General features: G+C 38.3%; 1 protein-coding gene across 1 annotated transcript; it reads right to left on the bottom strand.

The window, feature by feature from the left end:
- Positions 1–19,355: 19,355 nt before the first annotated feature.
- On the bottom strand, positions 19,356–48,416 carry HPGD (15-hydroxyprostaglandin dehydrogenase). The gene is made up of 7 exons (XM_044225076.1): positions 48,227–48,416; positions 47,813–47,936; positions 43,933–44,039; positions 35,852–35,948; positions 25,290–25,366; positions 22,588–22,751; positions 19,356–21,587 (listed from the first exon to the last, which is right to left on the bottom strand). Exons 1-7 carry the CDS (start codon positions 48,317–48,319, stop codon positions 21,419–21,421), a joined length of 831 nt encoding a protein of 276 aa, XP_044081011.1. The 5' UTR covers positions 48,320–48,416; the 3' UTR covers positions 19,356–21,418.
- Between the last annotated feature and the right edge of the window lie 23,673 nt (positions 48,417–72,089).

Here is a 72,089-nt window from a genome sequence, read left to right as displayed (position 1 = left end):
ACATCATCCTGGAAAGTTATTTTTTAGAATGCTTAAAATGGCTTATATATAAGAACATACTGCTAATACACAAATTAAATCATTGTTTGAAGTTTAGAATGTGTAATAATTGGCCCTTGCTATTCTGGCCCTGGCTGTGTGTCTTTTTTCACCTACATGTTGCAAAATTCCAGTTTTGAAAAAGGAGAAACCATGTGAAGCTCTACTTGCTGCCTCCAAAGGGCAGGCCTACGTGAGACATTGTGAGGATGTGGACATGAGAATATGAGTGGCTCTTTTTTTTTTTTAATTTAATTATTCTTGTGTATGTGTGTTCCAAAGTTCATTGTTTATGCACCACACCCAATGCTCCATGCAATGTGCTCTCCTTAATACCCACCACCAGCCCCACCTATCCCCCCATGCCCCTCCCCTCCAAAACCCTCAGTTTGTTTCTCAGAGTCCACAGTCTCTCATGCTTTGTCTCCCTTTCTGAATTCCCTCAACTCTCTTCTCCTCTCCATCTCCCGATATCCTCCTTGTTATTCCTTATGCTCCAAGTAAGTGAAACCACATGATAATTGACTCTCTCTGCCTAACTTATTTCACTCAGCATAATCTTCTCCAGTCCCAACCATGTTGATACAAAAGTTGGGTATTCATCCTTTCTGATGGAGGCATAATACTCCATTGTATATATGGACCATATCTTCTTTATCCATTTGTCTGTTGAAGGGCATCTTGGTTCTTTCCACAGTTTGGTGATTGTGACCATTGCTGCTATGAACATTGGGGTACAGATGGCCACTCTTTTCCCCACATCTGTATCTTTGGGGTACATATCCAGTAGTGCAATTGCAGGGTCAAATAGTAGCTCTATTTTTAATTTCTTAAGGAATCTCCAAACTGTTTTCCAAAGTGGTTGCACTGACTGGCATCCGCACCAGCAGTGTAAGAGGGTTCCCCTTTCTGTACATCCTCTCCAACACTTGTTGTTTACTGTCTTCTTGATTTTGGCCATTCTAACTGGTGTAAGGTGGTATCTCAATGTGGTCTTGATTTGAATCTCCCTGATAGCTAATGATGATGAACATTTTTCCAGGTGTCTGTTAGCCATTTGTGTGTCTTCTTTGGAGAAGTGTCTGTTCATATCTTCTGCCCATTTTTCGTTGTGATTATTTGTTTTGTGTGTGTTGAATTTGAGGAGTTCTTTATAGATCTTGGATATCAGCCCTTTTCTGTAGTGTCATTTGTGAATATCTTCTCCTATTCCATGGGTTACCTCTTCATTTTGTTGACTGTTCCCTTTGCTGTGCAGAAACTTTTGATCTTGGAGTCCCTGAAGAATTCTACAACATTCAAAGCAGAAATAATACCTATTCTCCTGAAGCTATTTCAAAAAATAGAAACAAGGAAAACTTCCAGACTCTTTTTATGAAGCCAGCATTACCCTGATCCCCAAACCAGTCAAAGACCCCACCAAAAAGGAGAATTTCAGACCAATATCCCTGATGAATAGGATGCCAAGATTCTCAACAAGATCCTAGCTTAATAGGATCCAACAGTACATTAAAAAGATTATCCACCGTGACTAGGTGGGATTTATCCAGGGAATGTAAGTGGGGTTCAACATTTGCAAATCAATCAATGTAATATAGCAAATCAATAAGAGAAGAGAGAAGAACCACATGGTCCTCTCAACTGATGCAGAAAAAGCATTCGACAAGATACAGCATTTGTTCCTGATTAAAATGATTCAGTGTATAGGGATAGAGGGAACACTCCTCAACTTTATAGAATCTATCTACAAAAAACCCACAGAGAGGGCACCTGGGTGGCTCAGTGAATTAAGCCTTTGACTTTGGCTCAGGTCATAGTCTCAGGGTCCTGAGATTGAGTTCTGCCTCGGGCTCTCTGCTCAGCAGGGAGCCTGCTTCCCCCTCTTCTTCTGCTTGACTCTCTGCCTACTTGCGATCTCTCTCTCTCTTCAAATAAGTAAATAAATAAAAATCTTTTAAAAAGATAAAAAAAGAAAAATCCACTGCGAATATCATCCTCAATGGGAAAAAGCGACAGCTTTCCCTTTGAGAACAGGAACATGATAAGGATGTTCACTCTCACCGCTGTTGTTCAACATAGTACTGGAGGTTCTAGCAACAGCAATCAAACAACAAAAAGAAATAAAAGAAGATAGTCAAACTCTCTCTCATCACAGATGACATGATACTTTGTATGGAAAACCCAAAAGACTCCACACCCAAACTACTAGAATTCATATAGCCATTCAGTAATGTGGCAGGATACAAAATCAATGTACAGAAATCAGTTGCTTTCTTATACACTAATAATGAAAATATAGAAAGAGAAATTAGAAAATCAATTCCTTTTACTACAGCACCAAGAACCATAAGATACCTGGGAGTAAACCTAGCCAAAGAGGTAAAGGATCTGTACTCGAGGAACTATGGAACTCTTGATAGAAATTGAAGAAGACCCAAAAAGATGGAAGATCATTTTATGCTCATGGATCGAAAGAATAAACATTGTTAAAATATCTATACTGCCTAGAGCAATCTATACTTTCAGTGCCATTCCAATCAAAATTGCACCAGTGTTTTTCAAAGAGCTGGAACAAACAATCCTAAAATTTGTGTGGAATCAGAAGAGAACCCGAATTGCTAAGGAAATATTGAAAAAGAAAAACAAAACTGGGGGCATCACGTTGCCTGATTTCAAGCTTTACTACAAAGCTGTGATCACCAAGACAGCATGGTACTGGCACAAAAGCAGACACATAGACCAGTAGAACAGAGTAGAGAGCCCAGATATGGACCCACAACTCTATGGTCAAATAATCTTTGAAAAAGCAGGGAAAAAATATACATTGGGAAAAAAAAGCCTCTTCAATAAATGATGCTGGGAAAATTGGACAGCTATGTATAGATGAATGAAACTCGACCATTCTCTTACACCATCCTCAAAGAGAAACTCGAAATGGATAAAAGACCTCAAAGTGAGGCAGGAATCCGTCAGAATCATAGAGGAGAACATAGGCAGTAACCTCCTTGAAATCAGCCGCAGCAACATCTTTCAAGACATGTCCCCAAAGGCAAAAGAAACAAAAGCGAAAAAGAGGGGTTCATGAGAAGTCCAGCAGGTAAGGAACTGGGAAGAGTGCTACTATGAAATCTCTCCTTTTTAGAGCTGAGCATGCAAATTTTTTGCTTATCAACTTAAAGCAATGTACATCTAATATCATGAGTTTTAATGCCTATGCACTGGAAATGGAGGGGATTGTTTGCCTAGCACCCCTCATTCTCATGGGTGCTATAGGGCCTTCTCTATAATCCCTCTCTTGTAAGACTGTCCAGTCTAGAGACAGACACCATATCTGAACTGAACCAACTGGAATCTTTATAGGAGTTTTAGATATGGAAACCAAGAAATTGAAGTCAATATCTTTTAGTGTGTGAGGTACAAAGGTGGGAGTGTGGGAGCAATTAGTAGCCATGTTTTCTACTCTGCGGATAGGAAAAGGCAGGGTGCACCCACTAATGTAATATGAGTTAAACAAAGTTATGAAAAATATGCAAGCTCCAATATGCTATTTAAATCTAAAAGGAAACATAAAACAAAAGAATAATTGATTTAAAAAAAAATTAGCTGAAGTGCTAGGTGGCAGAATTCCATTTATTTGACTGAGGTGGAAATATTCGATAAAAGAATGTTTTGAACCTAGTTGTCGGTGGCAGGATTGATGTCAGTCTGTCTGTCTACTATTCCAGGTCTTTCATTCTGTCCCCAAATGACTGGTCAATAACAATTTTAACACACTGCAATGGTGGTACCAATTCTTCTTTGAAGAATAAAATTGTCTCCTTGAGGAGGTTTAAAATTAAATACAAAGAATGTTCAGTACATCAAATTAATGTTTTAGTAATAGGATAAGAATGATATGCCCATATTTGGTGTTAAGTATTTATAATGTTTAATAAATATATTAATTATCTATTGATGCTATGATGATTGATTTATGTGTCAGCCTGGCTAGGCCATGGTGCCCAGTTTAGTCAAATACCAGTCCAGTTATGGCTATAAAGGTAAGTTTTAGATGTGATTACTATTTGCCAGTATATTTTGAACAAAGCAGATTACCTTCTATAAAGTGGATGGCCCTGATCCAAGCAGTTGAAAACTTTAAGAGACAAGATCGAGATTCCTCAAAGAGGAGCGAGTTCTGCCACTCCCCTCCCCCACCCCCACACCCAGAGATTGCCTTTGGACTCAAGGTTGCAACAACTCCTCTTGCTGGAACTGACAGCCTGTCAGCATACTCAGCAGATTTTGGACTTGCCAACTCTCCATTCTCTCTCCTGTACACACACGACCACACCCCCACACCCACACACATTGGTTTGTTTTTCTGGAGAATCCTGACTATACATACTTATGACAAATACTCCAAAAATTATTGACTTAAGGCAACAAACATTTATTATCTCACAGTGTCTGTAGATCAGGAATCAAGGTGCAGCTTTGCTGAATGCTTCTGCCTTAAAGTCTCTTCAAGGCTGTAATCAAGGTGCTGGAGATGCAGTCTCATCTGAAGGCCCAGGTGGGGGGTGGATCTGCTTCTATATTCACTCACCTGGTAGTTGGTAGGATGTTTTCTCATGGATTGTTGAACTGAATATCCCAGTTCCTCACTGGCTGTTTCCTAAAGGCTTCTCTCATTTCCTTGCTCCATGGGTCCTCCGTAGGAAAGCTCACGATGTGGAAGCTTGCTACATTAGAGCAAGCAACCAAGGGAGGAAGAGAGATCACCATAGACAGAAGTCAGGTTTTTTACACTCTAATCTTAGAAATAAGAGAGTGTCATTTCTCATGGAAATTCACTGGAAGTCACAAAACACCAGCCCTCCAAGAGGAGGGTATTAGATAAGAATGCGACTACCAATGGCATCTGGGTGGCTCAGTCGGTTAAGCATCTGCCTTCTGCTCAGGTCATGATCTCAGAGTCCTGGGACTGAGCTGGTATTGGGCTCCCTGCTCAGTGGGGAGTCTGCTTTTCCCTTGCCCCTGTGTGCAGTCCTGTGTGCATGCTCTTTCTCCTGCTCTCTCTCAAATAAAATCTTAAAAACACATATAATTGAATGATTGATTTGAACTTGTAATTTAATTGAAAATCAGGAGAGAATTTTTCTAAGTTTGCAAACACTGCTAAATGCATGAGAGAGCTTCATATTTGGCATATTTATGAATTTAATTTATGAGATTTACTAGAGCAATTTAAATAGCTGAGAAAGTACCTGAGAAAATTTTGCTTCTTATGTCAGGCCAGATCAGGCAACAAATACGTTAATTATAAATGAGGTCTGTTAAAAGCAATTAAATTAGCTAATTTGTAAGAAGGCTGATTGTTCAGTGAGTTCTGCAACCTGAACTATTCAGACAGCAGCGACCAATCTGAAAGCGATAGTTAAATTTTACTAATTTGAAAATAGAATTACATGATGAATATAAAATAAAGTTAAAAACTTAAGGGAAACTAAATTCTAGAATTTGTTCACTTTACAAAACTGAATATTAATTTTAAAAAACTAAGATTTGTCCTCTTTGTGCAAAAAAAAAGAAAAAAAAACCTGAGAAAAAAAATTAAATCTTACATTGACCAAACCCAGTCTGTGGAGAGAGAAAAAGAAAATTCAAATAGGTGAGAAGAAAAGGGCAGTGATGATACTTTGGTGATCTTTTCAGCAGTCCCTCCATCCCTGTCCTTCGGTTCTTGGTGTGCTAAGAATTACTTTCACTTGAAACTAGGGGTGTCAACTCAGATACGTTTTTTCCCAGAATCCCTTCTGCAGAAATGTCATTCTGCGTGAAATACAAACTGGACATAGTATCTTCCCCAGTAATGGTAATTTTCTGCGAGCCAGAAATGCTCTCCAGTGTGGAAACCCTGAGACCCAGAGCTCACTCCTGAGCTGCCATTCTTTCTTTCCAGATCAATTTCCTGTTTATTAAAATAATGTGAATTTAATACTGGACCGCTGCCTCATATGACTATCGAGAAAATAAATAGCAAACTTTGACATGTGTTGAAAAGAATACTTAAAGTTGCTGGCACTCCAGTGCCGTGTCCGTGGTCTCCCCAAGGTAGTTTAAATTTCATGTGTTTTGTAATATTGGGATAATAATGGCATTTGTCTTAGAAGATTGTTACCAGGTTGGAAGTAAAGAGCTTGACACGATGTCTGGAGCAGTGTAAGCCCTCAATAAATGTCACTGATGATGTTGATGCTGCTTTTTTAAACTTGGCACATGGCAACACAGAAAATCTGTCAGTGGCTCTCCCTCCTTTCCACTGCTCACTCCCCATTCAGTGCGGCCGATTCTGATCTGTGATGGTGCTCCTGTCTGTGCTTACCTCTTCATCTCCATTATTATTACATTTATTAAGGCCTCGTCATCTCTCCTATAGGATTTTGCAGTCTTTTCCCATTTAGTTATTTGCACATCCAAGACAGCTTTTGTCTATTCCATTCTGAACACATCCCAAGAATATCTTTTCAAACACAACCTTTTTCATACTTTTCCTTATGAACATCCATGAAAGGTTCTTTATTGCCAACACAAAGCACAGAGCTCTTAGAATGACACATGGGATGCTTTACACTAGCTTCCAGTCCTCAATTTTATGCTGAACTCACAGAGAACTGATTATAGTTTGCTAAACTAATTATGCAGTACACCTCTCCCTAGGACATCTTCCACACAAATTCTTAAAACTCTTTTGAGGCTGGGCTCAAAATTTTCCTTTTTTATGACGCTTCCTCTTCCCTGACTCACTCAGAGCAAAGTTTCCATAATAATTTTCCCATAAGCCTTCTGCATAAAGCCATTACAATCTTTATGTTTGTTTCCCAAACACAATTGAAGGGAGGCATGTGACTCACGTACTCAACCGTGGCTCCTTGATGTCTAGTACTATTCTTGAAGCAAAGGTGATTATTCAGTAAATATATGTAAAATGGAAAGGTAGATCTATTGAAATTCTTGAAATGTACAATATTAAATGTAATTTAAACTGAAAATTAAATTTAAAACTTCAGTCAGTAAATATCCTACTTAAGATATCTAAGAAAAAATTTTTTATGTTATTTGTTCTTTTAATTTAGTGATTCGTCACTTAACATATAACACCCAGGGTTCATAACTAGTTCTCTCCTTGACGCCTGTCACCTTTCTAGCCCATCCCCCACCCCACCTCCCTCTGTCACCCCTCAGTTTGTTCTCTATAGTTAAGAGTCTTTTATGGTTTGCTTCCCTCTCTCTCTGTCTCTTTTTCTTCCCATAGGTTCATCTGTTTTGTTTCTTAAATTCCGCATAAGTAAGATAAGAAAATTATTTAACTTTCCCTCCTATTGGGGAAGACTGCTTAGACTATAATACAGAACTAAATTAGTAAAGCAAGTTTATGGGATGCCTGGGTAGCTCAGTAGATTAAGCCTCTGCCTTCGGCTCATCATGATCACATGTCATGGTCCTGGAATTGAGTCCTGAGTCTGGCTCCTTTCTCAGCAGGGAGCCTGCTTCTCCTTCTACCTGCTGCTCTCCTTGCTTGTGCTCCCTTTCTCTCTGGCAAATAAATAAATAAATAAATAAATAAAATCTTTTAAAAAAATAAAGTAAATCAAGTTTGTCCCTTTAGGTAGCGGAAAAGGGAAGAACAGAAAAGTGTTTCATTCTTTGTTTTTGCGTGCAGCTTAAGACACCGTTAGAGTAAGATTTTCTTTTTCATGGTATGTTCTTCTTTTGTTGTTGTGTAATTTTATTTTATTTTATTTTTTCAGTGTTCCAAGATTTATTGTTTATGCACCACACCCAGTGCTCCATGCAATATATGCCCTCCTTTCTTTTTTTTTTTTTTAAAGATTTTATTTATTTATTTGAGAGAGAGAGACAGTGAGAGAGAGCATGAGCGAGGAGAAGGTCAGAGAGCGAAGCAGACTCCCCATGGAGCTGGGAGCCCGATGTGGGACTTGATCCCGGGACTCCAGGATCACGCCCTGAGCCGAAGGCAGTCATCCAACCAACTGCGCCACCCAGGCGTCCCAATATATGCCCTCCTTAATACCACCACCAGGCTCACGAATCTGCCCACCTCCCTCCCCTCCAAAACGCTCAGTTTGTTTCTCAGTTAAAGTAAGATTTGTCACAAACTGCAATACAACAGAGTTGATGGACTGTATTTAAGTGAAACAAAAGGGAGCTTTAAGAATGGCTTACTATTTATTTATTTTTTTGTTTCCCTGTTAACGGGGAGAACAGCAGAAGAGATGAATTCAGGAAGCTTGTGACTGAGAATTCCTATGGGGATTCAGCCTCTTCTCTCTTCTCTAAAATGCTTAAGAAGCCAAGAAGAGGTGAATTAAAAAAGACACTAGCATTTGCCTTAGAAACCTTTAAAAATGAGTAGTTTTTTAAAAGAGAAAGTTTTATTGGAGATTGCCATTTCTATCCTTTCTGGCTTTCTAGACATCAAGTTGTGTTGTGTTTTGTGTGTTTTGTGTGTGTTGTGTGGTGTGTGTGTGTGTAAGAAGATCTCCCAAAAGTGTTTATCTGCTGATTTATTTATTTATGTCTCTTTAAGTTTTGAATGTCTTATAGCAATCACGGAAAACAGGATTGTTTGGAGTGGGCAATTCCTCATTACGTACTCACCATAACTTGTAATAAGATGAACAAAGATGATGGGAAGAAGAGATCAATGCCCGCTCCCTTGCATTGTGCCTGAAGTGATACTGAGAGGCAGCATCCCAGCAAGCCTGGTGACTGACTTGTGGTGTGTTAGAACACATGAAAAAAGAATTGTCCGGGATGGAGTCCTGTGATGGACAAGGAGGTTTGGGATCCTTTCTCATATTCGCCCTGCCCCCTCCAACCCACTAAACGGTTCAAGTCAACTGGCTAGTAAAAAGCACTTAACTTGAACCAGTGGGGTTTGGGGAGCCATGGAAAGGCCCGCTTTTCTGTCTTAGGTGCTACTATTACAATATGAAAAGCTTATTCATTGTTCAACTGAACCTGAATCAACGCTGATTATAATTGCTGTATATAGGCAATTAAATTCAGAAAACTATGCCTTATGCTTTTAAACCAGGCTAAATCTGAAAAACATATTTCTCTCTAGTTTAGCTAAATCTCTTTCTAGTATCTTTAGCCTAAAATTCCCTTCACCCCCATCACCCACCCCCTCAATTTTAATTCTCTTCCATTTGCAGGAATCCTATCCTAACCATCCCCCTTGCACATAGTCCTATGCCTTGCCTTATGGGACAGATTCAGAGGATAAAAGAGAAACAGAATAAGCAAAAGCCAGAGGCGGGGCTTGGGGAAGCCTGTAATTTGATAAGGATTAGCTCAGATAAAGCAGGATTGGCAAATTGTGGTCTGATTGTGAAAAGTCTGAAATGTCTGGCTGGAGCTCCAGATTTCATGCCTTTGGAAGTAGGAGGCAGGAAGTTTTGAGTTGGGGAGTGACCTGGTTAGATTATACAAACACAATATTGAGGGTTAATTGACCAGGACAGACATGGGAAGCTTGGGAGTAATTATGAGAAAATTAAAAGTATATTAGCACATGTAAGATGTTATGAGAATCTGATCTTAGGCAGTAGAAGTGGGTCAGAGAAAAAAAGGATAGGGAAAACAAAAAGACCTCAGGTTAGAAAGATCGAATTCTCTGTCTCAATTTTATAACAACATCATGTTCACCATCATGAAACCCTAGGTGTCTGCTTGGGTAATCTCATAAATATATAACACCCCTTAACTGATAAGATATGGGAAGAGGATACAACAACAACAAAAAAATCAGTTTTATCATATCATCTTACTGACCATCAGAAAAGAGTGATAAAATTCATTTAAGAAAACTGATGCTGGGGCTCCTGGGTGGTTCAGTGGGCTAAGCCACTGCCTTTGGCTTGGGTTATGATCTCAGGGTCCTGGGATCGAGCCCCACATCAGAATCTCTGCTCGGCGGGGAGCCTGCTTCCCTTCCCCTCTCTCTGCCTGCCTCTCTGCCTACTTGTGATCTCTGTCAAATAAATATATAAAATCTTCCTGGGTGGCTCAGTGGGTTAAGCCGCTGCTTTCAGCTCAGGTCATGATCTCTGGGTCTTGGGATCGAGTCCCGCATCGGGCTCCCTGCTTGGCGGGGAGCCTGCTTCCTCCTCTCTCTCTCTCTCTCTCTGCCTGCCTCTCTGCCTACTTGTGATCTCTGTCTGTCAAATAAATGAATAAAATCTTAAAAAAAAAATTAAAAAAAAAAAAGAAAAAGAAAACTGATGCTTAAACCATCCTCGTTGCCAAAGAAACCTCCCTACCCTAACCCTCACTCTATTCTGATGGGCAGGAAGAATGGAGCAGACTGTTAATCAACTAATATTTTTTAAGCCCTTTACAACAATTCTCAATAAAATAAGCATTGATTTCTCCAAAATTAGGTGGCCACCGGGATCTATTTAAAAAGGTCCTTGCTTTTATAAATGGATCACGAGGTAGGCTAGGAAGGCTAGGAAGGCTAGGAATTAAGGCCGCTCAGTTCTGGAGGCCAAAACGCTTAGCTATTAAATAGATATGAGAAAGTTAGACAGGAAGCAGAATAATGAAAGAATACCACAGTTACCCTTTATGATTAAGAAAAGTGTGACCATAAATGGTATTAACTTTGTATAAACTTAATCGCAAAGACCATTATGTAGTACTATAGAATAGACCTGAAGTTCAAAGTAATTTAAAGCTCTTTTGGCCAACTTCTCAGCTGTGCAGAGATGCTGTGTACAGGATCCCCAGCACATGCTTAGTATTAGACTTCGCCTATCTCCATGATCAACACATTTTCTACTTTCAGAGCAAATGTATTTCACTTGGAGTATTCTCATTCCAATGGTACATTATACCACATTCCTTACACTTCTTAGTCTCAGCCCCGTTCCCTGGAGAAAACTGGGTCTATTCTACCTTCCTCCAAACAACTCCAGGTATGTGAAGCTCTGCGCGTTTCTTCTGTTGCACTTAAGATAAAAATCCAAACTCCAGATCTCCAAAGTCCTCCTAAAATGTGATACTTTGATACCCAGTATCCTAAAAGTCAACTGATCAAGACAAAAAAGAGTGGAAATGTTAACTTCTGGTGTTTGGGAAACTTACGTTTTTTTTTTTTTTCCAATTAATTTATTTTCAGAAAAACATTATTCATTATTTTTTCACCACACCCAGTGCTCCATGCAAGCCGTGCCCTCTATAATACCCACCACCTGGTACCCCAACCTCCCACCCCTCGGCCACTTCAAACCCCTCAGATTGTTTTTCAGAGTCCATAGTGTCTCATGGTTAAAGACAGTCTAGAATGCTTTAACCACTCAATAGACATTTCATTCCGCAATTCAATAATCTCTATTTGATGCACATCATATTCCATGTACTGGGTTTTTTTTTTTTTTTTGGTTTTTTGGTTTTTATTTTTTTTAAGATCTTATTTATTATTTATTCAGAGAGAGAGAGTGCATGAGTGGGAGGGGCAAAGGGAGAGAGAGAGAGAAAATCCAAAGCAGAATCCTCGCTAAGTGCAGAGCCTGTTGTGGGGGTCCATCTCACAACCCTGAGATCATGACCTGAGCCAAAGTCAAGAGTCAGATACTGAACTGACTGCACCACTCAGGTGTCCCCCCCATGCACTCTTTTCAAACATTTGGAAACCGGATAAAGTTAGAGCAGAAAAGCCATAGCGATGCAAAAAAATAAATGACCAAGACAAACTCATTGACAATTAATGCTATGAAGGTAAAAACTAAAACAAGTGTGATGGGATGGCCTAGGGTAGGAGAGCTGAACGGGCTGACTCTTAAACTGTGTTCTTCCCCACATGTGATGCTGGTGCAAAATGTTCCAGTCTCTTATCAGCCACTTTATATTATTAGCTTGACTGCCTCTGAAACCAAGATGCTTATGGGTTTTTGAATGGCGTGTGCTGAAACTGGCTCCCAGCTTTGGGCTTTCCTTTCTGTACTTCCTTTTTCTCTATAATTCTGCTGTCTCAAATCCTTGCTACTTTGTTGTTGTCCTAAGCTCCAATACTCGTCCTGCCATCATGTACCATTTTTTAAAAGATGTATTTATTTACTGTACAGAGAAAGTGACTGAGTGAGAGTAAGAGGAGCAGCAGAGGGAGAGGGGGTGAGAATCTCAAGCAGACTCCCCACCAAGTGTGGATCCTGATGTGGGGCTCAATCTCATGACCCTGAGAATCGTTACCTGAGCTGAAATCACAACTGGACAGACACCCTTGCTTAATTGACTAAGTCACCCAGCCACTCCTGTGCAACATTTTACCTCTGTTCTATTTCACTTCTTCGCACCTTAGTAGCTGTGATCTACTGTTTTTCAGCACTCTTGAGGGTTTAAAAATTATCCAGTGTCTCCAAGGAGAAGTAGTAAAAACACCACATTTATTTCAGTGAGTTTCTATTCTCTCCAGCATTTTGGGCCCTCAAAATTCTGATTGCTTGGATAGCTTTCCTTTGCCATCAGTGAGATGTGTTTTATTATTATTATTCAATCAACCTTTTTGGTTTTCATTTTTTTAAAAGAATTTATTTATTTGAGAGAGAGAGACAGAGAGAGAGAATGGATGAGATGGGGGGAGGGCTGGAGGAAGAACCGACTTGCCACTGAGTGGGTACCCCCAAGTGGGACTTGATTCTAAGACTCAGTATCTTGCCCTGAGCTGAAGGCAGACACTTAACCAACTGAGTCACCCAGGAGCCTTATTAGTTTTCTTTTTCTTTATATCTCCCTTTCCTTCTTCCTTCTCTTCTCCTCTTCCTCCTCCCCTCTTTTTTTCTTTCTCTTTCTTTGTCTCTCCCTCCCTTGATTCCTTCCTTCCTTCCTTCCTTCCTTCCTTCCTTCCTTCCTTCCTTCCTTTCTTCCTTGAAGTCCATCAAGACAAGAGGCTACTTGGTAATTTTTGTTATCAAGCATACTGTATTTTAAATATTTTTTTCTGTTTTTAGATTTTCACATATTTTTCTATACAATCTTTGTTTTCAGAGCCTTCTTATACCAGTTAGCATTTTCCCCATAGCAAAGGACTCATACATTTGTGGATTAAAACAACAATTTATTTATCTCACAATTCTATGGGTTGGCGATTTGGGCTGGGCTCAGCTGAGTAGCTCTGCTACATGAGTTAGGGTTGGCTAATCTTGGATGGTTCACTCACACATCTGTGGCAAGCTACTGAAGTGTCTGGGAACTGGCCAGTTAGCGTGGTTGGTTCTCCTCCATGTGGTCTCTCATGCATCAACTGGTTAATATCAGGCTTGTTCATGAGGAGGCGGGATTCCATGCACAAAAGAAGAAGCAAGCAAAACTCTCATCAGATATCACACAATACTGATTCTCCTGCACTGTTTTGACAGAGGAGGTCACAAGATCAGCCCATGCTGAGGTGCAGAAACAGACTCCAGCTGTTGTTGAAAGAGACTGAAAAGAATTGTGGCCATTTTTTTTTTTTTTTTTACAGTCTACATGCTTGATAAATCATTAATTCTAATAACAGAAGTTTCTTGGACTTTTGTACATTGATAGTCACATTCACAGAAAATAATGATAGTGATTTTTTCCTTTCCAATTTTTATATTGTCTTTTCATTGCCTGATTGTACTGGATAGATCATTCAGTCTCAAATGAAACCTGAGATAGTGAACATTCTTGATTTGTTCCCATTACAGAGGGAAAGACTTTTTAAAACATTTCACTGCTAACATCCTTTACTTTTTTGGTAGATACTTTTCATGAGACTAAGAAATCACTCTTCTATTATTAGTTTTTTATACACATTGTTGTCATAATTAAGAAAAGATGTTGTATTTCATTTTTTCTGCATCTATTAAGATAATCATGTGATTTCCCTTTTTATTTTGTTAATATGTTCATTTTCACTGAATATATTTGAAAGTTGAACCAAATTCAATTACTATAACAGCTCAACTTGTTTTCTGTTATTTTTTGATGTGGAAGAATTTTTGTGTTTTAACTTTTAGGATTTTTATACTTTTATTCATTATGGGAAAAGTGTGATTGGTCTATTTTTTTTTTTTTAATAGTGTCTTTGGCAGGTCTCAAAGTCAAGATTATAAATTGTGAATTGTCCACTTTTTCTGTACTCTGGAGGAGTGGATATAAAGTTGGAATCCTTTCTTCTTCAAATATTTGGGAGGATTAACCAGTGAAGAAATCCAGGCAAAAAAACCTCTTCTTGGCCTATTGTCTTCCATTTTGTGGGGGAGGGGATTGATGGTACCAAATCTCCTGGGAAGTTGTGTTATTTTTACACATTCTGTCCTGTCAATCCAAGTTTCATAACCCAAAGTTTATTTTAAGTCTTAAACACTTAAAAGGTTTTTTCATTCTAATTTGTAATTTCTTTAGCTGAGCAATTCTCTAAAAAAATTAGTAGATTTTTGATCTATTTACTGTAGTCAATTTTGTTTACCTGAAAAAAATCTCAAATATCTTTAATTGTGACAGTAGTCATAATTCTCAAGCCTGATATGTTTCTTTGTACCTCCTCCCCACATTTTTCTCTTCTTTCAACACAATGGCAGCAGTGTTGAGATAAGGAGGCTTGGGTGGAGCTCTATACTAGCAATTGTGCAGACTTATACTTTTTTTTAAGTTTTATTTTAATGCCAGTTAGTGTAATATTAGTAATATTTTAGTGTAATATTAGTTTCAGGTGTACAATATAGTGGTTCAACAGTTACACACAACACCTGGTGCTCAACACAGCTAGTGCCTTCTTAATCCCCATCTCCTATTTCGTCCATCCCCACCCACCTCCCCGCTGGTGACCATCAGTGTGTTTCCTATAGTTAAGATTCTGTTTCTTGGTTTGCCTCTCTTTTTATCTCTTTGTTCATTTGCTTTGTTTCTTAAATTCTACATATGAATGAAATCATGTGGCATGTCTTTCTCTGACTGACTGACTTTGCCTAGCAAAATACTCTTTACTTCCATCAATGTAGTTGCAAATGTCAAGATTTCATTTTTTTATAGCTGAGCAATATTCTTTTGTGTACACATACCACATCTTTATTCACTCGTAGTCGATAGACACTTGGGCTCTTTCCACAATTTGGGTGTTATAGATAATGCTGCTATAAACATGGGGGACTTTATACTTTAATGCATTTTTAATACATCTTTAATGTAGAAAATATTTCTTAGTCTTACCCTTTTGTATTTGAAGTCTAAAGCCAGTTAAATTTTCCAACCCAAAGGCTTCAAATTTCTGGATTCTTTACTCTCCTCCCCCTGCCATTTTTATCACAAACTAGCCAGCTCCAGCCTGAGCTTACCTCTGGTTTCTCTACCTTGCAAATGTAACCAGAAAATACTCAAACACACTACTAGCATTCTGTCTTCCAACCTCTTCACCTAGAAATCATCCTCAGAAGGCACAGAAGCAATATCATTAGCAAACGTTTTATTTTTGCTTTACATCGTCCTCCATTTTTTTTTGTTGCACCTTTCTTTAAAGATTTTAATATCTTTTTTTTCCAATTTATTTATTTTTAGAAAAACAGTATTCATTATTTTTTTCACCACACCCAGTGCTCCATGCAATCCATGCCCTCTATAATACCCACCACCTGGTACCCCAACCTCCCACCCCCTCGCCACTTCAAACCCCTAGCCTCACTGCCCACTATCCACCTACTAAGCCAATGCCACATAGGTAGGATTTGGTTGTTGTTTGGCAGCATTCCATTTCTATAACAACTGTATAGCTAAGGTAATGTCTAGTGCTATAGGAGATGCATCCCCAAATTGCAGAAACTTAACCAAATAGAATTTATTCCCGTCAGACACAGAATTCAATGTAGGTGTACAGTGGGCAGCATTCCAAGACGGTGGGTTAAGGATTCATGCTCCTTCTGTCTTGCAGCTCCACCATCCTTCAAATCCCCAGAGTTTACTCAGAGAGTGGACAAGGAAATTCCTCACTTCCAGGAGAGAGACCTCACAATGCTTACTTGTAAGATTGCTACCACTGCTATTGACCAGTGACCTTGGTCTCCCCTTTTCCAAGAGAGATTTTATTGTAGATTTTCTCCCACTGGTCATCATTACAAAGGGTGTGTGTGATAAACAAGTTAGATAAATTGCTACCACTGCTATTGACCAGTGACCTTGGTCTCCCCTTTTCCAAGAGAGATTTTATTGTAGATTTTCTCCCACTGGTCATCATTACAAAGGGTGTGTGTGATAAACAAGTTAGATAAATTTTCTTTTGAGTTCACAGGTCACTGCTCATGAGAAGCCACATGTCCTGATGGAGAGGACTGTGAATCTACTGGAGATCTGGATTTGAGTTGCATGTGGTAACTGCATGGGATATTAGGTTGTTTCCCTCGAGCAGGAGTGTATGTATTCAGTGTGAGGAGCAAGGGCTTTATAGAGATTGCTAGGTGTGGCAAAAAATACACAAAGAATGCATTTGCTCGTCAAAAATGTATGCTCCCTTTCTATTGCGTAGAGTTGTTTTGGGAAGCCTGTGTGTACAGATTCTACATTTCCCAGCATTGCTTGCATTTGGATAGGGTCATGGGACTAGATCTCACCAATGGGCTATGAGTAAAAATAATTTATGTTACCTGCAGGCTGAAATGTTTAAGAAGCAGTTTTCTTTCCCAGTCTACTGCTGAAAGTAAACTACCCCAAAGCCCTAGACAGTGGAGCTATAAGGCAGAGGATCCTGAACCACTTCTGAAAAGCTGCACTCTGAATACCAGCATTGGATTGCTGTGGAAGCTAAGAAAAAAGTTTGATTATGTTAAGCCACGAATTTCCAGGTTTGTCTGAATCTTCTGCTACTCTTACTCAATGATTACAAAGTATACATAGTTCTAAAAATTCATTTGTGATTACAGGAGCCAAACATTTGGAAGCCAGAGATCTATTCTAGTTCTTCCATTTTATCTATCTATCATCTATTTATCTATTTACCTATATCATCTATCTCTTCGTGTATACGAAACTTATGTATATATATGCACATATATGAATTTAAGGGCAGATAAATAAAAATTTATTTACACTTACACACTTAAGTTTTAGATAATAGTGTCTGATTAGCATGCAGTTGCTTTAGGGCAACCTAAATCTGGGAATTTACCACCTCATTCTCTTACAATTTAAACTCAACCAGTTGAGCCCAAGCATGATAGGATTTACTATGATGATCAACATGTTTTAGTATCACCGAATCCTTTTTTAGCTTCTATGCAGTAATGGTGAGACAGTATTTCTTTTTTTATTTTTGCAACAGTATTTCTTAAGTACGTAGCTAAAGTCACAGTGTAAAACAAACAAGACAAATGATCTTAAGGATGAGTGATAGGAATTAGTAATAAATCCGTACATCTGAGTGCATAAGTGCATGGGCTGTTAGTTATCTGCAAGTTATCTACAGGGTCATTAGCTACTGTGCAACCAAACCCCAGACCACTGCACCATTTTATTATGGTTAGAGTGCTATCTTTACTCATGGCTCTTAAAAAATAAGCTCTAGTGGGTGCTAAGTAGCAAGCTCAAATCTATGATTGCAGCAGGATAAATATCAAATGTATGTGGTGTCTGTCACTTGTCTATTTATTCTCAAATCCATTCCCTTCCATTAAATTGCTCAGCCCTGTATCACAACGGACAGATCCTGAAAACTCCATTTTCCTTCCTCAAGAACAGAACACTGAAGGACAGGCAGATAGGAGATTTCAGGGTCATTTCCATCCTCTCCTCTCTCCTAAGGTGACATGTCTGGCAGTGGCTGCCTCCTGCAGGGCTCCAGCTCCCACCAGGCAGCTCCAACCCTGTAATCCTAGCCTTGCTTGGTAACCTTCCCAGTTGCTTCCGGGTTCTGACACCTGAGTCCCACCAAGATATGGAGGTGATCGGACCTTCCTGCTGGTTGCTTTGTCATCCCATCCATTTCCTTTGGTTCTTCAGTTCCTCTAAAACCTTTGCATCTATTTCCCCATATTAGATTCCTCAGACTTGAATGCTCTTTGCCAGATCAGACCTTAATCAATGCATTAATATTTGCACTAATATCCACATAGAACACAATTTATTGAAACATGTACATATAAATGTATCAACAAAGTAACTGGGAATTTTTTGTTGAATGAGAAAATTTATGTGTGAAAGTGTCACTTGAAATCTGGGTCAAAAATATATTTTAATGGTTTAAAATTAAACATAAAAATTTCTGTTAAAGGGGCAACTGGGTGGCTCAGTCGGTGGAAGATCTGACTTTGGCTCAGGTCATGATCTCAGAGTCCTGGGATGCAGCCCTGCATCGGGCTCTGTACTCAGCAGGGAGTCTGCTTCTCTTTTTCCCTCTGCCCCTCTGCCTGCTTGTGCTCTCTCTCTGTCTTAAAAAAAAAAAATCTGTTAAAATTTAGTGTAACTATATGTTGATAATGAAATTTTAGTAAGAAACAGAAGTAGTGCTAAAACATTTGAATGGAACCATTGGATTAAAAAGGTAGTATAATTAGAAATTCAAAAATAGAATTAGAGGCAATGCTTGCAGTCAATATTAAAACAAGTAGCTTTTGAACCTTTAGATCTTAGATAGAGAATGTATACATTACATATCATGAGACAACTGCTGTGTTTTCTACTCATTTTCTTCCATTCTCTTTCACCATATCCTAGTCAATGTGACCCACAGAGTTTTGAAAACATGGTTCTAGGTGTGCTATAGGAACCATAACAGTCTTCACAGATTTATCCAAGAGATTAAGATATTACTAATCCTTGTTCACTCTGTCTTCCTCTATTGCTTTTGTTAGCTCAGCATGTTTTCCCACATTTTGGTAATGGTAGCATCATTTTCCACTTGGAATTATTCCTGCCCACCTCTCCTGTCCCCCAATGCTCTTTTTTCACTACCTCTGGGAGAGGCATGTCATCTGGTTCTGGTCAAGCAGAATGATCTTTGACCACACAGACTGTCTCAGTACCCAGTACATAACCTACACAAGGCCAAAGAGATCTGCTGTCAGAAAGAAGTACTTCTGCCAGACTGAAAGCTGGTGAAACTCCGGCTATCGATCCTGAAGCCATCATATGGACAGAGCTGCCTAGGAGGGAAGCTAACAAAAGAGAAGAGATAGAAGACTGAAGCCAGCATTTGTGACCCAGTAGACAGTCACTCCCCACCCCCCACCCCGCCTGTGCATGAGTAAATTCACCTTTAGAAATTCAAATGTGAGAAAGAAGCTCCCCTTCAGATGATATTTAGTATGCGAAATCACTGAATTTTATTAAAAATTTACATCCTCAGACCTCTTCAGTAGCCTCAACTTGTGAACAGAGAACAAAAATAGAAATCATCACAGTCACTTAAACTTTAAATGGCACAGTAAGTATCTGAAATTATTTGGATACAAAAATTAAGTTTGTTGGACATTTCAATGCCATTATCAAGTCTTAATCTTATTTCATTGTCCACATATTTTTAGTTAGGCTGTTCTAGGAACCCCCCATTTATTAAGAAAAGTACATTTGGAAAAAAATACATATTATTTACATTAGGATTTTCACTGAAAAAATACAGTTAAAGAAATTAAGTCTTCCCCTCCCCCATATTTAATTTTTTTTCCCCAACCAGTATGCAGAGATATTGTATAATGGTATATATTTATTTAAAAAGCTATTTATAGCAGATACATTTTAATGTAAAATAAACTTTTACAGCATAACTCCCTTTTTTTCAGTTCTACTCCGTATTTGATTTTAAATGTCTGCAGAGTTCACTGATGTGAAACAAATTCCATTCAAAGCACAGAGTATACTAAAGGGTGCCCATACAAGAAAATCATCTATAAATGAGACAGCGGTTAACACTACAGTAGGAAAGTATGTAAGGTAAGTGACATTGCCACATGCCTGTATTATTCCCTGATGACTTGCCACCACAATGTATGAACAAGCTCACGCAGGATTATAACCTTTCTCTATCAGACATTCCCAGATGCTCATTGTTGTTTTTCAAATACATTATGTGAAACTCTGGACAGGAGTTATTCTTATTAAAATTACTCCTAAAAAGTGAAGGCAGTATTTTCCTATGGCAGAATTAAAACAGAGCAAGTGATGGTAACACTCCGGTGTCTCTAGAAAATCCTCATGAGTTTCTCACAATGGAGGCCATTTGCTCCGAGATGGGACCTTTGGACTTAACAGGCAGAGTGAATCACTTATACAATTTTCTATGAAAAAGTGATTGGTTTGGAAATCTTGTGCTTTCACTATTTGTGGCATTAATTGCTTGCAAATAATGTTACCCAAAGCAGTTGCATTTACGGATCCTTTCTGAAAATACTTGACTGGGAAAATAGCAAAACTTCACAGGCTATCTTTACCTCTTGTTATTATGACTTGGAGCACACAAAAACATTTACAACTGAGGCTGTGGAAAAATTGATTTCTTCTCCTCAATAGCTATATATAGAATATTAATTAAATTCTGGAGATTAGAAAAAGAAGAGAGTTCTATTAAAAATTAGGCACTATGGAACTTGGTAAAAATGAAGTAACCTGAAAAATGTTACATTTGTATTTTTTTTCTTTAATGAGGTGATCTTAAAAATAATGTCTTAGGAGCACTATCATTTTTGCTATAACTCTTAAATATTTCATTCCTGAGATTTCTGGAGGAAATTAAATTTCTTAAAGTAAGCAAACAGGAAAGAAATTGTTTTCCTAGATGGGAGGCTGAACTGTGGATCAATATCTCAGCCAGTTACTTTGTCATTTTCCCATACATCAGATTCCTCATTTGGGATATATTCACACTGTAGTTTATTCTTTAACTACTGGTCCCAAAATATGCCACATCTGTAAAGAGCTGAAATGTTCGGCCAAAAGATGGAATATAAGTAAAAGTTATTGTTACTAAAAATTTGCCATTTTAGGTAACTTCTCTTTTTTCAAGTGAAAACATAAAAACAAAATGAGATTTTTACATCTGGATTGATTAAATAACAATTCAAGTATCTCATTTAAAATGATATTCTGAAAAACATTAATGTTTATGTACCACAAATTTAAATACGTTTTCTGAAATGCAGAATATTCCTTGGATATTCTTTGTTTCAATCATTATATGGACTATAAAGATCAAGTTAGCTTTGGTTCACATCCTTATTTTTGATAGTTCCTGATTTTTATCCAAATACCTAACTAATCATTTAGAAATAAAGTTAATATCAAATGCATGGAAGAAAGCTTCAGAGAATAACACAATTACATTTCATTTAAAAAGCTATATTCTAATGAAGATATAGTCTAATAGAAGTCATTTGTTCTTATTTTCAGTTATGGCAGATAACTGAGTTTTTGCATGAAATGGAGTCGTTTCATAGTCTTGAAAATGAATTCCCTTAGAAGTTGTGATCTTCATAATAGCGCCATTCAAACCATCATCTTCAATAAGTGTTATTAATCCACTTGCAATCATTGATGGGCTAAAAATAAAGGAAACATTGGTTTTTAAAAACCCAACATAAGGCATAATTATCACTACACTTTGAATCGTTTTTGAAAAAAATCTACCTTTAACATGTAATAGGGAAATGGATATCATGAAGCTATGGCTACCTCCATATTTTAGTCAGTTAGATAGATATCAACTAAATCAGATGAGAAACTGAGTGGTAGATTTCCATGCCATTCTGACAGGAAGAATTTATGAACTTATATTTATTGTTCAGAAAATGATTATTTTCTCATCTTTATCTTATAGAAGATCTTAGGCTTACCAGATAAAAATGGTATCAAAATAGAAATGTGAGGAATTATAGAAAACATTAACTGAACATCTATTATCTACTTGTTGCTCTTTTAAAAACCTTCCACATATCAATGTATTCGCGGACTTTCCAAAAATGCTATTTTAGCACTATTTCTATTCTATAGGTGAGAAAATTGAGGTATCCATGAGTTGACAGATAAGTTTATGGTCGGGGTGGAGGCATGGTTTGCTCCCAAGGTGGTGGTCTGATTCCTTTGTCATAACAGTTATGACTCTGTGTTGTGAAACCAACTGCTTGAGCTCCGACACTGTTCGCCAAATATGTGCATTGAGAAACCATTTCTTAGGAAAACGGTCGAAGCTAGGGGGCCATATGAAATTTCACGAAAAGTAAATGTGAATATTGCTTGGAATTTAGTCAAATTAGGTATCATAACTTCCACAGGCAACTAAACACCATGGTTTTTTTTTTTTTTTTAAATATCTCATTATGGCCAACGGCATTATGATGCTCTGTTTCTTGGAATTCATAATGTGTAAACATTCTATTCAGACACCCAAAAAAATATTTTTTTTAGTGTGTCTGCCAAACCAGCACTTTGAAGCACCCTTAGTTTCTCAGATTTAAAGGGTTGTTTTTTCCCATTTTATTGCTTATGTCCAGATAGTACTTTGCTCCATCAAAAAAGGAAGATTTGTATAGTTTTACTTACTCCAAAATTCCATAGAACTTCATCATATCCTTAATATGATCCTTATATTCTATATATTGTCCCATATTTTCTTCTTTCTCAATGGATTCGAGAATGGGTGTATTAACAAAGCCTGGGCAAATGGCATTCAGTCTAACGCCACTGTTCATGAGATTAGCTGCCATCTGTGGATCAGAAGTAGAAGGTTGCAGGTTTCAGTTGCTTTGTAAATGTATACCATGGGACACACTGATAATTAAAACCATTTCAAAGACTCTGATGTGAAAAATACTAGTCAGATATCCTTCTAGCGATCTAACAAAGACAATGTTAAGGTTGACTGGTAGCAGAAAATAAAAGAATACATACTTAAAGCATTAAATTAATTCCTGAAAGCCTCAGATAATTAATTCTTTAAAAATCAATATTTCTGGGAAACTCCTGAAAATACTTGATTATCTAAGCTGCTCTTATCTACTGAACTTTGCAGGAAGCGAAACGTAAAAAGCCAAGGCTCAGAAATTAGTATCTCAGGTATGCCTTCAAAGATTGTATAACAAGAGAATATTTCCTTAAAAAATACTGTTAGGAGTAAGTCTGGGAGTCTGATTCTAAAGACACCCCTGATAATATGCACTATGCAGAGGACAATTTAAGCATCTTCAGACTAGCGTTTCTTGGCTCACATTCAACCTATTGATTTTATTTGAACTATTTATAAAACAAAATGTAGTCAATTATTTTTGGATTCCATTTACTTACTTGCTAAAGTTTCTTTGTAACCCTTAAAATCAACAGTCATGAAGTGCTTGGGGTCATTTATGGATGAGCACAGAGCAAATGTTCCAACTATGATAAAAAAAAAATGCTCTTGTTTCAGCTCTTACACTATGAGCAAACGTCCTCTTTGTGATATACTAAGTCTATGTTTTTCCCATTTTCGTGCCTTCTGTTGGTGACTTTGCTACTTAAAATGCCTCCCAAGCGTAGTGGTGAAGTGCTGTTCAGTGGTCCCAAGCAAGGGAAGCCTGTGATGTGCCGTTCAGAGGAAACTCATGTGTTAGATAAGGTTCCTTCAGGGATGAGGTATAAATACTGTTGCTCATGTTCATATATTACATAGTGAACACCATGCATATTAAATAACATGTCTTCACATAGAAATATATGTAAGACTAGGCTATGTATGGACTGATTGGTCAAGATGCTGTGAGCATAGGCTCGAAGGAACTCCACATTTCCCTGAGGAACAACAGTTCAGTATTCTCTGATGCAGTGTTCGTAAGTGATTTTATAGAGCTAACTACCAAAAATAATGGGAATTGATGGTACAGATTTACATTCTTGTCATTGTAAATAGGAAATTTCTGGTATTTAAAAATTGTTTTATTTTTTTAATTTAAATTCAATTAGCCAACATATGGTACATCATTAGTTTTTGGTGGAGAGTTCAGTGATTCACTAGTTGCATATAACACCCAGTGCTCATCAGGATTATTTTGTTTTGTAATACTTTCATGTGTTCATTAAAAGTTGAATTAAAGATTAAATCTATGCAGGGGCACCTGGGTGGCTCAGTGGGTTAAAGCCTCTGCCTTCGGCTCAGGTCATGGTCTCAGGGTCCTGGGATCGAGCCCCGCATCGGACTCTCTGCTCAGCTGAGAGCCTGCTTCCCCCTCTCTCTCCGCCTGCCTCTCTGTCTACTCCTGATCTTTGTCTGTCAAATAAATAAATAAAATCTTTAAAAAAAAAAAAAGATTAAATCTATGCAAAGTAAATAAAAAATTCCAATAAATTTGAATTAAGAGCATGAGAGCTGCTTATCTTCCCATTTGACTGAACATTTACCATTCATGCATCTCGTTTCTCTATCCCCATCTCTTCTCCAATTCTGTCTGGCCCTTCTCTTGTCTCACCTAGATTAATCATGGCAGAGATTTCCCAAACTGTTCTATCCTCTTCTACACCTGTCCTAATACATTCTCTAAACAATAGCCAGAACGGTCTTCTGAAAATGGAAACCTGATCTTGTCACTCCTTTGCATAAAAGACTTGCTGATGGCTGCAGTTAGAATCCATCTAAGCTCATTCCTGTGGTCCATAAGCTGCTTTTTGTCTAGCTTCTGCTTCTGACTCTCTCCTTGCTCCTCAGGTTCCACTCAAAAATGCCCCCTTTTCAGTTAATAAAAAGGCAAGCATTCTTACTTCATGCCACCATTGCATGTAGTCAATCAGGCCTACACTATTTTTCTTAGCTCTGTACACCTGTCACCCTAGGCCCCAGGGAGACGTCATCCTTGACTACTCTCTCTGGTAAATTCCTGTCCCATCCCTCTGTGCTAGCCTTTTCATCTCCAACAATAAGTAATATCTAGAGCACAATACATATTCTACTCAAGAAGGCCTGAAGTTAACAATTTTTACATTTGGAGTCAATTTTAAAAATAAAGAGTGCCTTCCTTTTTTTTTTTTTTTTGACCCTGAGGAAATTTTTCAATAACATATCTGTGTTTAGGGACTTCATTCTTAAAAGATCTCTTCTTCATTTGCTCCTTGATGGGATCTGAAAACCGTTTTTATAATCACAATTATAGGATAATTTATTTTTCTCTCTTTAAACCAGATGCACTGAATTCTGAATTTATTCCTTCTGCTTTCTAGAACTCATGTTTCACATATGCACAGAAAGAGAACAAGAGATAGTTCGGTTGTTAGATCCTCACCGCTGCTGAGCGTGTGAATCCAATTATGCCATGCTTTGAAGCACAATAAACAGGCTGTTGTGCCACAGGCATGAGCCCTGAAACAAACAAAACATTTAAAGAATTTCACTAAAAAATAAGCAGACAAAAATCCAATAATTGCTACACGATTGAGTAATTTGTGCCTGTTCCATTTGAAGCTTATTCTACAAAATACACGAAAATAATTATGAGACAATTTTCCTTCCATGATCTCTACTGTATTGGCCAGAATTGATGGCGTGTAAGTTACAGCCTAGGAATGAAGCCAAGAGTGATATGGAAGTCCGTCTGTCTCCATGACCCTCGGTCGAGACAGGTACATGTTATCTGAAACATAAGCAGAATCACCTTTAAACCCAGTAAGTTACCACCAATTTTCAGTTTTTAAGACTTGATTTTTAAAAAGGATCTATTCTACATTTTGTAAAACTTCCAAATGGCTGAAGTGTAAATTTCGGAAAAGAGACTTGGAGAGAACTTCTCTTTGCTATGAATTAGTAGGCATTTCCCCCATCACTGACTCTACTGATGATCCCTCTAAAGTATTTAAGAAAATTCAAAGTAACTGTTTTTGATTCTGATCTGTAAAAGATGCCTAGTTCTTCTTGTCCATGACTCAGGTAAAGAAAGCCAGAAATTAAAAAAAAAAGAAAAGAAAAGAAAAGAAAAGAAAACCAGAAATAAAGATGTATGATGCTATTTTGTTTCATTTCATAATCATGTGCTCTAACAGAATTCAAGCAATTTCAGAACTGGTTTAATTTTCCACACATACACAATAAATAGTAACTATTGGAATGTATGATTAAATTCCAGGCCTGCAGAAACAGTAATATTGTAACACATGTAGCATATCCTCCCCACTACCTCCTCGCCCAACCCTCAAAAATACACAAAACAATAGGCAAGACCTTTTACTGAAATGTTACTATCTAGTTTATTTCTCATCATTGTCAATTCCATGATCAACAGCAAGGTTTTAAATTAGAGCCATCTGTACATTTCAGTTTTTAACAAATTTCCCCCATTAACTCATTTTAACATTTTTCTAGTTGGTGATTTCTGAGTCAAGAAACAGTGATCTCTGATTACTATAATGTTATTAATATCAAATGTCACGCTAATAAGACTAAATTATTCTGCTGAGACATGTTTATCTCCACCCAGCTAACCAGTCCCAGAGCACCACCAATCAGTTGTTGAGTGTGTTATGCCAAAGTTCAGCAATAAATGCAGACCTTAACCACTCTCTGGGTGCCTGCCAGGTCTCAATTTATAAAGTATGTTTGCTCAACAGCACTTTAAATCACTGAGGACGGTAGATCACACATAGCGCGTCCACCCAGTGATCTCAAAGGGCTGTACTGTGTGGCTCTCTTGTTGTTGTTGTTTCTTAGGTTAAGTAAAACGTGTGAGTTAATTAAATTCATCGATGTCAGTCAGCAAGAATTTATGATGCCTGCACAGGGTACACAGGTGTGTTCGGGGTTGGGGACAAAGGGAATAAAGTAGGCGCAGCCAGGCATTGGGGCTGCGTGCTCTTCTAAGTTCCTTGCTGTTTGCCTCTCTGTAAAACTTTACAAGACAAAGGCAGTTGGTTGAAGAATGGTGTTCACGGATGGCAGGAAATGCAGAATGACCCTTCATCAGAGATAAGCTGACGCAGCCACCGAAACAAAAAGCATAAGGACACCATTCATAAATGTTGTCAAAGATGAATTTGGGATGAATTCTTGTTACTTGTGTGAAGGTACTGAACTTCTGAACCCACGCTAGTTCAAAGTGTCACAGAAGTGAAATAAATCAAATAAGGTTGTTCCATTTAAGAAGCAAGCACAAAACATAGACATTCCTCTAAAGGTACAATTGGAGAGGTGACCAGAATGTGAAAAGTTTGTTTGCATTTTTAAAGTGGCACTTGCTTTTATTAATCTTGTTAACGTTATAATGACATTTTCACTGACATCCTGAAAAATGTCTACTTGTGCATTGCTTTCCCTTTCTGATATTAGCTCAAAGGCTGTGTAAGTCAGTATCAAACATTCAGAAATCGTGTCCCTTTTAATTTTTTTACAGCTTTACTGAGGTATAATGGACACACAATAAACTCCATATATTTAAAGCATTCGGTCTGATAAATTCTGACATATGTATACACTCATGAAACCATGATAATGGTTTCATGGAAATCAAGGTAATGAACATCTCCACCACCAAAAAGTCTCCTCTTGCCCCTTTGTCGTCTCTTCCTTCTGCTTTCCCCCTCCCTCTAGGCAAACACGGTTCTGCTTTGTGTCACTGTAGTTTATTATACAAACATAATCATATATTATAAAATCTTTTGGTCTGACTTCTTTCACTCAGGATAATTATTAGAAGCTTTATCTATGCTGTAGTGTATATTAATAGCTTCATTTTTTTTCTGAAAAGTATTCCACTGTAAGGATATACCCATCAATTGCATATACATTCATCTGTTGATAGATATCTGGATTGTTTACTTTTAGGGTATTATAAGTTAAGAGAATTCTTTTTTCAATTACTTAAGCAAGTCATAGTTAACTTAGCTAAATAGAGTTTTTTTTTTCTTTATCTTCCCATACATATAGATTTTCACTGCTGCTTCTTATGTTTCAAACAGGTAGGGTGGGTTAGTGATCTACAGTATTTTCCCCCCCACTTGCCAATGGACAGTCCAGGTGGAGACTTACCATTTGTACCTCAGTTTGCTATTGTGAAAAGAAGACAAAATGGGTCGAGAAAGTTTTTTTTTAAGTTTTTTTTTTTTTTCACTATGATTTTTTCTGAATATTTCAGACATCCAACATTTTCTATTAGGCCTCAAGAGCCACTTCTCTTTTACACACAATATTATTGCTATTGTGGTTTAGTTTCAGTATTGGTCAACTGTACTTCTGTTACTTACTTTCGCCCTACAATACTAATATATGTTGTTTCTATGTGCTTCAAATAAAAATATATTCTGAGGCTGGGAATCAGGGTCAGCACATAGAATTGTGCAGGGTGTGCATGCTATGACTCTGGAAACACCATTAACTTGGTTGTGTAAATTGTGCTCTGCCCTAGCCCTCCCCTCCCCTACGCCCCCTCCCCCACCAAATTTCTGCGGTTTACAACCTGCACAACTATACGTGGCAACCATCTCTGGTAGAGGAGGATGACTGAACAAAAGAGACTGTGAAGAAAGAACCAGTGGAGGTAGGAAGAAAACAAGTTAGGCACCCTGTCAGAGAAATTAAAGATAGTATTCTAAGAAGCCTAGAGCGGTCACTGTTATCAAGAGAAAATCAAACGAGAGTCACACCCCTTGAGATATGAACATGTCTCAAGATCACTTATCTATAAGTAACACCCATAGTCTCACATTTTCCTCCAGCTACAATTCTATATCTCTTGACAACACGAAGTATTGAAAAGAGTTTCTCTACTCCTTGTTTCTACTCTCCTTGCTTCCCATTTGCTGCCCAACTCACTCTACTCGAATTTTCATTTCACAGCTCCCATCAAACAGATCTCATGACCAACATTTTCTTATACTGACCACTCAAAAATATCCTTTTAATCAAAGTTGTCGAGAGGGACTATAGCACAGTGGTTTGGACTTTGGGTGCTAGGCTGGCTGAGTTAAGAAAAAAAAAATTTTTTTTCAGTGAGAACATTTTATTTTTAAGTTTTTTTTTTTTTAAATTTATCTGAGAGAAAGAATGCATGCAAGCACAAGCAGGGGGAGTGACAGAAGGAGAGGGAGAAGCAGATTCCCTGCTGAGCAGGGGAGCCAGATGTAGGACTGGATCTTAGGACCCTGGGACCATGACCTGAGTTGAAGGCAGATACTTAACTGACTGAGCCACCCAGGTGTCCCCAAATACAAATTGTGAATCCATCACAATGAGCTATGTGACCTTTGAAGAAGTGAGGGCTACCAAGGTGTTTCTGTTCTGTAAACTAGAGCCATCATGGTAGCTGCTGAGTCCCAAATGAGCTAATTTACATAAAATACTTTAAGCAGTGCCTGGCACATAATAAGCTGTACAATTTGCTATTATTTTATATAAATATTTTTCCTTAGGATGAAACATCTCCAAATCTTGTTTTATAGACTTATTTATCCACATTATATCTTTTTGTCAGAATGTACATTTTGACATTTGAATTAAAATGCCACAGATCTGGTCCATGTCCTAACTTGCTTTGGTTTCTGGACCCTGGCAAACCATGGGCTGTTGTTAATACTAATTCAAGAGGATTTACAGAAGTACATTCATTTAAGATCTGTGTGTTTAGTAGCTTTCAAGTACAAGGCATAGAGAAGTAGTCTTTAAAATATATTTGAAGGGTGCCTCGTTGGCTCAGTTGGTTGAGCACCTGCCTTCAGCCCAAGTCATGATCTCGGGATCCTGGGATTGAGTCCTGCATTGGGCTCCCTGCTCAGTGGGGAGTCTGCTTCTCCTTCTGCCTCTGCCCCTACTCCTGTGCTTGCTATCTCTCTCTTTTTCTCTCTTTCAAATAAATAAAAAATTAAATACTCTATTGAAATGTGTCAGATTAATGGAAAGACCCCTGGTGCAGGGCAGAGAGTAGACCTTCATTAGCTGAACTGCTAGATCAGTGCCTGTCATCTGACTTCAAGGGACTTTTGCCAGTATTAGAACTCCATGACCAGCTGCTGAAATTAATTTGGGTTTCTAACATCTTGCAAATTGATACCTTCATGTTAAAGGCTCTTCATGTTAAAGGACTTAACAACAACAAAACAAGGGATTGTGGCAACAAGACAGCAGTCTCCAAAGAAATGACACATTTAAAAAAATATTGCAAGACATTTTTATTTATATTTAAAAGGTCGAGAATAGAGTATTTATCTCTAAAACTCTCTGAAGCTTTTATCTTTAAAACTCTAGACCCAGAATGGTACAAAGTTCACTCTAGACCCAGAATGGTGCAAAGTTCACCTACAGAATCCCAAAACGACTCTCACCAAAATATAATATGTCTAATTAGTTACAGGATTGTTTATCATGACAATAGGTTTAGAAAAAAAATCAAAAGAAGGAGAAATTCTACCCACAAAATACAGAAATCGTTTCTACAACCACTCAGGATAATAACACCAAATAGTCACTGACTGATGAGATAATTACGAAGAAAAATTTAAATACCTGAAAATTACATATGCCATTACAGAACATACAAGGAAGTCATTTAGAAAAATATAATTTCCATTTCCACATTAGTTCTTCCATCTTTAATATCCTTCCTGCCCATATTTACAACAGATAGCTTTAATCCCTATGTCTCATAGAAGTTAAAAACTCAAAAAGATCTTGTGTAAAAAACTGAAATCTGCTTGGACAGGGCAATTGTATTGGGCCTCCAAACAGATTTTCTTTTAAATGGGTAGAAGCCATGTGAAACAGATTACAGAAGTGCTAAAGAAATTCAGTTTAGGAAAATAAATTGAGAGTCTAAGGATACCAGTCTTTACATGATAAATGGTAGCTTAGCAGCTATGCCAAAAAGCAGAAACCCGAGCCCTTCATGTTTTCTTCACAATCCAAAAGGAAACTGTGTACCCACCTTTCTGTTTTTAACCATCACTTCTCTAAGACGAGAGAAAAGGGAGAACTGGTCAGAATCTGCCTATGTTTGTGCAGAAAGCTGACCAAAGTAATGGGGACACTTCCCCATTATGTGAAGTTCCACATAACAGAACACATTATCTGCTGCTGCTTTTTTTCTCTCAGTATCATGTCTGCCATTAACAAATCGTGTTTTATTTATTTATTTGAGAGAGAGAGTGAGCGCACAAGCAAACAGTGGGAAGGGCAGAGGGGGAGGGAGAAGGAGGGGAAAGAATCCCACACAGATTCCCTGCTGAGCATGGAGCCCTCCGCTGGGCTCAATCTCACAACTTGGAGATCATGACCGAGCTGAAATCAGGAATCAGATGCTTAACTGACTGAGACACCTAGGTGCCCCTAAATCATGTTTTAAAGTGTGACAGGATATAAAAAGTGGTCTAAACCTTCCTAAAACCACTACATCTTCTACAATAAAAATCTTTCCAGAAAGGTAATTTTGTTTGTTAATAATTAACCTTATTAATTCTTGGAAAGTGGCTTCTAATGTTCCACCAAAAGTCTCCTTCCTAGAAGTTCAGGCATTGCCTGTGCTGTGATCATAGGAAATGGAGATGAACTTCCGTAGCCGTTCCATGAATCTCTATAAACTGGAGGCTAGTTGCTCAAAGTGTGGTCCAAGGACTATCACCAGAATCTCATGACCTCACCCAGACCTACTGAGTCAGAATTTACATCTGAACCAAATCCCTAGGTATCTAATCATCTAATCATCTATACATGTTAGTTCCAGAAGACTATTCATTGCCTAATCTGGCTACGAAACTCTAAACATTTTTATCCATTCCTCAAAAGACCAATTCATATATATTTCATCTTTCTTATTGATTCCTTCTAGTCTGTCCCTTCTTAATCATTTTAAGCCATAAGACAGCACAATGGACACCATGAAGCATGTTGACAGTACTAAACAAGAAAGGTGGCTCGCAGGTTCTTAACAGTTGGCATTTGGCCAATAAAGATCCAGATAATGTAGGATCACCTACTCTATGGCATACACTTAAAATAATGGCAAAATAAAAACTACTGTTATTACTACTGCTAATTCTCATCACATTTTCCAAGTTATACACAGTTGTTTGGAATAAGTTGTAGGGAGTTGGTCAAAGGTAAAACTCATATAACCAAGATTTTATCACAATGCCTGTGACATGGCATTTCCTAAGAATGTTAGGTCTTCTTTTTACTTTTGGCCTGGAGATGAAAGAAGGTGATGAGTATTTTAGCTCACCTGAAATTTCTGCTAGGTTGTGACATTCCAGTCCCATTACTGCTCTTCAGGCCATGGGAGACCCAGGGCCTTGACATTCAGTATCCCGTTTCTGTCTAAAAAGTCTGTGCCACTCTATCCATTTGGTTCTGCCATGCCCATAAGAGATAGCTGTATATAGCTCTTCATGTAGAATATTTACATAGTTACTCTCACATTCCCCTTCTCCTTTCTGTACTGGCTCAATGTAGGTTTAAGTGGAAGCTGCCCCTTGGAGAAGTATCTTTAGCACATTCACCTCAACACAAACTTCAAGCTAATTATATCAGTTTAGATGAAATGTATAGCCAAGTAAGTAAGATACTGGGCTGGTATTTTAAAAATCAATGATTTTTCAAGTATTTTCTTAAGACTCTAAATGTTTTTAAGTTTTCTTGCTTACTGTTTTCCATCTCAGGAAATGAGACCCTAATAGGATCTCTCACAAAATGTCCCTGAGGGGTTGTCTTAGAGGCATAGAGGATGCCCCCCGGGCTCACTAGGACCTCCGCAGATAAGTACATAGGCAGGTGGGAGAAGGATTAGCAGGAAAATTGCTTTTCCTGTGACAACTACTTCTTCCTTCCCACTGTCAGAAGCAATGAACTGTGTAAGAAGCACACTTGACTCTCATGGGATGTCTTGTGCCAGATGATGGGCATCAAACCCGACTTCAGGCTGATCTGTTGTTGTTCCTTTCAACTTTTTTTTTTTTTTAATAGTTAAGGATGACTATGTCAACATGAGTGCAGCTTTACAGACTGTGTTTATAGACAGAAACTCATAGAGAGGAGTCTAGTGGTCAACAGTGCTCAGAACATCTTCTGGAGCTCCCGGCTGGCGCACCCTTCCCTCAATACACAGTGGAATCACTCTCCATTTGACTCCTGTTTGTTAAAACTTATTAATTGCATTTGATACTTGGTCTGCGTCAGTGGTCATTACTCATTAACTTCTCTGCCCAAACCAGTGTTTCAACTTAAGGTTTTACTGACAGCGTAAGAGACTGTGAGGAAAGACTGGGAGAGTTGAACAGCACCCACAGCTATTCCATTAGTGAACTGACCAGGGGGAGGGAAGTAGGAAAAAATCTGAGGAAGGAAAGTTCAGAAAGCACTTTTGGAAAAGACAGAGGAAGTAAGCATTAGAAATTTGGTCATTTATACCTCAGTAAAGCTGAGGGGAAAAAATACTTTGACTCTGGCAACTCCTCAGACATTTTGGTCATCTGACCTCTTCCAACAGGCTATGACTTCAAGGGTATAAAACTGTTGGTAACATTTCTGAGGAAAATGTGAAGCCAGAGAGGTTCTCACTGATATTTTTCTACTACTACAAAATCCCAAGTGTTTATCAAACTCATCTCACTGTGGGAAGAAGAGATGTTCTTGCTGACAGGATAGACTACAGGGCAATGCATCTTCATCCTCTCTGTGAGATTAAAGGACATTAATGCCAAAGCCCAGGTGGGAAGAAAGGTGGCAAAGCCTGTCCAGGTTGTCCAGAGACAAAAAAGAAACTGTATAAAGGCATCAGGTATGGAGATCGGACGTTATGGAGGGAGGGTATGTCCCTACATAAGGATGAAGGTACCAAATTAAACAAAGTGGACAAAGATAAGCTATGCAACCATTATAAGCAGAGACACTTTGCTGGCTGGGAGGCATAGTAGGTGGAGAAGAAGTCTGGAATGCTATGATATTCATTAAATTGTAAGAGTGCCAGAAAGGTAATTTGAAACCAAAATGATCTTATTGTTGAATTTGTATTTATTCAGTTTCATCTGCATGACTAGAGAAAGATCCACACATGGTTCCCAATGTTGACTCTGAAACAGGTAGAAGCCAATGAACACCCAGAGGTGGGTAGTGTGATAAAGCAAGCTCTTCGCCAAGAGAGCAAAGTGGACGTCTAATTGTAATCCTTAAATTGCGCTTGCCAAAGATGTGTTTTGACTTGTGCCTTTGGTAAGCTCCTCAGATGTTTTCAGAGCTTAACTCTGTGTGTCAAATGGGGCAAAAGCTTAAGATATCACTGAGGGTTAGTCATGTGGTCTTGAAATTAAAGCAGTGCCCAGAAGGCTTGAAGATAACTAGCACATTTCCCTGGTTTAATGGAGTTAGAGGAATTCAGTTTCTTTTACCTCACAGTTGGGCTAAACTCATCACGGATGGAGAGCCAAATTAACAATCTCATGGACAGAAGAGTTAGATAACCCGGTGGTTAAGACAGAAGAGGTCCTGAATCAAGTTGCTCACGTGGGAATACCAGCTTTACTGCTTCCTTGCTGTGTAAGCTTGTGCAAGATACTCAAATTCTCCTACCTGGATTTCCTTCCCTACAAAAGGGAGATTACAGAATCCACTTTGTGGGGTGGTTGTATTAAATGAGGTAAGGCACACACAATGTTTAAAATAGTAGCATGTAAACAGTAAGTGTTCAATGAATGTTAAGTGTGATGACACCTTTAAATATTTTTATTGGCTAAAACACAGTACTGCATTGCACATCTTTATTCATGCTCTGAGGCAAATAAGCCTCCTTTTTTTTTTTTTTTTTAAGCCTCTTCTTATGGTACAGAATGTCTTGAACAGAGTTCTAAATTGATTCAACCTGGAGGCTTCCAGACTTCCTGGGAATGAAAGAAGTACTTCCAGTGACAGAAGGGCAAGGGGCTCCCTAAACAGGATTCAAGCTTCTCCAATCCTTGTTAGCCCTCTAGCTTTAAGACACAGCCCATAGGATTATCTCTTGATCACCGCCCCAGGTTTTTCTACATTTGTATTTTTATTAAGATATCGAATACTTCTTATTAAATCTCTAATTGTTTATGTATTTTTCTTTATAATTTTATCTCAAAATAGTGCACATATAGCCATGGCAATTTGACTCTAGGGTTTCAGATTCCCAGAATTTAAATGTGGCTCTCTCTTAGGCCAAATATCTAAGTCTTGCCCATGCTCTCACCTTTTACCACATCCTCAGAATTGAAATCTTATCATTTATAAGTAGATATTACATTAGGAAAAATAACCAATTTACCCTGAAAAACTTGTAGAATTGGTTCTATAATAACTTTAGGGATGTTATTTTGTCTTTAAGCAACCCCGAAACGGAAATGCTCATTTGTTTTTTGAGAACTTCCCAAGAAGGAAATTTCTAAGCCTCCCTTGGTGGCAGTTTAAAGAGACTTAAGGACCATCTGACAATGACGCCCAGAGGAAGGAGAAAGAACAATGCTGAGAAGCAGATCTCTGGTGTTGTCACAGGTGTCTCCACACCTGACCCCTGAAATACAACTGGAGCTGGGAGGTGGGGCACAGTGGCAGAGGAGGGGAACACCTGTTTTGAGCACCTGTTTTGAAATTACCACATGACTGAAATCAGATAATGTAAGGAAGTGTCTGTACTTTGGGACTAGCAGAGTTTAGACCCCTCGCTGTCAATACTGGTCAGACTTCTGAAACTTTACATGAAATTATCTTGCTGATTCCTGAGTTGATAATAAATGTACTTTGAATATCTACTTCTGTGATCCAAATTATCAGTAGGAAGTTATTATTAATGAAGATTTATTTCTGTGGCCCAAATTACCAACAGGAAATTGTTATGAATGTCATACTTGTCCTTACCTGCTAAAGAGGACATATTGATAATGACGCCGCCTTCTCCTCCGTTTTGCTTACTCATGTAATCCAAGCCAAGGTAGGTTCCGCTGATAACAGAAACCTAGTCCAGAGACATAAACGGGAAAAGTAACATAGCCATTATACTTTATTATATATCACAGACTGAAGTTTTTATGGTGATTGTAGACACTCAGGGAGATTTCTGCAAATACTATCTCTGAAAGGCTTTCAAGTGGCTATTTGCTTTTTTTTTTTTTTAAAGCGAGTCATTGTGTAGCTTTTCTTTTGTTTGCCTACAGTTGCGAGCTTCTCACATCTCCCCAAAAGTTCACTTAGTTGCCCAATCTGAGACTTTATGAAAAAAATTGTATTTCCATAGTGCTTGGTCACTTGACCTCAAATCTCAGAGCCTTAGAGAACTGTATATGCAATATTCTTTTTTTCTCTAAATATTGGGCAGAAAATTTATTTACCCTACTTAGCATATCATTCCCAGATCCAGGTCTTTCACGCACATACATCTACTCTGTTTAATTCTCTTGGATTTTGAGATACATAATAGTGGAAACCCTTGATTTCCTACATTCATGCCATTTAAAAAATTTTTTTCTAATAAAAAGTCTATTTGGCATTTCTATCTACTTCTTCTCCATGTAACACAGAGGAAGGTGATCTCCCCAGGTTTAGGGTGGGAACTGATTAATTTCATTCAGTTGCAGAAATTCCATTCTCTTTGCTAGTGACTGGCTTAAGCTTAGGCCCACAGGTGACCCATTTCTAGCCAGTGAGACCTGAGGCGCAGTCAGCAGGAGGAGGTCCCGGTCAAGAAAGGGCAGTGCGAGAGAATGCTGCTGAAAAGTCTGTTGCTTTTAAGAAAACCAGAAAGATATGATTAGTCCTTTCCCACCCCTCTGTATGGGTATGATGGCTGGAATATGTAGTTACATTGCTAACATCCTTAAGATGAAAGGTCTGTGAAGGGAGGCAGACCAGAGAGATGAAAAGAAATTGCATTCTGGGATCACTGCGTGGCAATATTAAGTACTCCTGACTTCTGTGTTGTGTGAGATCACATAACTCTTTCACTCTGTTTCAAGACCTTGACTTCTTGGTCAGTTGGACAAGGAATCTTCTGTAATGTCTGCCACTTAAACTTGTTCATCACTCTTGCACTGGCTTTTTGAGAGTTTACTCTGATTGGTTACTCTCCTCCCCATGTAGGCAACCTTTCTGGTTTTTTTGTTTTGTTTTGTTTTGTTTTTAAGGTTTTGCTTATTTATTTGTCAGAGAGAGAGAGCGCGCACAAGCAGCGGGTAGTGGCAGGCAGAGGGAGGAGCTGAGCAAGGAGCCCTACATGGGACTCATCCCAGGGATCATGAGTTGAGCCTAAGGCAGCAGCTTAACTGATGGAGCTCCCCAGGCTTCCCTTTGTATTCTAACATTGGAGAATTTACTACTACAAAAACAACTTGTGGTCCAAAACTTCTACTTGAAGCTCATTTTCCATTTTAGATTTAAGAACTCCTTCCTTCCAACTTGACTTTGAGAAGGTGAACATTTTCCTTTGACATCTTAATTCCTACTTTTTGCATTCTGAACAATACCGCAAAGAAAATGACATGACAGTAATGAGTCTGGAACAGAGGGCATACAGTGGTGGTTACCTTCTTTTTATTTTAAAAAGTCTCTTTGGAGTTTTCCTGACACACATTCAATATTGCCATTCTCCCTAATACTAGTTCTAGAACAAAAAAGTAAATTGAAGATTCTATTCACTTAAGCCATGTGTCAGTATGATATTAAGTAGGCTTAGGGAGAATGAGTAAAATTTCCATGAGTCCCTTTACAAAGAAAAAAATACAAAACATTAAATGGTTTATATAAGAAGGAAAAAATGTACATGGCTGAAGTAACTGAAGTCAGTTAGAGTCTGGTCGTTTCTGCCTAAGTCTCTAGCATGTCCGGACAGAATTTCTGTTTACGCATATCGGCGCTATGCTTTATTCTCAGGTATTTACGGCTTTGCTGATACCCTGCTTTTGTGTTTTCTAGATCTACTAGATGCAGCCAGATAAAAAATTTGGGAATACTTCAGCTTTAATTTTTTTTTAAAAAGGAAGATTTATTTCCAGGTCTTTGGTGGAGGAGGATAAAGGATTATTTTCCTATCCATTATCAAGTTAAGAACTGGGTAACTTTTCAGATGAGAGTGTTCCTCTGAATACATCTACAAAACAGGGTTTAATGCTTTGGCTGGGGCATATGTGATATTTTCACCTCCTCTCCTACAACAATCTCTTCCTTATTATCCCAGGCAATATAATCAGGGAAATGTTAGGAAGCCACAGAATAAAATGTTTTTGTTAATATTCTAAATATATTTCTTATTCCTTGGCAATATTTATATAGCACACAGATTGGGTCATTAAAATATCAAGCATCTAGGGGAAAAAAAAAAGAAAATGAAAATTACAGGCATGTTCTAGCTACAAACACAAAATAGCGGGGATCTATATAGTATTATTTTAGTCTATCATAAAGGTACTCTCAATTTTGTATTTGACCTTCAAATAATTGGGATTTGACTCTCAAAAAGAGAAAAAGAAAATTTTATGGTTAATTTCACATAGTGTGAATAAAAATTCACTTACTGACAAAATGATCTAATTAACACATGCTTACTCAAGTTTTGATTATGAATAATTTCTAAATATAATACCAAAATTATAACTGTGCTCTATTCCAAATCTTAAATTAGTTTTTCCCACAGATTTAAGTACCCTATAAATTAAAACCACTCATAAATTTCCCTGTACTGGGAATAATTATTAAGTAACAAAGACAAATGGATAGATGGTAATAGCATATTTGTTTAACTCTTACCAGGCGTCATGTCTTCTTAATATATATTAATATATATTAAATATATTCATGTTAATACATTATATTCATATATTCACATTAAGATATTAATTATAGCATATTAATTATATTTTAATATTAACTAACCACAATTAATATTAATTAAATCATGTATTATATGTGAAAGGCAGTATATATTGTTTATATACTATGTAATATGCTATATTATATATATATATATATATTTCCATAACCTATATACAAAAAACACATGTGCATGTATTCACTACTAAAATTTACTAATATATTATTTTCCTTATCTTAGCTCCCTCCCTTCTGAGGTTCCTTTTAGTTTATTTCCGGTTCTTGTGCTACACTCTTAACTCTCATTTTAAAAATTCTGTCACCTAAATCATGAAATATTGCCTTTCAGGTTTCCTACCTTTCCTTCAGCCTAATTCTCGAGGAGTACTAATACAGATGATCACTCTTTTTTTTTTCTCTGAAATCCTTCTTCAGCTTTTGTTTCTGTGTTCTGTCTTTTTTCATTTTTTTAATGTGAGAAATATTATTGTATTTCCCTTTGCAGAGCTACTTAAAATTTAGCAAGTTCTGCCTAATCATAATAGTTCGACTAGATCTTTAAACATTATGGAGTAAGAGTAACAAAACAGAGAGCAGTTACTAATTTAATTTGTAATCAGCATCCTTGGGAGCCAAGAAACAGGAGTACATTTGACCACATTTCTCCCCATCTCCTCAACTCATCCTTAGAGGCAGAGTAGGACAGAGGAACCCACTTTGTATAAAAATGAAGTATATAAATTGTATATAAATTCACTGTGACAATGAAGAAAATATAAGGAGGAGAAATATAATTTATTGAGTGATGTTATGTAGTAGCCCTGTGCCGGATACTTCATGTAAATTAGGGCTTACTTAAGCTTAACCATCCTTCCGGGTAAGGAAATTATCTTCATCCTTTTACAACTGGGAAATTGAAGACCAGAGACATGAAATAAAAGTCCATGAATTCTAAATTCAGAACTTTCATCTAGTTTTGATGGAATCTAAATGCATACTCTTATTAGTACAAATCTTTTGTCAACTCTTGTATTTCTGAAAAAAATAATCAACCACAATAAGCCATCTATTTTGTTTCATTTTTATTTGAGTACACTAAGAGATTCAATAAATTAGTTACTTACCCAAATTAGATTATAAATCCCATATGAATGGGAATGAATTTATTTAGGCTTATTAAAGATCAGAAAGTAAAGAAGTATATTACAGAATGGGCTTATCAATATTCAAAGTTAAATCTACCTCTACCCACCCAATTGCCAGAGTAACCTTCGACAGTCAAAGATTCAGTCTTCCCTGAACATTCCTAATGAGCTCTGGGTAGCTATAAATAAAGCTACTGCAGCTGGCTTCAGATTAAGGAGGAAGCACTGAATAGCCTAATGAAAACAAAAGAATGGGAAGAGGTTTAATGTATCACTTGTGTGGGAAGAGCAATGAGTTCTGCTAAGTTAAGGATAAGGAAGTGGTAAGTTTGTTTAAGTAGTAAAAGTAGAAGGACAAATGATACAGCTTGCAACACTGATGAATTAGGAAATAATCCAAACATTGTATTAAAATATGAAAATGAATATCCATGTATGTAAAATATCATAGAATGGTAGTTTATGTCTCCAGTAAATATAAATTGAACACTTACTCTGTACACAGAACAAAAATTTTATGCCTTGAAAGAGCTTATAGCCTACTGGCATAAATTGCACAGGTATAAAAGTAACTCTAATAAAATTTTAAAATTTGTAAGCCCTATAAGAATGGTATCATTAGGGCATACAAGATTCCAGAAGAGGAAGAGATACGTAGTCAAGTCCTTTAACTAAGTGGTTACTCTGACAGAGACGGGAACATAGGGGAACATGCCTGGTCTCGTGAAAGGAGGCAAGTTACATCCAGAGTCTAAAAAATATACAAACCAAACACAAATATTTGCATTATATAACCCAATAATCAAGTTGGAAGGATAATGATAGGTCAGACTCCAATCTAGTCTTGAACTGGGTGTTGCAGGTAGGAGGGGAAGTAACATGTTTTCAAGTTATATATAGGTAACAAAGGTTATATCTCGCTCTCTAGATGTAAGTTAAATGTCATTAGTTCCTGGAGTTAAGCTAAGGAGTGCCCTATGTCAGCAGAGTCCGAAAAAAAAAATAAAGGCCAGATAATTCAATGAGGAAGAATCCAAGACAGTGAGTTGTAATCAAAGGAGTCAAATAAAATTCTCCTGGTCTTCCAGAATTTTCTATTTGCAGATATTGTAAGAATTTCTAGCCTGCAGGAAGTGTTTATTCACCCAGGACATGTTAGAGCAAACACGCCCTCTCAGCCAGATGAAGATTGATAATTCTAATCCCATTTTCTTTGTGATAATGTCTTCATTATTTTCATATTCTTTATATTAACTCAAATCATTGCAGTTTTCTGAGAGCTGATTTCTGTCTTTTTTTTTTTTTAAGATTTTATTTGTTTATTTCAAAGGCAGAGATAGTGGGGAGGGGGTAGTGGGAGAGGGAGAAGCAAGACTCCCCATTGAGCAGGGAGCCTAATGAGGGACTCCATCCCAGGACCCCGGGGATCAGGACTTAAGCCTAAGGCAGATGCTTAATCTTTTAACTGACAGAGCCACATAGACACCCTGACAACTGATTTCTTAAGGAAAAGACATAGTAGGTGTCCATTATGAATGCAACGAATATAGGAATTTCATAGTGTAGTGATCTTTGTCTATGAAATATCTATAGATATTACAAATGAAACTATTAAAAATATCAGTAGTGAGAAAATTGTTGTGTGATTCGTGCTTTTTCACTAGTAGTGCAAAGACATTATTGACACTTTATGTGGTTGTGGAAAGTGCCATTAAGTTTATAAAAATATATTCTTAAATATTCCTGAAGTTTTCAATTCATTTTTTTTTCCATCTGGCAACCAAAGGATGCAATGAAATATGGTTCATAATAAGTCAGGGACAACCACCAAAGATTAATAAAATGTGTAATTTTCAGGGCGCTTGGGTGTGTCAATCAGTTAAGCATCTGCCTTTGGTTCAGGTCATGATTCCAGAGTCCTGCGATCCAGCTCTGAGTCGGGCTCCCTGCTCTGTGGGGAATTTGCTTCTCCTTTTCTGTCTGTACCTTCCCCCTCAACTCGTTTGCATGCATGCGCTCTCTCTCTCAAATAAATAAAATCTTAAAAAAATAAATAAAATAAAATGTTCAATTTTCTTATCAGCAGAGAAGAATTAGAGGTATCCCGTGGAATTTAAGAAAAAAATGGCAAAAGATCAAGAGCAAAAAAAAGAGAACTTAATAAATTCAAAATATGAACTGAAGGGACGCTTGGGTGGCTCAGTTGGTTAAGTATTCGACTCCTGATTTCAGCTCAGGTTATGATCTCACAGGTCTTGGGATTGAGCCCTACATCGCGCTCTGTACTCAGCAGGAGGTCTGTTTCTCTTTCTCTCTCCCTCTCTTGCTGCCCTTCCCCGTTCTCATTCTCTTCTCTCCAAAATAAAGTCTTTAAAAGATTAATTTAAAAATAAAACATGAACAAAAGCGTAAGACATAAATCCCAATAAAGGGTGATGATGAGTATAAGTGGCTTAAATCCACAAATATAAAATGTAGATATGCTCAGATGTGACTTAAAAAATAAGAGCTCATGCTATACTGTCAGCAAGAGACAAATTTAACATGAATATTGACAGGTCAGGTCTCTAAACACACACACATCTCCCAGAAAGACTTTGGGAGAAATCTGACACATAAATTTTAACATTATTCTGAAAACTGATGATATCTAAGAACACTGGAGACAAATTTTAAAAAGAGCTGGAAGGAGTACCTTTCATTCTCAATTAAAGAACTTCAGGTATCTGTCAAGTATGGGGAGAAACTTTGTACCCTTATCAAAGTGGTGCAGCTCTTTTGTGAGGTACTGTAATTCTCACTACTCCCATCAAGTTATTAGAGTTAAGAAATTATTCATGGGAATGTAGATTCAAGGCAAATATTTATTGATTAAGCACTATCTTCAAGATATTGTGTTGATTACTGAGAAAGAAAGAAAGAAAAAAACCATAACACATCCTGTTTTTAAGGATCTTATCATGAAGTAGGGGGCCACTCCCTGTATGTTGATACACACACAGTGGTCCTTCTGTACTTGACACATGCCTGCTTTGCAAGACTTGTAGAATGACCTTAGCAAGGGCAGGGTGACCCCCACACACAGCCTAGCTCTTACAGCTTTTTTTGGCTAAGGCTTAAGTTTTACTGAACCCCAACATCTTATGTCAAGTGTGTTTATAAAATGGGATAACCAATCAACTTGTGATACAGAGGATAAAACAGAAATTTTATTTTCGAATTCTACAGTTCTGTAATTTAAGAGCTAACTGATCATCAAACATTGTAGAAATTATACATAAACACACACACACACACACACACACAAACACCAACTTTCAGATAAAAATCCCAATAATTACAAAGTAACAGTCCCTTTAATCTTGCTTTCTGTTACATTTCTGGAATTAAATTAAGACTTAGTTTTTAAACAAGTTAAGTCAGGATTGACAAACATTTTTTTGTAAGGGGCCAGACGGTAAATAGTTTAGTTAGTGCACATCATGGGGTCATTGTCACAACTATTCAACTCAGCTGTTGCAGCAAAAAGTAGCCATAGACAATACATAGATGGATGACCAGAGCTGTGCTCCAAGAAAACTACAGACGCTGAAATTTGAGTTCCATCTATTCATGTATTTCATATGACTTTTACATTTTTTCAACAATTCAAAAATATAAGACCCATTTTTAGCTTTAAGTTGTACAAAAACAGGTGGCAGGCTAGTTTCACCTATGGACCACAGTTTGCTCACTTCTAAGTTATGCAGTAAACTACAGGGTTTTTTCATATTTCCTTTTAATATTTTTAAGACAGATTTATTTGCATAATTAGAAGCCTCAAATGCCTTCCCATTTGTAAAAGGAAATGCTTCTTTTCCAGCTTTCTGCAACTTCCCTTTTTCTATGTTGTAAGTCATTGTATTGATTCCATGAACGTAAGAACCTTTTCTTCTTTAGAAGCATTGTTTTATTACACAAGTTTAGACAATAAACATGGAGAAGATAGCTTACCAAATTAATCTGCACAGTTTTTTCCCAGTTTTTCTCATTATTCACACCAGCATTATTGACCAAAATGTCCAATCTTCCAAAGTGGTCTACAACTTTTCTAAAGGTATCTAAAAAAAAAAAAAAAAAGGAAGACATTACAGATACGGTCTTGTGTTCCATATGTACATTTCAATCCCACCCTGTGTCTTGAAATTAATTTTAATTTATCTACTTTTGTAATAAAAAATATGCTCTTAGACTGAGACTTAATGCCTTGCTTCCCAAAGCATGGTTTGTGAGCCAACAGTATTCACAGCATTACCTAGACACCTGTTAGAAATGCATCATCTGGGGTGCCTGGGTGGCTTGGGTGGTTGAAAATCTGACCTGGGGTCAGGTCGAGTGAGGCTGAGCTCCGCTGGGGGCTCTGTGCTCAGTCGGAACTCTGTTTGAAGATTCTCTCCCTCCCCCCTACACTGACTCGTGTGCACTCACAGACTTTAAAATTCTTTCCTGAAGAAATTTCCGAAGTTCTGTGGCTTAGACTATGACAAAAAAAATCCTTTTTTTAATATGTGTTATATTGAACACAAGTCGTCTCATGTATTCAGATCCCTTATGATCATTTCAGAGAATCTGATATCCCAGCTAGTAAAAGTGTACTTTTCATCCAGTTGATTTGGATACTGTAACTTCAATATTGACTATTCATTCTTTTCTCTTTCTCACTATTATTGCTACTTTGGATTACTCATTTGTGTAAAAACTCCATTGGACCTGGCAAAGTCTGCATAGATCCTCAGGCCAGAAGTTCATCCATTACGTTGTCCAAAATCCACATACTCAGTCCAGTCCTTGTAAATCTTCCTCAGCCATTCATACTTGGCTTTACCACTTTTGTATCAGGAAACACATTATTTCTCAAAGCAGCATTTGACAAGAGTTCTATAGATTTATTTTTATTTTTTTAAAGATTTTATTTATTTATTTGACAGAGAGAAATCACAAGTAGATGGAGAGGCAGGCAGAGAGAGAGAGGGAAGCAGGCTCCCTGCTGAGCAGAGAGCCCGATGCAGGACTCGATCCCAGGACCTTGAGATCATGACCCGAGCTGAAGGCAGCGGCTTAACCCACTGAGCCACCCAGGCGCCCCAAGAGTTCTATAGATTTAAACTCTTTTGTTGGGCCTTTTACCATTGGTTCTAGCTCTACTACCTGAGACTTTAGGTAAGAATCATGGCTGTTCTTCCAAATACCAGAAATGTATTCTCTGGCCTTAGGGCCCATCTATGAGTTCCTTGAGAACAGTAAATCCACACAAACTTTATTTTGATTGAACAAAATCTAGAATTATGAACAACCACCACGCATCCTGAAGAGGGCATGGATTCATCAGTTCCCAAATGGATAAATTACTAGGCAAGTTAATTGCCAAAAATATTGCAAAGGCCATTATATACAGTATTGTACCATACTAGAATAGAAAACAACAAAATAAAAACTGTTTACTTTTTCATGGAATTTTTAAGCTGCTTGAAATCTCAGATTGATTCCAGAAAGGCCCTCTAGCAGAAAGCATCTAAGGAACACCTTTTTTTTTTTTGGCATTCCACCTGAAGTATGTTCTACTCTTCAAAAATCACATCCATTTTATAGGAAATTGGGTTGTTAAGTTCATAAATCTAATTGCTTCTTTAATTTTCTTTCTCATTCTGGTCTCTATTGCATTCCTTATACTCTGCCCTTATCAATATCTAATTCATCATCTTCTCTCTGGCATACCACAGAATTTTGGGCTCAGACAGTTTACAATTCAGCTCTTGTTGACATTTTGAAGCTTGGGAGACTCTATAATTTACTTACACTCTCGACATTGTATTCTTTTCTTTTCTTCTTTTTTTTTTTAAGATTTTATTTATTTATTTGCCAGAGAGAGAGGAGCGAGAATAAGCGCAGGCAGACAGAGTGGCAGGCAGAGGCAGAGGAAGAAGCAGGCTCCATGCAGAGCAAGGAGCCCGATGTGGGACTCGATCCCAGGATGCTGGGATCATGAACTGAGCTGAAGGCAGCTGCTTAACCAACTGAGCCACCCAGGTGTCCCAACGACATTGTATTATTTTCATTTGTAATATGAACTATATCCAGATCATCTCCAAGAAATTTTCACTTCTGAATTTATGTGATTTCAAAGAAGTCTCCCTTGGCCACAGCCTAAACAGTTTCAAAAGCTATAGATAGCATTAGATCCTAAAATTGTTTGATTCAAGGCCATGTCTTCCTTAAATGCAAATAAATGCTGATGTTCAGACAACATGTGGATTTCTCATGACCAACATGCCTTCTCCTGGTCACTCATGATGTGTCTGAGTTTCCTCCTCCACAATCACTTACCTTAAGGAATGTGTTTACAGCCAGGATACTAATTTTAAATACTGGGAAGCAAAACAATTAGGGTTAAATGTCACATGTGAAACTACATAAATTCAGGCAGAAATAGCTTTCAGATGAGCTATACTGTTTCCTACTTCATCAGCATGGATGTTGGAATTTGGCGTGACTTTATCCTTGATCCAAAATATCATGTACAATCAACAAAACTTTATCCTCTGGCAAAATATATTCCACTAGCACTGTGGTTCAAGATCTCTTCTAGTCGTGCTTGTAATTCACATTATAGGTCTTTATTAGCGTTTTCAGATCTAATTACATAATATCCTTTAAAGCAATTACCTTTAGCTAGAGGGGAGCATTCCCTTCTAAGGTACCTCTTCATTTTCATCATCATACAGAATATCCCAACGTTTCAAAGAAATTCACATTTCAGTGTTTATTTAAGGATAGGGTGCTAGAATGACTTTTATGGAAGATTTTTGGCCCCTTGATTAATGAAGTGCCTAACAATTTAATCTTTCTTTTTTTTTTTTTTCCCAAAGATTTTATTTATTTATTTGACAGACCGAGATCACAAGTAGGCAGAGAGGCAGGCAGAGAGAGAGAGGAAGGGAAGCAGGCTCCCTGCTAAGCAGAAAGCCCAATGTAGGGCTGGATCCTAGAACCCTGGGATCATGACCTAAGCCAAAGGCAGAGGCTTTAACTCACGGAGCCACCCAGGTGCCCCCAATTTAGTCTTTCAAATAAACTTTGTGAAATACATATATTTTATTTTTCTACTTATTTTTCCAGAATTTTTTTTTTCATACAAATCTATCAGGGCTCCATTTGACCAAATCTCTTTATCGTGCACACCAATATTGTCCTTGATATCTCACAAGCAGATGGTTCTATTTTAAGGGAGGAGACCAGAAATAGGAAAGCATTGAAGAAAGTCTGATACAAACTTTTCTTCTGCAATTCTAACACTGCAGTATGGCTATTATTATTCTTAAAGTACCATATCAGAGAGAACATTTGGTTGGAAATATCTAGCACATCTGTGATTATGATCCTTGAACTTGCATTCTAGTATGTTTAAAAGGAAACATTGCCACATTTGGTTGTCATTGAACTTTGCATCTTCCAGCTTTCTGGGAGTTGTTTGCCACAGTTCCTTAGCCTATTTCAACTTTCCAAGTTCCATCTGCAAGTTCAATCTTTCATTAATCACTGCAGCAGCACCGTCTTTGACTATATAAAGGAATTTTGATTACATCATGTGCTGCCAAATGACTAAAATAAAAGATTTCTCAAGCAGTCTTGGTTTTCCCCCCTTAGTTTTTATGGCTATCGGGATGTCAGCAGGAAACCTAACAGTCCAGGCTATCTATTGGAGTTCAGAAGTGGCTGCTCTCCAGGAGGCAGCCGATCTGCCTGCACCGAGGCTGGCTCTCTGGCCAGGGCTGCCTTCAGGTTGTTGCTTGTTCAAGGCGTGTTCGGTGTTGATGGATTGATTCCCCTCTCTTACCTCTCAGTTGTTCCTGGTCAGCCACATCGCACTGAATGAAGAGAGTCTTCTGAGGTTCAAACTGCTCATCCAAGGCAGCTTTACATTTTACACCTGCTTCAAGGTTCCAATCGACCAGCGCTACCTATGGACGAGAGGAGAGGGAGGCATCGAGGTCACCGCAGCTAGTGAAACAGAACAGTAAATAAACACCAGACGCTCCCCCTCCTTGGACCTCAGATTCTGCAGTTAAAGTTCGGGGTCTCTCCCTAGCCACTTTGGAGGTCTGCTCAAGACCGTCAGCCTTGGCAGCTTTTGAAAGCGGCACGGTGGGCAGCCTGGGGTGGGGCCCCCTGTCTCCTGCGGGAGTCCTTTGGTTGGTGCTGGAGTCTCGGGGTGGGAGGACAAGTTTCCGCGGCCGGGCGCCAGGCTTACCTTAGCGCCCTTGTGCAGGAGCGCCTCTGCAAAGGCTCTGCCGATGCCCTGAGCCGCGCCGGTCACCAGCGCCACTTTGCCGTTCACGTGCATGGTGCGGCCGGGGCTCCGGGGCGGTGGGCGAGCTCCCCGTCTCGGCGCGGCTGCAGCTTTTATGGTCCCCTGCGCGCGCGCGTGCAGCCCTGCCGGGCGCTCTCCTGCGAGTGGGCGGGGATGAAACTGTCAAGCCCGCGCCGGGGAACCCGGGCTGTGTCACCTGGCCCTGAGCGCTCCCAGAAGCCAAGCTTCGCGATCTTTGCCTTCCTGACTGGCAGCTCGGGTCAGAGCCTCCCCTTGGCCTCTGGCTGAGTGGCTGGCAGGACACTGACAGGAAAAACAGAAAGGTTATTTCTTAAAAAAAAAAAAAAAAAGCAAACAAAACAGAACAAAAACCTTCAGTGCGCAACGACCACCCTGAGAAGAGGAGGGCAGAGGAGGGAGAGGAGGGGTTCAGGAGCTTGGTTTCCTCCTACCCTAACGTCTTCCCCTCTCTCACGCCCCCTTCCTCAAAATAAAAATTAAAATAAAACAAAATAAAAAACAAGCAAACAGAGCAAAATCTTAGGCGTGTTGCTTTTTGTCTCAATCTAAGTTTATGTCTGAACTCCCAGGTCTTGGAGACTGGAGTGTCAATTGTGTGTCATCTTGAGAGGGCTCCCCAAGGGTGGTAATCATTTACTTGCACAGGACTTCCAGAGTGGCTGTTAGCCTGGTAAACTGTTGGCTCAATGGAATGCTTACTCATTGAATCATACTAACTTTGAAGGCTCAGAGTCGCCAGAATGTAAAGAGGTTCTCAGCCCTCCAGGAACTTGAGTACAAGCTGTGTATCCAAGATGGGCTGTTCTTCTGACCTAACCACTCCTTTTCTTGTTATCACCTGCAGGCTTCAATTTTAATTCCGTAAGCTTAATACCTGGTTGGCATGTATTATGAATAAAGAAACCTAAGCATCTGGGGACATGAAAGTCAGGCAAAAGGCTTAACTAACAGCAGAATGAAGCCTTTGTGTACGTCTTTGCTGTTTACTGCAGATAATGGTTGAAGGTGACTGGGTCAGCAGTGAAGGCGTTTCCGAGGACTGTGTGATATACGTGTTGTCAGTAAGCTGCGGAAGAAAGACTTCCAAGTTGATCTGAAACTGGGTCTTCAAAAAATGTTGAGAAGTTAAGACAGGAAAAGAGATTTACATTCTATCATGATAATGAATAGTCACAATGTGAAGAGCACATTGAAGGATCATATTGAAAGGGAACAGCAGAGGCCAAAAAAAAAAAAAAAAAAGAAAAAAGAAAAAGGAAACAAACAAAACCCCAATACCTCTAGTGGCATGCACAGAACAGAGAAGAAAAGGGACGAGCTCCTCAGCAGGAAGGAACCAATCACAGAAGGAACCACTAGAAGAGCATTGGACCATGCTGGGGGAGCAATGTGTTGCAGTACATATGGGGAAAAGTAGCTTCAAGAAGAAAGGAGTGGTTAATTATACAGACTAAGGAGCAAAAGGGAAAAACAGATGGAGGAGTGCTTTGAATTTTTCAAGAAAAGAATCAGTGTGAATAAATTTACAAAGCACAGAAATCAAATGGCTGAAATTTAAAGAGAAAATGGGGAGAAGATGGGTATCGCAGGAGTTCAAGACATTAAGTGGAAAGAAATAGATTGGACGGTAGTCAGAAAGATGAGAGAAGGCAGAAGGACTGATTCAGCTTAAAAGGCAAGCAGTCTGTGAGAGGCAGAGGAACCCGAAGCCACTGCAGGTGCAGGAGAGCGCTGGCTTCAGATTCGCACAGGGTGGGTTTGGCTCTTACCTCTGCTTCTGACCAGCAGTGTGACCTTGGGCAAGTGGCTTCAACTCTCTGTGCCTCAGACTTCTTCTTAGTAGAGTAGCAGTTTCTGTAAGAATTTGGTGAAAATTAAGTTAGGTAATACCTATAAAGCACTCTTCCAGTTTCTGGCACAAAGTCATGCAATAAATACCTGTTCTAAATAATTACTTCTGGATCATTCGTAAATGATACATGTGAGATAGAAAAGGAAACGTGAGAATGAGTTTGTTGGTTGGTTGGTTTGGGTATTTATTTATTTATTTATTTATTTATAGTACATGGGAAGAATTGGGATCTAGGGCAGCGAGAACCTTTCAGTCCCTTTTCTCTCAGCTTCCATTGTCACCATCTTTGTTCAGACCCTTAACTTTCTCCTGTGATAGCCATAGCAGTTAACATCCTGAATTACTTTGCCCACAAATTTCCTAAATCCAATTCAGCTTCCACACTGCTCCCAGGAAACATTGTAACTGATAGATCTAGTCACGTCTAGACATTCTCATTTTCAAAATCTGTGAACTATCCAAACTCTAGGGCACTGCATAGGAGGGAGCACAGCCTAGCGTTCTGTGCCCTGTGTCCTTCTTACAGCTCCTCTTTAGAGTCTAGGAAGTGAAATCAGTTAAAACATACCCCACTCTCCAAACCTCAGACCCCTGCCATTTTCTGTCTTCTCACTTGAGGATGATTCCCTTCCTAGTTTCTTCGCTTGTCTTCCAACTCAGCTATGAAAATTCTGCAGTGGAAACACCAATCTCTTTATTCTAATGATCTATCTCTGTCTCTCCAGCTTCCCTTAAAGGGAGAACTGAGTCTTTTTTTCTGGATATCTCCACTATCCAGCATAGGGCCACCTGTAGTGTGTGTTTGTACATGTTGAATGAAGAAAAGTACAGATAAATAGAGATAGGTGTTTGAGAGAAGATGGAAAATTTGAACTAGATGGTGAGATTCCCCCCTCTATTGTGATTACCTTTTTACACAATTTACAAGTGAAGACTGGAAAAAATATATTGGTATGGTATTTTTTGAAGCAGAGTGTCTTGATAGTTATTCATATTTTGTATTAAATGTATGTTTTGACTTAAAAATACCTACAGGACACTATGTATGTATATATATGTCTATTCTATACATGTATATGTATATGTATATTCTAAAACCTAAGTCCTCCTTGCCCAGTAAACACATCCCCCCTGTGGTTTCTGATGTACATTTTTCAGCTTATGTGCTGATAACATTATTCAGTTTCATTGACACTAACTATACAGTTTTATCATCAATGTAATTTGTGTAAATAAAAAAAAATAATTCTTTGGTGATACTAAGTTAAATCTGGGACAAACCATCATTCATGTAATTTTGTGAATCATTCCTATTTACTGTTATACTTTATTAAGTAACTGAACAAAATTCTCTTTAAAAATTAAATAAAAGATTAAAAGGGATGGTTCTTCTCTCAATACAATTCCAAGTATTGGGTATTGAACATTTACTCATCTCATAAAAACTAAAATCATAGCCTCAGGAATAAAACTGCCTGCCTCTGAATTCAGCTCTGCTGCCTTCTAGCTGTGTGACCATGAGTAAATTACTCAACTTCTCTGAATCTCAGCTTTTATATCAGTTAAATGAGGATGAAATAATATTTATTTCACAAAGTTGTTGTAAAGACTATATTGAGATAAATAAATTCAAGTGAAGTGCTTGGTCCAGTGACTGGTACATAGCAAATGCTCTGAAAATGTTATTGTCCCTAAACACTGCACATATATAATTGCATTTATTATTTACAACCAAACAGTGATGTAATTATTGTGGTCATTTCACAGATGAGGAAAATAAGGTTAAGGATGCTAGGGAATTTGGCCAAGGCCACTGATTTAGAAAATGGAAGGAGACGGTTTTGAGTCAAGGTATGATACTGAGTGGTACTTCTTCTTCTTCTTTTTTAATTAAACTTTTGAGATAATTATAGCTGAGCAGTAGTTTTAGCCATGATTGAATAGTGATTTCCTTAAGAATGGCAAGGTAAAAATAGACTTAAATTCAAGTCAGAATTCCTAATCAAATACATGTTTTCAAACACACACTTGTCTCTGTTGGCTCAGTTCTGACCCGCTAAAACAAACCACTCTTAACTTGATTCTCCTTCAGCCCATGCCCGGGGTGTGCAAAGACATTCCAAGATGCAACTCATTATGGGCCAAGTTAAAGATAGAGACAAATCAGTTACCTGCTAGCGATCAGCTTGTTTAATTTTGAAATGACTGCATATAAATAAATATAGCAGACTTTTTTTTTTTAAATAAAACCAAATAAGGCAGTTTCTACAAATGTTGGGATCAAGGATTCTTGTTCTGGATTTGCCTGCATGAACTAGAACAAAGGACTTCTCTATGCTTGGATCTATATTATGTTCTTAGTCTTTCGGGTGTTACCACATTTAGTGCTATAAGATACATAGTATTATCCTCATTTTACAGTTGAAGACACTGAGACTCATGGAAGGCAAGTGACCTGCCCAAAGTCACACTCTGCCATCTAGCTTCAAACCCAAGTCAAGTAACTCCCAGAGCCTTTGCTGTTTCTATTCTACTCAGCTGTCTTAGGTGTATGCTCAAATGCAGTCTCTTCTTCTTTGCTAATCTTATGATCTTGCGCCAATTATGATTACTCAACCTCTGTAGTCTTGAGTTCCCTGAGCTGTGAGATGGAGAAAATTTTGACAGACCACAGAGCTCCTGACAGTGTCTGGCACATATTTGGTGACCCATGAATTATTACTATTAGAGTCTTCTTCCTTAATGTTCATATTTCTTTCTGGACTTAGATATAAAGACTTCATTCAAAATGGGAAAACAGTGGTGTTAAGGGTAGAATTTCAGCTCCAGAATACAGGTACAAAGTGTTAAACTTTCATAGGGTATTAGTCTACAGGGGTTCCCATAACAAAATACCACAGTCTCTGCAACTTAAATGAGAGAAATTTGTTTTCTCACAGGTCTGGAGGCTGGAAGTCCAAGATCAAGGTGCCGGCAGGTTTGGTTCCCCCTGAAATCTCTCTCTGGGGCTTGCAGATGGCTGCCCTCTCCCTGCGTCTTCCCCTGATCTTCCCTCTGTGCACAAGCACCTGGTGTCTCCCTGCCTATTCAGATTCCTCTTCAGACAAGGATACAAGTCAGATTGTATTAGGGACACCCCTAAAGGCCTCCTTTAATGTAAGCACATATTTAAAGGCCCTATCTCCAAACCCCGTCATGTTCTGAGGTACTGGGGGCTTCAACAGATGCCTTTAGGAGGCAGGTGGTCACACAATTCAGCCCAGAAGAGACGGGTTTTCTGGTGTGGAAATGGAAGTCTCTTCCAGAGAAAGTGCTAGTTCTCCTGAAACCACTCCTTCTCCGAGAGCAGGAGAAAGTGTAGATCTGAAGATTCTAGGACCTCGAAGGAAGGGGAGGTCTAGGTATTCAAACAGTCAGGAGAAAGATGAGAGTTTGGGATGATGGTGGGTATGCGAAAGATGCGGCTGGAGAAAAACGCAAGAGTCAGACCATGGAGAACCTTTGAAGCCATGAAATCAGCTTCAGATTTCACTCTCAGATGATAGCAAGTCACTGGATGGCTTTAAAAACCTGAGAGACCTCTCAGATTTGGGTGTTTGAAAGATTATCTTAGGCTGTGCTTGAAGAATGAGCTGTAGTCAGGGGCAAGAAGAGCAGATCAACCGTATTGATCCTGCTTTACTGTTAACAGAATTTAGGGGTTTGGGAAGAACCGCGGAATTAGCGCACCGGTAAGACTCCAATACGAGGCCGACCACAAAAATCAACCTGACAGGACAGAATCAAGTGGAAGAATGTCAGTGAAACCTCTGGGGACAGTCACCCATTCACATTTCCATTGGACTGTTTTCTATTTTGAGTTGGCAGTAGTCTGTATAACAATGAAAAAAATGTTGTATATAATTCTGAACGTCAGGGCTTGTACATTTGGATCTTAAATTTGTGGAAGGAAATATTTTTTGTATTCGGCTGAGCTGTTCCCCATGTTGGAGGGTATTTATTCTTGCTGAATTTTGGGGTAGTATTCCAGAAAATCTTTTAGGACTGGCCCTTTGGCAATTTAACAATCTTGGTCAGAGAAGAGTAATCACATTTCACAGTATGATGAGGAGAATGAAATTCAAGTTTCCCACATGTAAGGGATTCCTTATCATTTTTAGATCTTCCTAAACAGAGGGGAGAGAACAACTTCTTCTATTTTTGTGGTTGTATAATAGGAGGTCTTATTAGACATGGAGACTTCTGAAAAGTACCAGCACAACTGACCTATGTCTCAATACCCTCAAATACATAGCCAGAGTCCTCTGTGGAGGGAAGATTTGGAGTCTAGAATATTCACATGTTGCGATGTGCCCTTAGCCATGAGAATTTTTTCAGGAGATGCCACCACGGGTCCTGGTCTTCAGTATCTGGTAACAATATGGGGCACATTTCAGAAGCTCATTGCCTAAACTTTTTTAAATAAGTGATTTCCTATGTTTTGTAAATTCTTAGAGATTTTAAGTAGTAAACCTAAGAGACTTCATAGAGTAAGGTGAACACACAATCAGTGAATCCATTTTGGGTACCGAGGGATAGATATATCATAGAAATCTAGCCTTGGAAACTTGTAGGATTTGTGACTTGGAAGTCAAGCAAATATGCCCTTGTGTGGGCTGATGTGAATAAGCTGCATACGCATTTGCAGATCAAATGCTCAGTGTTCTCATCTGTAACATCATGGCTTGGGTAAAGTGGAAACCATAGGCTGCAGCGGTTCACATCTGCCCATCCCACTTACCACATGCTCTCTGCTCTTGAACTATTGCTAAAGAGCAGTATTACTTTATAACAACGTAATTAAAATCACTAGAAAGAAAACAATATGGAGGCTAGATATAACACTTACTGGTACTATGAAATTTATAATGTAGTTCTCTGCTATACTGGATCTAATAACACAAACTGCAACAAATCATATATGTTAGGTTGTAGAATTCAAACTGGCCATCTTTATGTCAGAAGCCTACAAATATCTATCTATCTATTTATTTATTTATCTATTTGCTTCAACTCTCCCTTTCATTTTCATTTGAGATTGGAAGCAACATAGTGTAGAACTTGTCAGACACCAAGGGATTTTTGAATAATAAATAGGAGACACATTTGTTTCAAATGGGGACAAATACATTAACTTTTAGGTTGAAAAAATATTATACTCAAGTTATGTAACTCAGTAACTCAAGTTATTGTCATATCCTGGGGCTGTCTTATGTTTATGAACTAACCTCATCAAGATCATCTAAAATGAACAAGTAGCAATAGTGAAGTGCCTTTACAATTTACTGAGTACATTTCATGAACATTTTCTAGGTGATCAGGGAACATGCTAGAACTTCTGGAGCTATAGCTGATTAAAGTAGCCTTTCACATTTCATCTGCTCCATGTCTCACAAAAGACCACAAGTAATAAAGGAAGTCAGGACAATTGTATATTCTTCCAGATACTCCTTTTAAAAAATGTTATAGTTTGTTTCATTTTCGTTTAAAATGTATTTGGACATATCTAGAGAACTCAGATTATCAGGATTTTTAATTGAATCCTGACACTGAAGTTGTCTTTTCAAGATTTTTACTTCTGTATCAATATGCCAGCTTGTTTGCACTCTGCTTTGGAATTTAGTTTTTCTAATTGCTGTCAACCTTTGAACCTACAAGGTGAGATCTCATATTACACTGTGTAAACGACAGTACAAGCTAACTACAGAAAAATTTCCTACTGATGGGCCCTGTGGGTTTCAACTATAACTATGCAGTAACCTAAATATCCTGTGAAATTAGGGTAAGAGTCTGACTTAGAAAGAAGAGTATGGAAGTGAGGACAGAGACAGAGACAAAGACTGAGGAAGGAAGGAAGAAAGGAAGGAAGGAAGGAAGAAAAGAAGGAAGGAAGAAAGGAATGAGGAAGGAAGGGAGGAGGAAGGGAGGGAGGGAAACATTAGCACAGAATGTTGCCTGAATGGGTGTCTAAAGCCCCTTGCTTGGGAATCAAGGCCTCTCTGCTCTGAAGCACTGTGACTGTCTGGGAAGGCAGCTCTCAGTAACAGGAGCAATAGGAATGACTGGTTTAACAGTCAGATAAGACCAGATGTCTTCCCAGTGACTCACTGTGAAGAAAAATTCAGTTTTTTTACAGTTTCACTGTGTGAAGACAATAGCACTATTAGTAAACTTCTTTGAGAAGATCGGACACTTTGGAAACTTGCCTGATCTGGGTTTTGGGGGCAGTCCAGACTTGAAGAAAGGAAGAGAAATGATCTGTCCTTTCCCTATATTTCTCATCTGTTTAGCTCACGATCTCTCATCTTCCTTAGGTGTGCTGGAATGGTAGCTCACAAATTCAGTTTCTTCTTCTAGATTTCTACTCAATGTTCTGGGAAAATTTAGGCAAAATATGTATTTCCTCATTTTACATACAGGTGGCTTTTATTTTTCTCCTTCTAAAACAAAAAATTGCTTCTGCAACATGCTACGTGAGTAATTTATAGCGATTTTGTATGAGTTAATGAGGTAATAGATCATAGCAGGTGAGTACACTTACTCCAAAGAATGCAACTATGTCTAGTTGACATTGCATTGATTTGGGGGGAGTAAATACTTTATGAATTTCTACTAGAGAGAAAGGTCTTTGTGTCTTGTTATTTTTGTAGTTAAAATGATGTAATAATTCTCTCTGAGAGCTAGGAATCAATTTAGTGAACTGGGACTGGAGAATAATTTATTCTTTGCTACCACAGATGTTAATTATTTATCATAAAGTGGAGTGGGCCAAGAGATAATCTCGGACCTTTGCTTTGGAAGAAGTCTTTGCTGTATATTATATGTTCTAATTCTTTTATGTTCTATACGAATAGATTAAAGCAGTAAGGTAAGTGTCTTTCCTTCAGTGGCACAGCTTTCACTGGTTGGGTCATATCTGAAAGCCTGATCAACTGTTCCAGAAAGTACATTTTGTATTACATAGGTATCTTGCTGAAGAAGACAATTATAGGATTTACAGGTACTGAACATTACCGAAAAACTTACATTAGAATAAAAGGAGTTTGTTACAGTGTTTAGGGTTACAGTGGCTTGTTTTGGTTAAATAGATGTGCATTGTTTTCCTGGAGTGTGTTTCCAAAATAGTGATGATGATGATGATGATAGTTAACATGCATTAAGTTAATAAATTAATTAACTTTTCTCACTAATGGCATTATATTTAGACATTGATGCACATTATTTCATTTATTCCTTAAAATGGTGTGGTGAGGTTGGAGCCTGTTATTTTTTTCTGATTTACAGAAGAGGAAAGTGAGACTTAGAGATGTTTAGTAAATTGTATGACTTGACACCATTAGAAATGGCATAGCTGGGGCACCTGGATGGCTCAGATGGATGGCGGTCTGCCTTTGACTCAGGGATCAAGCCCCACTTTGGGTTTCCAGCCTAGTGGGGAGTCTGCTTTTCCCTCTCTCTGCACCCCCCCACTTGTGCTCTCTCTGTCTCTCTCAAATGAATAAATAAAATCTTTAAAAAAAATGTTGTAGCTAACCCATGTGACACCACCCCGTGACTTGGCACTTATTGCTCTGATTATACATTTGAAAGTCTGCCAAATTTCATGATCATTTATATACTACCATTTTTTTTCTGACTTGTGTTGAAATGAATGACATTTCTAGCAGACAGTGTTGACAATATTTTAGGCAAATTTTAGAATTGTAGAGCAGGACTAAGGTATGGGCATTGGGTTAACTATATATATATAGTGTATATATATACTATATATATATATATATATATATATATTTTTTAGGTGGTGCTGAGTAGCAAGATCCTTCTGGACTGAATTCTAGAAAGAAGAGTGGTAAGGGAAGTCTTCCGAAGTGGAAAGAGCAGTAAACACGTATCCCCCTTTACCATTTACCAGCTGTTCAACCAGAGGCAAAGTTACTTAATCTTTCTCACGTCAGTGAAATAAAATCTGAGATGAGGATAATAGTCTTTCTAACGATATCAGTAGGAAAGTCAAGTGATAAGATATATCTTAGCACAGCACGAGGAAGATCATTAAATGTTAATTGATCCCAGGGAGTTCCTGGCAAAGTTCGAACACATTTCAAGGGACTGTATTTTAGCAAAACATTTAGAGGAAGGGGGAAATGATTAGATAAAATGAAAACCCAGATACTTTGAAATGGTTTCCTGGTAATTCTTAAATGAAAACAGGAGGAGAAAGAATTAAGAAATGTAGGGGAGTTGTGAATAATGAGTAAAATGAAATTTAAATTTAACCATAAATAGGTGAACATGTTCTTAATTGTTACTATGAATCAGTGAGATGGCAGAAATAGGTTGAGAGCAGGGACAGGGGAGTACAAAGCAAATGCGCCATCGCAATTCCAAGACTCTAAAAGAGAAATTATTTGAGCCAAGAAAGAAGGAAAAAGAGAGGTATGACATTACTTATATGGTGCATACTGAATCCAGTTTGTATGAATAAAAGGGTATATTCAACCCCATTTAACTTAAAGTCACTGCTGCCACTTCCAGTCAAAGTCTGGTGCTGAATTTCGAAGGGATTTTTAAAAATGAAAAAATGAGTCTTGACTTTAAGCAGTTTATTACCCAGTGGATGTGAGTTGAGCAGGTGGACAGCACTTGGCACACAGGGAAGGCTTCAGAGTGACGAGGCTGGTATATTTTGTCTCTTTTCAACAGAAAGAGTAAAGCGTGTCAGTTTGGAGTTTCTGAAGGTAGATGAAATGCAAAGAGGGAAGTACAAATGTGCTAAATTCTAATCCAAAAGGAAGAACCGATTTGTATCCTGAGATTTGATAATAAATTCAGCATCTTGGTGTTCATATTGGCCAAAGGAAGAAATGCTGGAATTGGTCTTTCAAAAGCCAGATTATGCAAAATGGATAAAACATGAGAGAGATATCATGACTAGGGTTCAATATAAAGAAATATTGTTTGAAATGTTCATGAGGCTTGCAATAATCAAGTTCTGATTTACAACCCAGAGTGATCGCTGTTAGAGGTATGGATTTGGAAGGTGTTCTAAGACAGGTGACAGGGAAAGTGTTAGCTCTGTATTCAACAGCTTATTTAATATTTACTCTGTGCATGGGTCTGTGATAAGCCCTTGGGTGACAGTTTACTCCTTTCTTCACGGAGCTCACCTTTCATTTGAAGGAGACAGAAAAAAATTATTACAGGTAGTGATGAGGGGTACAAAAAACAATAAAACATTACTGGGATAGAGTGACATGGGGGATTAGGGAGGGGAGCTGAAGGATCCCTTGGGATCCAATGGTGATCAGAGGCCTCTGAGGAATCAGTGACCTGGGAGCTGAGAGGAGAACAAGAAAGATCAGCTCTATGATGATTGGTCGAAGAATGAAAAGAAAGCATAAGATTTGAAGAAGAGGGGCGCCTAGGTGGCTCAGTGGGTTAAGCCGCTGCCTTCGGCTCAGGTCATGATCTCAGGGTCCTGGGATCGAGTCCCGCATCGGGATCTCTGCTCAGCAGGGAGCCTGCTTCCTCCTCTCTCTCTCTGCCTGCCTCTCTGCCTACTTGTAATCTCTCTCTGTCAAATAAATAAATAAAATCTTTAAAAAAAAAAGATTTGAAGAAGAAAATTAAGATCAAAGCTTTCTTTTTTTTTCTTTTTTTTAAAAGATTTTATTTATTTATTTGACAGACAGAGATCACAAGTAGGCACAGAAGAAGGCAGAGAGAGAGGAGGAAGCAGGCTCCCCCGCTGAGCAAGAGAGCCGGATGCAGGGCTCGATCCCAGGACCCTGGGATCATGACCTGAGCCGAAGGCAGAGGCTTTAACCCACTGAGCCACCCAGGCACCCCAAGATCAAAGCTTTCTAATGGACTGGGATTTCTAAATCACGGTTGAAGTAATAAAAATGCTTTATAAAATATGTGAAACAAGGGGTACTTGTGTGGCTTGGTCGGTTTAAGCATCCTATTCTTGATTTGAGCTCAGGGGATGATGTCAGGGTTGTGATATCAAACCCGTTGTTGGGCTCTGTTTAGGGCTCTGCGCTGAGCATGGAGGCTACTTGAGATTCTCCCTCTCCCTCTCTCTCTGCCCTTTCTCTCTCTCAGGTACATGATCCAGGGTCCTGGGATGGAGCCTCAAGTCGGGCTCCCACCTCAGTGGAGAGCCTGCTTCTCCCTCTCCCTATGCAGTTTTGTTGTATTCTTCTTTACCTAGGAGAACACTATTTGAATTAGAAAGAACAAAGCAAACATGGTCTGTAGATCACAAGTGACTTCGAAGATTGAAAACTATCACCTGAGTACTTTTAACATGAGTCAATGATTTATCCAAATACAGACGTTCTTCAGTGTCTAAGCATTTTTCTTCGTGATTGAAGACCAGCCATGAACAAATGAGGAGGAGTACGTGACAGATGCCGGAAGACCAGAAATACACAAATGGCTATATTTCCAGTGAAGGTGAGAATTGGGGGAGTGCAACTGGGGAAGGGGTTAGTCTAGATAAATTCCGGAAGTCGTGCTGGGATGACTCTGACATCTATCTGCAGCATAATTTTATGTTTGAATATGGACCAATTATTTGAGGGCTCTTAATGAGGCAAGATGATTACTAGTAGGAGCCAGCCCAGGTTCAGTTAGGATTTCTCATGCCAGACTAACCTATGGATTTCCCAGGCTAAAAAGGCAAGTAGTAAAATAATTCTAGATTTGAGAAAGGCATATGAGGAAGAAGTCTGGTTTAATAACTTGCTTTCTCAAGTTAACATTTTACAAATTCCATTCTATTTCAAAAAGCACACAACTACCCTAGAAGGGGCAAATGTATTTGTTGATAATTAAATGCCATTTTTCATTATTAATAATTCTCTCTCAATCCCCCCCCTTTTAAAGAAATTTACATTCCAAGTTAAATGCATAAGATAAATGACAAGGTGTTTTTAGTAAACAAAATATCCATCTTTGTTTTTTTTAATAAACTAACAAATTCTAAATTTGCCTTTGGATATTATAAGGTAGGATAAATCTATTCATAATGAATATATGGTTATATTTACATCTGGTAAAACAGTATGTGACCTAAACCCTGAGTTTATTCATTCTTTGAAGGTGGAGTTAAATAGTATACTTCAGTCTTCAGTCTATTATAAATAAAACTATGTACAGAGGTGTAATCTTCCAATTGTGTTAGTGAGCTATAATATTACATGTGTGATTTATGAGTGAGTTCACTTGGTGAGATTTTAAAATTATTTTTTAGTTTGAAGTAACTTCAAATTTAGAGAAATGTCCAAAAAAAAAGTACGAGGACCTTTTTTTCATAGACCCATTTGAGAGTTTTCAATGTGATGCCCTGTCATCCCATATTTCACGCCAGTAAACATTCTCCCTACCTAAGTAGAGTATAACCATCATGTTTGAAATCCAGCAGGACTAAGGGATATCGGATCAGTTTCAGAATAATGCCAGCAAATGCTTCCTGTTGTTCCATGTTATAAATGCTCTATTGTCCTTATTGTTGTCATTCTTATCAATTTAGTTTTATACATGTTTTGGTACATGTAAATTGGTAATTTATTTTTTGATGTTTTCATAAACATGTATTTCAAATGTCTTTCTGTTCTATTAAATTCGTGTGGTCTCCAAAAAGGATATAATAACTGAATATCGATTGAATTATACTGTCACTGACAAAATGATAACTGTTCATGACTTTGCTAACAATATGAAACAAATCATTCACATTTAAACATGTAAATAAATCAGTCTCAATTGTATTTACATAATGATGTGACCCATGATAAAATATTCATATATTATTCATTTTATCATTTTTGTCTATAGCAAGTAAAATTATTTATAAGATTTGTAAAACTTGGCACATGAATTAGAATGCATTTGCTATCCTATTAGCAACATTATTTTAAAAGACAAAATACACCAAAAAAAAAAAGACAAAATATTTTTTTAAAAATACGGCAACATTTATTTTTATTTGCTAATATCTTATTGTCAGGCATTTAGATTACTTGCATTTTTACTGTGTTTTTACTTCTTAAGTTATTTCCTTAGGTTAAATTCCTAAAAATAAAATTTCTACATTAAGAGAATATGCCAGATTAATGTTCCAAAAGTGTAGTACCAATGGATACTCCCACCAACCAGTATGAGACTGACCATTTTCCTGCTAACTAATACTGTTACACTTTTAAACCTTTGCCAATGTGGACAAAAAAAAATTAAACCATTGTTTTTATTTGAATTTGTAGATCTTTATTGCTAGTGAGATTAAATATTTTTCATTTTTTAAAAAATAATTTTTAGTTTTTATTTTTTTTAGTCTGTGAATTGTTTACTCATTCACATTATCCAGTTTTTATCATATGTTATTTTTTAAGATTTATTTATTTGAGAGAGAGGGAGGGAACATATGAGCAGGGGGAGGGAGAGAAAATCTCAAACAGACTCCTCACTGAGTGTGGAGCCAGATGTGGGGATCATGACCCAAAGCTGAAATCAAGAGTTGGACACTGAACCTACCATGCCACCAAGGTGCACCCAATTTTTGGTCATATTTTAAATAGTTTCTTTTGTGTGATAGTTGCTAATGTTACGAAATTACATTTTAGAAATACGTTCTGAAGAGGTTATGCATTAATTAATATGATATCTGGGATTCTAGGTAGAATAATCCAGTAATGTGGTGGGGACAGATACAATGAGAGTGGTCATGAGCTGAGAGAGAATGTGGGAAAACTGGGGAAGACTTCAGGGATTTTCGCAGGGCATCCCTCTCCATTCATAAGTACATACAGAATATCCATTCCAAAAAGTGGATATGTTCGTATATCAATGATTTTGTATGTCACAAGGAATGGATTTAAAAGGATAAAAAGATCAAGTCCCACATCAGGCTTCCTGCTCAGTGAGAAGTCTGCTTCTTCCTCTTCCTCTTCTGCTCCCATACTTGTGTTCTCTCTCTCTCTCTGTCTGTTTCAAATAAATAAATAAAATCTTAAAAATTAAAAAAAATACACAGTTCATTTATTATAGCCCCAAAGTGGAAAGAGTCCAAATGTCCATTAATTACAAATAAATGGATAAACAGATATTATATCCACCCCTACAATGGGACACTATTCAGCAATAAAAATAATGAACTGTGACATTTAGGAATCTGAAAGTAATTATGTAGCATGAAGGAAACCAGAATAAAACAAAAAGCAAACACTTTGTGGCTCTCATCATATAAAATTCTAGAAAATATAAACTAATTTATTGTCAAGGAAAGTAAATCAGTCATTGTCCAAAGGGCTGGTAAGGGCAGGGAGAGGTGATAAGAAAATACTTGGTAAATATAAGGGTGTTGGGTATGTTCATTAACATGATTATGATGGTTTCATGGGTTCATATGTATGTCACAGGTAATCCAATTGCACACATTAAAATATGTGAGTTTATGGCATGTGAGGTATACCTCAACAAAACTTAAAAAAAACTTTCCATTAAGGTTTAGATCTCTTATATTTCACATATGAGTGAAACCACACCATAATTGTCTTGCTCTAAGGGGATGGGAGGGAAAACTCAATGGGAAGAGGTCAGAGAGGAAAAGGAGCCTGAGAGACTCTTGACTCTGGGAAACAGAGAGTTACAGAGGGGAGGTGAGTGGGGGGATGGGGTAATTGGGTGACGAATATTAAGGAGAGCATATGATGTGATGAGCACTGGGTGTTATAGGCAACTAATGAATCACTGAACGCTACATCAAAAACTCATGATGTACTCTGTATGTTGGCTAACTGCATTAAAAAAAAAAAAAGTTCTCTCTCTCTCTCTCTCTCTCTCTCTCTCTCTTTTTTCCCCCAGATACCAGAAGGTTCATCAACTCTATTTAATCATCTTTCTCTTCGTGCTTTGGGTAGGACAGCGCTCTTTTTGTGGCAAGTAATATTTGGAAGGAATAAAAATTGTTTCTATAAGTCAACAAAAATTCTAGTTGATTGAGAAAAGTCACATTTCTGGACTATGGGATTCCCCTTTTTTCTATTTTCCTTTGCTTTCCTGACTGGACAACAATGACCTTGAGGTGAACAATCCAGAGGTCACAGGAGCAAACAAACCCTTATTTGTTTGGACAACTCCCTCAACTCCAGGAAACACACCAGAATGAAGTGGACACACTCATCTCATATAGCTGTAGTCACGAGAACTAGGCATTCCACAACCATATTCTTTCTAGTGTGGTACAGTCTTCTCCAGACCCTATTAGTTACACACACTGTTTCAGTATGGTCCCTGTAGTCTTATGGCAACTGCCACCAGCAAATGGAATTCTGGACATCAGGGGACATGCTTCCTTTGAAGTACCTGGGGAAGAGCTGGGTGTTATGTGATGTGATGTAAAGGGAACAGATTTTTCTTATTCACAACCTCCCCTTCCTCCAGGTGATCTCTGGATCTGCCCCCCCCCAAAAAATCTTTGGATCCAGGCCACAAAAGAGGACCACAAACTCTTTCTAGCTGGCCTTTGTCAGCTATACAAATTAAGTCAAAATTGAAAGAACTAAGAGGTTTTGCAAGTTGCCAGTGTTATCCATACTGAGTCTTCTTGCCCAAAATTGCGTCAAGACTATGCCTTAACCAGTCAAAGAGAAGAGAAGGAGGCCCCCTAAGGGCTCAGACAATTCATGGTTTTCTCCAGGCATGGGAGAGAGAAGAAACATCTGCCTTCCCTTACTGCACTGGGGTGACTAAAATATACGGTGGGGACCTGCTAGGTAGTAGACATGGAATGACATTTGCCATAGAAACTGTGACATTAATCTGGCATGTGCTCTGGCCTGGGCAGGTTAGAAAGTATGGTGCAGCTCATTAGATCTTCCCCCATTCCTAGAATTTACGGGGACTCTCCCATGTGTATGTGCAGATATATGGGATTCAATTCAGGAAGATGGCTCTCTCACAGAGGCTCTCCTCCTGTGTTTTTACACTAAACATGAAAGCTCTTCTCCAGTGTGAACTCAGATGTCGAATGACATCAAATTTATGGTTAAAGAATTTCCCATATTCAGTGAAGGTATAAAGTCTTTCTCAAATATGAACTCTGCAGCATCAAATGAGGCCACAGTTTGCCCAGAGGATTTCATATATTTTTTTAAAGATTTTATTTATTTGACAGACAGAGATCACAAGTAGGCAGAGAGGCAGGCAGAGAGAGAGGAGGAAGCAGGCTCCCCGCTGAGCAGAGAGCCCGATGCGGGCTCGATCCCAGGACCCTGAGATGACCTGAGCTGAAGGCAGAGGCTTTAACCCACTGAGCCACCCAGGCGCCCTAGGATTTCCTATTTTTAACACATTCATCAGGCCTCGCTCTAAGGGACTCTCTGGTGATTGCCCGGGATGGAGCCGAAGCTAAAAGATTCCCCGCATTCACTGTAGTAGGAAGCCCTGGCTCCAGGGGGATGCATAATATTGGAGCTTTAGCTAAAGAATTTCCTGCACTCATGAGGACTTCTCTGTTGTGAATTCATGGATGCTAAACAAGCCTGTAGTTGTAGCCAAAAACTTTCCCCAGTTTACTGCACTTGTCATGACTTCTTCCATCATGAAAGGCCTCCTCACACTTGGGGCTGCTGGGTGGCATCTTTCCAGTTGGGAGCAGCTGGCACTACAGAAAGCTGGTGTTGTCAAGAAGGCCTTCCCACAGGTGAATGGCAGCCCTTCCCAAGGGAAGACCTGTCCACATCCTGTCTTCACTGTGCTCCTTCTGGTGCTGGTGAAGCTGTGGGTTGAGCCAGAATTGTTTTCCACAGCTTCACAAGTGCTCAGCCAAGGCACAAAATGTGTCTCACCACCTGGACCCACATCTCAAAGAGATGAGCCTTCGGGAAGGATGGACCTAGCTGTGTCATTCTGCCCTGTGACATTATTCTTCTGAAACACTCTATACTGAAGGTGTCCCCTTATCCTCTGGTCCACACCAGCCATCTAGGGAGGCTCTGTGTGCAAAATTCTCTGGCATCACATGGTACTGCCATCTCAGATCCTTCTCAAGGAAACCCTATTCCTCTTGGGAGATGTCACTCAAGGTCAGCCACACTCTTAAGACAGTCACACAGAGGCAGTTTCTGCTATGCTATTCCATGGATACAACAGGCTGATAGCTATGCTAACCAAGGAGGAGACCCTGGAATGAGAACCTCTCTGTCCCCAGCTGGCCCAAGTGTTGGGTAAAAGACAGAGGGAAGAGACAAAAGACCCAGAACAGAGGGAAGAGGCAAAAGACCCAGAACAGCGAACACAATTTTGAAGAACAAAGCTGAAGGACTGACATTATCCAACTTAAAAGTTTACTATAAAGCTAGACTAGTCAAGACAGGGTAGTATTGAATGAAAGAAAGACAAATGAAATCAATAGAACAGGGGAGAGACCTGAAATAGACCCACATAAATGTAGTTAATTGGTATTTGACAAAGGAGCAAAGAAAAGACAAAAAAGCAAACAAAATAATTTGAACAAATTGTGCTAGAACAATATACCGCCACATGCCTCTCCCCAGCCAAAAAATCTAGACACAGACCTTTACAGTATCTTTCACAACAAAATCAACTCAAAATGGGTCACTTACCTAAATGTAAGATGAAAAATTATAAAATTCCTGGATGATAACATAAGAGAAAAACTTGGGTTTGGCAAGGACTCTGTAGATCCAACACCAAAGGTACAATCCATGAAAGAAAGAACTGGTATATTGGATTTGGTTAAAATCAGAAATTACGTCTCCAAACAAGACTCTTTCAAGAAAATGAGAATACAAGCCACAAACCGGGAGAAAAAATTCACAAAAATTCCTTGTTAAAGTGTTGTTATTGGTTCAAAGAACTCTTAAAATTCAACAATAAGAAAAAAAATGACCTGAATTAAAAATGGGCCAAAGGCCTTACTGGACACATCACCACAAAAGATACAGGGATGAAAAAGAAACATATAGTGATCTACATCACATATCATTAGAGATATGTAAATTAAAACAACAATGAGATAATCACTGTGATTAGGTTGGCCAAAATCCAGAATGCTGACACCACCAAATGCTTGTAAAAATGTGGTGCAACAGAAACTCTCATTTGTTGTTGGAATGCAAAATGGGACAGCCACTTTAGGAGACAGTTTGATGCTTTCTTGCAAAACTAAACATACTCTTACCAAAGGATCCGTCAATGGTGCTTCTTGATATTTACACAAAGGAGTTGAAAACACGTTCACACAAAAACCTGCACACAGATGTTTACAGTAGTTTTATTCATAATTGCCGAAACTTGAAAGCAACTGAGGTGTCCTTTGGTAGGTGAATGGATAGATAATCTCTTGGAATCTAGGCAATTGGGTATCACCAGTGCTGAAAAGAAAGAAGCTATCAAGCCAGGAAAAGACTGGGAGGAACCTTGAATACATGTTCCTAAGTTAAAGTAGCCAATCTGAAAAGGCCACATACTGCATAATTCCAACTACAGGATATTCCAGAAAAGGCAAACTTTGGAAAAAGAAAAAATGTCAGTGGTTGCTGGGGGCTTAAGTGGGGAGAGAGGGATGAAGAAGGCAGTATGAAGCACTTTTCAGGGTGGTGAAACTATTCCATATGGTATTATAATGATGATGTGTCATCATGTATGTCTTCAAAGACACAGAGTGTACAACCCCAGGAGTGAACCCTGATGTGAACCATGGCTTTGGTTTATAAAAATGTGTCCATGTAGTTTCATCAGTTCTAACAAATGTACCACATTAGTGGGCACTGTGATCAACAGGGAGGGAGGCTGTGTGTCTGTAGGTGTGTAGGGTATGTGGGAAATCACTGCTTGCTTTTTGTTTGTTTTGGTATGAACTGAAAATTTCTCTAAAAAACAAAGCCCATTTTTTTAAAGGATCTCCCTTTATCTCCCTGAGAATCTCCCTTTATCTCCCTGAGAATTACTGGTCACTCTGAAACCGATGTCTCCCTAGCACATGTCCACACTGCATTTGCCTTTGCTTCTGAAGATCTGCTTTTATGTCCCTTCCCTGACAATACGCAAGTCCATAGCACTACCACATCCAGTTATCTTCGTGGCTTTTCCTATAAAACTTCCCTTACACCAGAAGATCAAAAAATCTTCTAAATCTTTTCTATCTTCAGCAAGTCCAAATAAGCCCACCATTTGCTTTTTGCATACCTAAATTTCTGGGCAAATTAAATTCAAAAACCTAATAAAATGTTGGAAATTATTTGTGATATGATAGAAGAGAGTTAAATCAGTATTAGCCCAAAAGGGTCTGCTATACAACTACTTTTTCAAGTAAATATTCAGTTTATATCTTTGAAATTTTCCCATCATTTAAGCATTCGCTGTTCAAAATGTATTATTATCATCCTTTGAGGCTTTCAGACATTGGACCTCCAAATCTTTGGCCATTCTACTTTTTGCCTCATAGGCTTCTCTTGCTTTTTCTCTATTTGTCATCTCTTCTAGAGTCCACAACCCATTATTTGTCTTGCTTGCCCATTCTCTAGTGCCATTGCCCACCCATTGACTCCATACTAACTATATACTATACTCTATACTAATACTCTTATTATAGAGTAATACTCTATACTAATCTATCCCACTTCTTCATTTTCAAATTCAGGCTGCTCAGGCACCATGAGTGCAAATCACAAACTGTAATGGTGAGTGGCCCTCTCTGCTGCTCTCCCTCTCGTGCCCTAGCATGGCTAATGTCAGCATTCGAACTACATTCTAACCCCTTCACCTCTATACTCTTCTCTCCTTACTAGCAACACACTTGTGACTATATGTCCTCTCTCCTTGCTTTCAGATCACGCCAGCAGTGGCACTTTCTGATCTCTCTGTTTTCACTGTGAAAGCACACCCTTTCCCTCTTCCCAAAAGTACTATTTCACCATTTATCTGTTTTCCTTTCCCCTTACTTTTGGTTCCTCTTTTTCTAACAGCATCAGTCCCATGGCATGTAAACATTTTCAACTTGCTTTTTTGTTGAATTTAAAAAAAAAAAAAAGAATCCCTTCCTATCATGTTTAGCTAATTTATTTTAATACGATTTCACATTTTCTAATTCATCTGACATTTATTTGGATATTTTCTATATTCATTATCTCAAATGCATCATTCATGGTCATTCTTCAGTCTGCTGAAATTCGGCTTCCCTTCACTTACTCTTTATTGTCTGTTTTTCTGACATTGGACTGACTGCCCCACAACGGCAGAGGTTTTGATCTGTTCTGTTTTTTATGTACCCCAAGCACCTAAAAGAGTTCTCTTTGTCTTTCTAAAGAACTCCATTTCCTGAGACAGTCTGGGCCCTCAATAACTATTTTTCAAATGAGTCAGTGGATGTTGGACATGTTAACGTTCTCTTAAGATGATGACAATATCCAATATCCATGCTGCCATGTCCAAGTACACATGGACATTTTGGTCTTTATCATCTTTTACTTCTCTTCTCCACCTGACCTTCTTTATCTCTTACTTTTTTTTTTTTTTAAAGATTATATTTATTTATTTGACAGAGACAGCAAAAGAGGAAACACAAGCAGAGGGAGCTGGAGAGGGAGAAGCAGGCTTCTTGCTGGGCTAGGAGCCTGAGGGGAGCCTGGATTCCAGAACTCTGGGATCATGACCTGAGCTAAAGGCAGACACTTCATGACTGAGCCACCCAGGCACCCTTTCTCTTACTTCTTGAAACATTTTCTTGCCTTGAGTTTCATGACCTTGTACTCTTTTGACCTCTAATTTTTTAGTCTTTTTAGGATTCTTTGCAAGGTCTTCTTCTGTTAATCTGTGGGTATCAGCTTCTAAGTGTCAATGTCTTCTCTTCTCTTCAGGCATTATAACGACCCTTGAATACGCACATTCACTTCCTGGGGCATCAACTTTTTCTAAATGCAGAGCATTCTTAAATCTAGAGCACAGTTCTTGGGACAATTGGGTGACTCAGTGGGTTAAGCTTCTGCCTGCAGCTTAGGTCATGGTCTCAGGGTCCTGGATAGAGCCCCACATCGGGCTCTCTGCTCGGCGGGGAGCCTGCTTCCTCCTCTCTCTCTGCCTGCCTCTCTGCCTACTTGTGATCTCTCTCTGTCAAATAAATAGAATCTTAAAATATATATGCAAAAGTCCAGTTCTTGAACCGAAAGTCCTATCCATACTTGTCAATCTCTCCTTCTGTCCTCCAGCTGCCCAAAGAATCATGTCCTTATTCTGTGCTCTGCAAATTGTGGCACCAGTCCTTCACTTTCCCAAGTCAGAGACCATACTGATAGTCTCAGTCTTTCTTCATCTTGTGTTTCGTTTTCTAATCATTTTTCCCTCCCAGTCTATTTTAACTCCACAATATCTTCAGACTGACAATAAAAAGTAATAGATTTGTGAACAATACTAGTCAACCAATAATCTTAAACTTACCCATTACTGTGAAAAAATTGCACTGTATTATAATTCTCTGTTCCTTTGTCCCTTTCACTCTAGAGTGTGTAAATCCCTTTATGATAGGAATATTCTGTTACATTCCCAGCTCCTCACACATGACTTGATGGTCAAGGTGTAGATAAAAAGCATTTGTTGGTCAGTTGGCAACAGACCACTCAGCTTAGAATGTAGGGCAATAAAAGGGGGAGGACAGTATGCAACAATAATAAATGTAAAAACCTGTTTAAAAAAAGGTTTGTTGGAAAGATAGGTTATTCTATATAAATTATAATCTTTATTGATTTACTTGTGTCAGTATGTCTGTGTTTCATAGTACAGAGTACATAATAACTGCGAGTGCATATCAGGGCAATATTTTTTTTTTTCCAATTTATTTATTTTCAGAAAAACAGTATTCATTATTTTTTCACCACACCCAGTGCTCCATGCAAGCTGTGCCCTCTATAATACCCACCACCTGGTACCCCAATCTCCCACCCCCCCGCCACTGCAAACCCCTCAGATTGTTTTTCAGAGTCCATAGTCTCTCATGGTTCATCTCCCCTTCCGCACATACCTCAGTATCATCAAAGCCATCTATGAAAAACCCACTGCAAATATCATTCTCAATGGAGAAAAACTGAAAGCTTTTCCACTAAGGTCAGGAACACGGCAGGGATGTCCATTATCAGGGCAATATTTTAAAGCATTGTTTTGATAGAGGAGATAGACTAGGTTTACAGATTTGAATTTAAGTACACTATTTGATGGGTGCCTCAGTGGCTCAGTCAGTTAAGCAGGGGACTCCCTTGATTTTGGCTCAGGTCATGATCTCAGGTAATGATTTTATGATCCATGTGAGATGGAGGGCTGTGACAGTTTCCATGCTGGGCATGAAGCCTACTTAAGAAAGAATCTCTTCCTCCCTTCCCCTCTCCCTCCTCTCCCCCTCCAAAATAAAATAAAACAAAACAAAATAAAGTAAAATAAAAAAACCAAAGTATATTATTTGAATATAATTTATTAGTATAAGAAATTGTTATTAGTGTAAGATAAAATTAGTGTAAGATAAAATTCCACGTAGAATTCTCAAATAATTTCTACTACTCTTACTAAACATGAAACCTGCCCATTGTATGCACATATACTCTAAACATCAGCGGATAGAGGATATATGGCTGCTGACAACTAGAAGAGCATGTTTGGATCCAGGGAAGATTCCCTAAGGAGATACTTGCCTTGCCAAGTAATAATTATTGGCAGTGTGTCAGCTATGTAAAGAATCTGAGAAATTCAAACTACAGCTTGGCCAAATTAATCTTAATATGCTGACATTAGAGTTTTTGAAAACTCTAACACAGATGAGAAAAAAATTTACCTGGAGACAAAATTATGACCCTTAAACATTTTATTTTTTGACACATT

This window comes from Neovison vison, chromosome 11, assembly GCF_020171115.1.
Source record: "Neovison vison isolate M4711 chromosome 11, ASM_NN_V1, whole genome shotgun sequence".
Taxonomy (NCBI): Eukaryota; Metazoa; Chordata; class Mammalia; order Carnivora; family Mustelidae; genus Neogale; species Neogale vison.
The sequence above is the reverse complement of the archived record's forward strand: the minus strand, read 5'-3'. Positions and strand labels throughout refer to the sequence as shown.

Coding starts and splice junctions, on each gene's coding strand:
- HPGD (XM_044225076.1), bottom strand. CDS start 48,319: ATGCACGTGAACGGCAAAGTGGCGCTGGTGACCGGCGCGGCTCAGGGC. Junction 47,937..48,226: donor TCCTGCACAAGGGCGCTAAG/GTAAGCCTGGCG, acceptor TCTCGTCCATAG/GTAGCGCTGGTCGATTGGAA. Junction 44,040..47,812: donor TGACCAGGAACAACTGAGAG/GTAAGAGAGGGG, acceptor TTTTTTTTTTAG/ATACCTTTAGAAAAGTTGTA.